Here is a 60,948-nt window from a genome sequence, read left to right on the forward strand (position 1 = left end):
GGGGAACCTAGTGTTGTACTAAGTTGAACAAGCATATATAACACACATATGAACAAACATGAACAAGTATGAACAAACATGCACAAGTACATGAACAGGTATGAACAATTATATATATGACAAAGTGTGTGTATATAGTGGAGTTTATGAAGGAAATATACCTGTAAGCATGATCCATTTGTATACACAGGGCTCGGGACTCACACTCGGGGAGAAGTCCATTTGAATTTATTCAACAGCTATGTAAACAGGTATTTACAAAGGGGCTCGGGACTTATACCTACATGGAGGCCCATGGTATATTTTTGGGAAGATTTAAAGAAAACCTTCATTTTTGGTTTGTTATTCAAAGTTAAAAAACACATTGATTGAGATATGTACAAAAGGCGCACAATGAAATACCTAATTTCATGTACTAGAGTGGGTATGTACAAAAGGGCTTGGGACTTATACCTACATGGAGGCCCATGGCGTTATTTACAAAACATGGTCGATTGTTTATTTACAGACGCGAGGTTTCGCTTTTGAAAAACTGTTTGAAGATTTGTTTTGAAAGAGTTTTCTGTACAAAGAAAAACTGTATAAAGAAAAAGAAAGGGACTTATACTCTCTAATATTCGAGAGGCCCATGTTTTATTTTCATAAAACATGGTGGATGGTTTAAAAAAGAGTTGAAAGATTTGTTTGTTAAAAAAACTTGTTGGGAAGTTTATTTGGAAAAAGTTTTCTGTTAAAACAAAAACTGTACAAAGAAAAACGAAAGGGACTTATACTCTCTAATATTCGAGAGGCCCCACATTGTTTTGAAAATCAATTGATCAATTAAAAAGATTTAATCAATAGTTTCCTTTGAAAATCAAAAAGAAATGGTTTACCGTTTTTGAAAAGGAATCGGGATCGCTCGTTTTTTTTTAAAACGATTTGAATTTTGAAAGAAATCCATTTAATCAAGATAAACAAGAAGATTGTCTTCAATTAACATTTAGATGATTAGGGTTTGCTTCAAAAAATATTTACAAGTGATTAAATTTGAAAATCAAATGAAAAATAATATTTAAAAGTATTAAAATTACTTAAAAACAAGTCATTTTAAAACCAATTAAAAATGTATCAAATAAATATTTTTTTGTGATTTTTTTTGATATTGTCAAAATATATATATTAAATAAGAGGTGTGTAAAAAATGAAGAGAAAATAAATTAATTTGGTTAGTTAAATAATTAAATGAAGTTGTGTGAAAAATGAGAGAAAAATAGTTGTAAAAAAAAGGTTTTGGTCCCTAAGGGTGTTGAACCCACGACCTCACGCTCACCACTCAAAAGCATAACCAACTGGACCACGCGCGTGGTCTGATTAACAAAGGCATTGCATTGATTATATTTTGAATCAAATTTCCAAATTCAGTTTCAAAAATATGGCGCCAAGAACATGAATCCCATTTGAATTTGAAAATCTCTGAAACTGAACCAAATTGATCAAGTGAAGGGTCTATCTTACTCGTTTTTTCACAAGGAACATGATGGTACCATTTAATTTCATTTATTTTTGCTCTAAGGTGATCAATTTTCTGATGAACACGAAGAACCCTAATATGACAAATCATTGTGAAATCGTGTATGATCATGATATGATGCAATTGATTGAGGGTTAATGATCCTCATAGGTGCAGAAACAAGATGGTATGCTCATATTTCATTTATGATGCGTGCAAGTATGAGTTTGAAGTTCATGAGCACTTACCTCAAAAACGGCCAAACTGGAAATTGAAATCGTGCCTGGAGGTGTTACAGATGCTTTGTGATGATCTGGATAGCTTCAATGGACCTTATGTGATGTGTTTGAATGCCTGGAATGAACTGGAAACCTCTTGATCAGTTTGTGGCACCCGATCTGCAGAGCTATGGTGTGAGGATCGAATTTGATGATTTTGATGTTTCAGATCATGGATGATGATTGGGATAGTTCATATATGGTACATGGATGGTGTTAGAAGTGGTAGTTTGGACAGAATTGAGCCTGAACAAAAATTGGCATGATAAGTCTCATGTTATGCATATTTGGAAAGTGAGGTAGTGATTTTGAGTTTTAGGTGTTTTTGGGGTGTATGGATAGTTCAAACACATCATATGTGATGTTTATGGTTTGTGGGAAGCATCACTTTGGTCAGAAATTCAAAGGTTTAGAGGTTGAGCATTTTACCTCTTTGAAACTTAAGAAACTTGCATTCTAAGAAAGAAAGAGAAAGCCTATAATTTGTGTGACTTTGGTGTGATTTGCAATGAAGTTTGGACCTCTATTTATAGGCCAAGGTTTCTGAATACAAAGCTTTGCAAGTTGATCAAGAATTGGTGATTTGGCATTTGAAGATAAAATGGAATCTTTACATTTAATGCACATGGTTAAAAGTTACTAAACCATGGTTAAATCCCAAGCTTCCTATCCTCTTCCATTCTGATCTCATATCAGAAAATATCTCTTCAATTATTGCCTCTTTGCATCATTGCTTGGATTATAGGTCATGTAGTCTTGAAACTTAGTGAAAAATGGTGAAAATTCAAGTGAAAATGATCACTAATTTCAAAATTCAAAACCATAGCTACACTCCATATTTTTTCATGCTCTTGGACATTTTGGAAAGCTCATATTACATACTTCAAAACCCTAGTTGAAAGTTTCTTCAAGATCTTTAAGGAAGTGGGTGAAAAAGATCCATGAACTTTGAAGAAAATGAGATTTTAAGTGAAGTTTTCAAAAAGTACCAACTTTGAAGCACCATATCTCTTAAATGGTTGATCTTATGGAAAAAAATTATATGTGACAAAGTTGTTCATTGGATCAAAATCTACAACTTTCATGTTGGAAGTTTTTTTCAGTTTGTAGGTGAAATTTTGAGAAATTCCCTCCCAAAGTTTGGAAAAAACCATGAAAAACACTTGGAAAAATTTTCTAAGTATGAAAGTCAAACTTTTGACTTTTTGATTCTTGATTGATTTTCTTGATTTTTCTTGACCAAATGACTTCTCATATCATATATTGATGATTTAAAACTTCAAAAGTCATGGTTGGCCAAAATTCCCCAAAAGTCAATGGTGATCTTGTACAGTTGACTTTTTCAGACGAATCGCGTTTCTGGAGATTTCAAATGAAACAGGCTATCCTCATCAAATGAATGGTATGAATGGATCACATTGAAGCATTAGAGGATATTGAGCCATGGTTTGAGTTGTGACACCATGTCCTGATTAAAAAGTCAGTTGTTCAGTGAATTAGGTCAAAAAACCCTGATTGTCGACCTGATGAAATTGATGACTGTAGGTCTTGAATTGAGATGCAATTTCCATGGGATATTGTCATAGGGATTATTTGAGGATGATTGAAACCTTTGATTGACTTCCTGGGGGTTTTTATGGTTTCCCAAATGTGATCCCTGATTTCAGTCCCTGATAGTTCAAAACCCTGATCTGAGGATTTGTCTGATCAATCTTTGTGTAGGAGATGTTCTGAGCCAATGGATTAGGTCAAAGTGATGTACTTGGGGCCTTGAGGTCATGTCCCAAGCCATTAGGTCAAATTCTGAGCAAAAGTCAGGGGTATGCTATCTTCAGGCAAAACCCTAATTCAGTCGATTCAAAGCTGTTGAGTTTGTTGAAATGAATCTCTGAGGACCAAATGTTGATTGTTGATGAAGATAGTTCTTTTGAGATGAAGGGAGAACAAAACCCTAATTGATTGTTACTTGTACTGATGAGTGATTTCCTGATTAAATCCTGCTGAGTCACAAGTAACAAACACAAGCTATGCAGTTTGTTAGAGATGCAAATGATGCATATGCAGATGATATGAGGTGGTATCTTAGGTCAAAAATTGGGGTATGAAAATAATGAATATATTATTATTATTATTATTATTATTATTAATTTTGAATTAATTGAGAAAGGTTGTTTCATAAATTGAGATAACATTTTCATATCTTGTTGTTATAATAATATGTTAACAATAAAGTACTTTTGATTCATTATAAAAATATTAATGATATCTTTTTATCTAAAAATAAAAAAGTTCAACTTCTAAAACTTTTAATAGAAAATAAAGAAGATTTATATATCGAAGTAATCTTTTCCTAATTTACGGTGCAATTCACATTATATACTTTTTACTATTTATTTTAAAATATTAATCATAAATAATTTAAAAATATATAAATTTAAGATTTAAAAATACTTTTATAAATTTAAATAAACTACGAACTTAATATTCTTGATAAATTTTCCAAGGTAGGTCATATGGATGATCAAGAAATTAGATATTTAGTGTTTTCGATTATATAGTAAGTAAAGTACACTAAGTGATAATTCTAACACTACCAGTACGAGTCATACATCTAAGTCATATAAAAATCGTCTCCCATTTTTTTTTTCTTTTCACACCGGTATAATCTGGTTTGGGGTCAGTTTTGACATCAAATTATCCCAGACTCCTTTCGATCTTAGTTGCGGAGGATTGAACCATGGTCCTTTCTACCAAGTCTAGCGTCAATTACCACTAGGTCAACTATCGATTGATAATTGTCTCTTTTTTTTTTGGGCTTTCGCACCGGTTTCCGACCTACATAGTAGATTGAATAATTCGGCTCATGCTACGGAGGAACGTGCACTGGCCAAGCGTTGTTTCTGCCAGGAATCAAACTTGATATTCCTCGAATATCGTCGTTTGCAGAGACCCGTTTGCCACTCGAGCCCAAACACTTGGTTTAATTGTCTCCCTTTCTTCTTTGATGATTTTTGGTATAAATAGAGCCCTAAATACTATGTGTCATTAAGATCAATTGATGGTCAATAAGACTGATGTCTTCTTGTCTGCACAAGATCGATTAATTGGAATCTAGTCCCTTATTCTCTTGTCTAAGACCAACTAATTATGACTACTTATATGTCTTGAATGTCTTATATATGCGTTAAAGTCCATTAGTAAAAAGTAATATTGTCAGTACATAGTACCTAAAGCACGAGGGGCATAGGATTGAAGTGCTTTGAGCGAAAGATTGGTTAGGCCGAGTAGGTTTCTTGAGGTGCGAGTTTTCCTTCTAACTGAGGTATCTCACCCTTGCTGTTTTAGAGCAGACACTTCCAACCTCGTTAGAAAAAGGAAGAATAGTTGGGTCAAGCGGGCTTCTTGAGGGGCGAGTTGGCCTTCTAATTGAGATAATGTATCCTTCCTATTTTAGGACGGGCTCTTCCAACCTCGTTAGCAGCAAAAACACCGGTTGGGTCGGGCAGGCTTCTCGAAAGGGTTATCTAGATTTTTAACTAAGGTAGTTTTCCTTTCTATTTTAGGGAGGGCTCTTACGACCTCGTTAGAAGTAGGAGACCGATTGTGCTGGGGCTTTTAAAGGGTGTACTGGCTTTCTAACTGAGGTAGCTCGGCCTTGCTATTTTAGAGCGGTCTTTTCCAACCCTGTAAGAAACTGCCTAGAGCTTGACTTGTCTTTAGGGAGTTCTTTATCTTATTACTTAGTCCTTTTCTTCAAAATAAGCATAAAAGTACATAGTCTATCAAGCATGAGGCGTGTAAGCCGAAATGCTTTAGTTGAAAGTCCGTGATACTATAAAGTTATCATGGACACTCAATTGGTTGAAGAAGCTGATCTTAAAGATGGTGTAGTAGGATAACCCGAAATTGTAGATATTGAGTCCCCGATTTATCGGTTCACAACCCCTTGAGTAAGAGGCTTGCAAAAACGAAGTGATTAAGTTTGAAATCCCGGCATTGCCACTTGAGATCGAGTTGACTTTGTAGGCAATTTTCTCCCATAAAGTTTTGAGTAATAATATTTTGTTGGGAGTCACTCATAGGCGTGAGGATACCTTGGAGTTTTCCAACATAATTCCCTAAAGGAAGCTACCAGTAAGTGTAAGGAGAGTCTGATGGGTTCTGTGGACCGTCCTTTCGGGCCATACCCCTCCGTGGGTGGGATACGTGAACTGACTCCTTTTTTGTCGATCGGACGCTTTCGCGTCACTTTTGAAAAAGTTTACAGAGTCGCCACCGACCTTTTATTTTATCCAATGAAGGAAAGGTTTATAAAAGAAACAGAAAAAAGACCTTTGAGAGATTCTGGGTAAGGGGGTAGGTTATACAAAGGGAAGGTGTTAGCACCCTTTGTATCCATGGTTATCCATGGGCTCTTTAGTTTGCTTAGCTCATTTGCTTTACTTTTCAATTGATTCGGAATGCTTTACCTGTGTTTTTGAAATACCTTTGCAAATAGAATTTGTAATGATCCTTGTGCGGATATATACAAATGCTTGTTTATCTTTCGAAAGATGTTTTGAAAAGATCGTTAATTTTGTAATGATCCGTGTTTGGATGTATACAAAATATTGTCTTTTGGAAAATTTGTTTTAAAAAAACAACAGTGTATGAGAATTTTGTTTGTTTTGATTTTGAGCAAGCAAACTAGGAGGTCTACCCTGAGTTAGGAGGTCTTTATCCTTGTTCCCTTTAAAAATCTATCCATTCGTCGGATATAAACAAAAGGTTCGATTTTGTACTCGAAACAGTAGAAATGTAACTTTGATTTTGAAAAGAGTGAAAAGGGGTTACCCTAGGAGGTGCAAATGTGATTGTGATTGAATTCAGATATTTATCTTTGAAGTTAGTGATCTGACGGTTCAGTTTTATCTTTGACATACACGCAGTTTATATGGGTGCTGGAAATTAAAATGCGGAAATGTAAAGTGCAGAAAGTAAATCTACGCTATTACATCGATTGTGCGGGAAATGTAAACTAGCCTATTTACATGAATTTGACATCCTATACATTTATCTAGGAATTTTAAATTGCAAGAAATAAAAGGCATATTTTTGTATTTTTGTGATTTATTTTAAATATAATTAATGCATTATTAATTAATTTAAAATAAAGAAAAGATGGAAATATGATTAAACCTAGCAAATAAGTTTAAAAATATGTACAAAATGTTTGTTAATTGATTTTAGAACAAAACTAATTTTTTTTGGAATTTTTGAAATTGTTTTTGGATTTTTTAAGTTAATTAAAACATAATTATATAAATAATTACACAAATAATTAAGACTTAATGATAAAATTATCCTAAATATGTACAAAATTAGTTTATGATATATAAACAATATTTAACACAAAGAACAATTTTTTTATGATTTTTCGATTGGTTAGAATAATTAAAAAGTAAATATATAAATATAAACTAATTAATTATGTAAAATATTGGAATTATGAAGAAAAATAAAATATTTTTATTTCAGAAAATAATATATATTTTTAGAAGTCTAAAATATTTTTGTGGAATTTTTTGATTTTTTAAACTATTTTTAAATAATTTTGCAATAAAAATAAAATAAAAATAGAAAATATGAAAGGATACTGATCCTGTGTGGTATGATTGAAAGTCCATGGTGTGGATTGCTGGATCAGGCGCGTTGGATGAAGAACTGATGGAGATCAAAGGCCCAGATGCGTGGATACATGATGCACATGGTTTGAGGTTCAACATGTGATCATGCTGAAGTCAAGGGTTCAACGTGGGGTCCACGTTTTTTTGACCAGCGAATGGGATGATTAGAAATTGCCACGCAAGCGGTCAAAATTTCAGCGCCACTATTCATCATCTTCTTCCTTGGTACCTGCGAAATTAGCTGCGGATTTACTTATGGAATTTCCTGCGGATTTTCCTTCAGATTTCCATGCTTTTTGAAAACCTACAAAAACAGCCATGAACGAAAAAGAAAAGGACCCAGACTGACTTAAAATTGTCTCCTGAACACGATGGTGGTGTTAGTTTTTTAATTCAAGCCTTGTAACTATGGATTCGAAAGGATTCAAGTATGAACACTCATGTTCAATGGTTAATGGTATAGGCTAATTTTCACGTGGGAGTTGGCATGTTAAGACCCAGATCATCTACATGGGACCTTATGAGCATGATAGAATGGTTAGTTTACATTGATATTAATTGTATATATGAAAACGAAAATTAAAGGCATATGTACATGAAGAACTTTGAATGTCTTATACGACTCTCATGTGCTTGTATTAAGAGTTTAATCTTACTCTATGATGTTGGAGAAGATGATTAAAAAGCTTGATTTGTATTAATATTGATTAGAAAGTAGAATTTGAAAATTACAAAGTGTATGTATTTTTTGGAGAATTTTATGATAAAGATGGCTATGCTCTTGTTCTAATTCGTGTGTCCCCTTTGTTGCTGAAGTATGCTACTCCTTTTATAGCCCATAGGCTGCTTGGAAGTGAAGCAAGAAACTTGGTTGCCTTTGTTGAAAGTTTTGGTTCTTTAATAATAAAAAACTTTGAATTTTTGACCAAGCCTTGACTACATTCAATGCTCTTGCCTTGGGCATCAATCTTCTGCAGAAAATTGAATACTTTGGAGGTGAGTCATGCTTGGAGATCAAGCCACCAATTATCCATGCAATTTTCCTTTAATTTTAATCTTAAAATAAGATAAAATTATGTCAAAAATGGATAATATAGATGTGGGCTTTGTCTTGGTCGTGGGAGGCCCATAGTAACATGGCAAAGATGTTTGGACCACAAAAACTTGGCATCTTTTGGAAAAAAAACATTTTTGAGCAATGTTGATTTCATGCATTTTCCCAAAATTTAGCCAACTTCAACAAGGTGTAAATCCTTCAATTTTTGTCATATGAAGGAGATCTTGCACTTTTTGGAAACCTCAAAGAGTCCTCTAACCAATGTCTTTGGTCTCATGTCAAAATGATTTTTGGTTCTCCTTGTGTGTCCTTTTGAAAAAAGTGTCTTTTTGTTGACTTTGAAAATGACCTGTAATGTCTTTGGCCATATTTTTCAAATGGTGAATGCTATGACCATGGGATCAATTGCATTTGAAAGATAATTGAATTTCCTTCAAAATGAGCTTTGGTTGACATTTTTTGGATGAAGGATGAGAGAGTTATGATCAGTCAAAGTTGAGTTGACTTTTCAGGCAAAAACCCTAATTTTGAATCTTAGGGTTTTGTTGATTTTTGATCTTTCCTTGATGAATTATGATCATCCAATGATCAAATGTTGAATCCTTTGACAAAATATGGACTTTGACAAAAAATTTCATTTTTGACTGTCAGTTGACTTTTTTGGTCAAACGGGTCGTCTGTTGACTGTTTGAGCTGCTGACGGTGCGTCTGAGTGAATTGAAGTTTGAAAATTTGTATGATGGTACTTTGAGATGTATGGATGTATATGAAATCCATTTGAGCTCTCAAAACTTGTTGCTCCTGTTAAAACAAGAAAAACCCTGATTAGGGACTGTCTGTATAGGAGGCAGTTAAGCGTACCTGATTTTTGTGCAGTGTTGAGTTTCTGCTAATCATGTGATATTCAGAAGACTTCTAACACAAAAATCTTGGAAATTTGAATTGTGAATGATTGATTTGATTGATTGTACAAATCACTGTGAATTGTACTGTCTGCAGTTTGTCTGTCAACCGACTGTTCGTGTACTGAAGCAGCAGTTAAAGTGAAAAATCAACCGTCAAAGTTAATTTTCTTTTTTTTTTTTTTTTGTTGTTATTTTTGTTTTTGTTTGGTGTGAAGCATGAAAATTTATTTACATGACTTGTTAGAAAACAGAAACATAATAAATAACTGATATTTACGGTATGCGGGCAAAATTACCGATAATAACCTGAAAATTGTTTACTGCACAGAAATAGAAATATTTGACTGGCAGAAAACACACAAGTTAAGATTTGATTTTTTGAAAAAGAGATTTGAAAAGATTTTGAAAATAATGGAATATAGTACAAAAGTTAGTGGGAAACCAAAAACAATTGTTACCAGTATAGTGTGAGTTTCCTGCTTCTGCGCCTGCAAAAAGAGTTAACTCTGCATGATTGTGTTAGTACTATTTATCTGTAAATAAATAAATAGTATTTATGATGTAATGAACAGTATTTGGCGTTTGCGTAAGAATAAATTCCTCTGTAAGCCAAGCTACTGTATAAGAAAAGTTTCTGAAATTTAAGTACTTCATATGCTAGGATATTTGAAATAAAAATCCATGATTATATGAAACTCTTAATTTTCAGATTGGAGTTTTCTTGAAAAAAGATGTGGGCAAATTTTGGGGTATAACAGTTGCCCCTATTCAATCTTCTTAAACCTGAAGAGATTGTCTGAAATCTGAAGGTAGAAGATGATTGAATAATTAGATGCCCTGAAAATTTGCACTTACCTTGATCAGAAGAGATGTTGGAAGCTGCATTTGAATGTTGTCTGCGAAATGTTGTTGGCAGATTGAAACATTACCTGAGATGGGCTTTCGGATGCCACCTGGACAATGTGTTGATGGTTTGTTCATCAGAATGAATCCGTTGATTATATCTTGATGAAGGATTTGAAAGTTGATCATTGTGGAACCGTTTGAGGTATCACTTTAGATCTGCAATGTTAGATCGTTCTGGAACCGTCTGAGGTATCGCCTTAGACTAGCAATGTTAGATCGTTCTGGAACCGTTTGAGGTATCGCCTTAGATCTGAAATGCTAGATCGTTCTGGAACCGTCTGAGGTATCGCCTTAGATCTGAAATGCTAGATCGTTCTGGAACCGTCTGAGGTATCGCCTTAGATCTGAAATGCTAGATCGTTCTGGAACCGTCAGAGGTATCGCCTTAGATCTGCAATGCTAGATCGTTCTGGAACCGTCTGAGGTATCGCCTTAGACTAGCAATGTTAGATGATAAATGAGTTGAGAATGAGAGTTCTTCAGAGTGAATCTTTGGTTTGATTGTATCTGAAAGGACCGCTTGTCTGAATAAGATTCAGGATGAACACTGCATGTGAGTGAGAACATCTTTGCTGAAGACATCTGTCTACCTGAAAAATCAAGTTAATAATATGCGATGTCTATGATGCATGTATGATATGAGATCCTCGAGCTAGAGGAGAAATATGCAAGTTATGTTGTGTATGAATATGCGTATGATGCATGATTGTGAATGTGAATATGTGAATGTGAATATGTGAATGTGATGTCAAGCTTCTAATTGGAAAAATAAATTCCCACTAGTCGTCAAGAAATGAAGGCATTGTGATTGGGAAAATAAATCCCTGCTAGCCATTTGGAAGTGAAGGCATCGTGGTTGTTGATGATCTTCTGTCTCGCTTGAGTACCCTGGGTTGGGGAAATTCTTTGAGAACCAGGATGTTCTATTGAAGGATCTTTGACTACTGCTTGGGGAACCAAAGGTAACTGGAAGCTCTGATGCCCTTTCAAATGGGAATGAGGAAGATGCATAATCCTCCGATGCACTATCTGACCAAGTCCGGGTGCGGGGATCACACCTTCTGAAGATAGTAATCTGGAACAACCCTGCTGAGGAATAAGACTTCTTTCGAAAGAAAAATCTTTTTGAGGGATTTGTTGAGGAATGTGTCTCCATTGGGGAAACTTCCTTCTGATGCTGGTTTAGGATAATGCCCAAATAATTGGGACATGTCCGGAATGCTATTCCTGTTTTTCCTGGTAAACATCAATCATATTCAAATGCATATGTTCATTCAAAATATCATTGGGATGCTCGCGTATTCAAAACAGAAAAAATGAAAATGTTAGTTATAAGCTGCATTGATTTTTGAAAAGGTGCCGTGATAGGCGGATTAGTATAGGGAGACAACAATCCTAGAAGTAGGAAATTGTCAGAAAGTTTTGAAAAGTATTTATGAAAAGAAATAGCTATGTGAGAACGATCCAGTCAAGTTTCAATTCTGCTATTGCCAATCTGTCTTCGAGCATCTCATCCCTCACTTGTTGGAAGAAAGTGATTGGACTGATCGGTGTCTTTGAGGTGTTGAACCTTGTCGGTGAGTAGGCAGCTGAGCGGGACATAGTTGTATGCTTTATTCCCTAATTTTTGCCTAGGCTGCCCTTTCAGGTTTTCAGCCTACCGGGATTGTATTTGTTTTGTCTCTAATTTTTGCCTGGATCGCCCTTTCGGGTTTTCAATCCACCGAGACGCTCATTTTTGCCTAAGTTGCCCTTTCAGGTTTTCAACTTAGCGAGCTGTATTTTTTTTTTAAGCAAAGTACTTTTTGACTATGTCCGCATTCACAGGGTGTGGGAAATCCTCGCCATTCATGGTGGTAAGCAACATGGCACCGCCGGAGAATATTTTCTTGATTATGAATGGTCCCTCGTAGGTGGGGGTCCATTTGCCTCTGGGATCACCTTGTGGTAAGATGATGCGTTTGATAACCAAGCCACCAGTTTGGTATGCTTGACTTTTGACTTTCTTGTTGAATGCTTTGATCATGCGCTTTTGGTATAGCTGGCCATGACAGATAGCTGCAAGTCTTTTCTCATCGATCAAGTGTATTTGGTCGAATCGAGTTTGAATCCAATCGTCTTCGTCTAGATCGGCTTCTTTCATGATCCTTAAGGAAGGAATCTGGATTTCGATTGGGAGAACTGCTTCCATACCGTAGACTAACGAGAATGGAGTTGCCCCTGTTGAAGTACGTGCAGATGTGCGATAACCATGAAGAGCAAAAGGTAACATCTCATGCCAGTCTTTGTAGGTTACTGTCATCTTTTGTATGATTTTCTTGATGTTTTTGTTGGCGGCTTCGACAGCGCCGTTCATCTTTGGTCGATATGGAGAAGAATTATGATGTTTGATCTGGAACTGCGTGCAGAGTTCAGTAATCATTTTGTTGTTTAGATTCGTGCCATTGTCAGTGATGATCCTTTCGGGGATGCCGTACCGACAAATGAGATTGTGCTTGATAAACCTGGCTACCACATTCTTGGTGACAGAAGCATATGAAGCTGCCTCTACCCACTTTGTGAAGTAGTCAATAGCGACCAGGATAAAGCGATGTCCGTTGGAAGCAGTAGGTTTGATTTCTCCAATCATATCAATACCCCACATTGCGAAAGGCCAAGGAGCCGTCAGAACGTTTAATGGAACTGGAGGTACATGCACTTTGTCGGCATATATCTGGCATTTGTGACAAGTTTTGGAATGATGATGGCAATCTGTCTCCATGGTAGACCAGTAGTAACCTGCTCTCAAGATCTTTTTAGCCATTGTATGTCCGTTGGAATGAGTACCGAAGGTACCATTGTGTATGTCTTCCATGATTTGTTCTGCTTCCTTCTTGTTTACGCAACGAAGTAAAGTCGAATCATGGTTGCGCTTGTACAAAGTTCCATTGCTTAGGAAGAATTTGGAGGCAAATCTCCTTAGAAACTTTCTGTCGTTAATAGATGCCCCTTCAGGGTACTCCTGGGTTTCGAGATACCTTTGTATTTCATGGAACCATGATTTGTCTTCCATTTGTTTGGTATCGATCTCATTGCAATAGGCTGGTTCGTCTTGCCTGTAAATGGTGATCATAGGAGCTTCGTCGTCCCAATTGACTTTGAACATGGATGACATGGTAGCTAAGGCATCAGCTAGTTGATTTCCTTCGCGTGGGATGTGTTCGAAAGTGATCTCCTCGAAGTAAGGAATCAAACTCAACACATGTTCTTTGTATGGAATTAGATTTGGGTGCTTTGTGTCCCATTCCCCTTTTACTTGGTAGATTACCAAGGCCGAGTCTCCGTAGACTTCAAGGAATTTGATTTTTAGATCAATTGCAGCTTTGAGACCCAGAATGCATGCTTCGTATTCGGCTATATTGTTGGTGCAATTGAAACACAATCTGGCGGTGAAGGGTGTATGACCTCCTGTGGGGGAAATGATCACAGCTCCGATGCCATTGCCGAGCGCATTAGAAGCTCCGTCAAAAACCATAGTCCATCGGGATCCTGGTTGTTTGTAGTCATTGACTAGCATAATGTCTTCGTCTGGGAAGTCAAAGTTCAATGCCTGATAATCATCTACTGCTTGATGAGCTAAATGATCAGCTACCACACTTCCTTTGATTGCTTTTTGCGAAGTGTATTGAATGTCATATTCTGTTAGGATCATTTGCCATCTTGCAATCCTTCCAGAGAGAGCAGGTTTTTCGAACACGTATTTGATTGGATCCATCTTGGAGATCAGGAAAGTGGTGTGATTTAGCATATACTGTCTTAGTCGGCGAGCCGCCCATGCTAAGGCACAGCAAGTTTTTTCGAGTAGTGAGTATCTTGTTTCACAATCGGTAAACTTTTTGCTAAGATAGTAGATTGCGTGCTCCTTTCGACCGGAATCGTCATGTTGTCCGAGTACACACCCCATTGAATCTTCTAACACAGTTAGGTACATTATCAGAGGTCTGCCTTCCACAGGAGGTAACAAGATTGGCGGTTTTTGAAGGTATTCTTTGATTTTATCAAAGGCTAACTGGCATTTGTCATTCCATCTTTCCACTTGATCTTTCTTCAGTAATTTGAAGATTGGCACACAAGTAGGAGTCATATGGGCAATGAATCTGGCTATGTAGTTTAGACGTCCCAAGAATCCTCTGACTTGTTTCTCGGTACGGGGTATAGGCATTTCTTGAATGGCTTTGACCTTGGCAGGATCAACCTCAATACCTTTACTGCTGACGATGAAACCTAAGAGTTTACCGGATCTTACTCCAAAGGTACACTTGTTCGGGTTCAGTCGTAATCTGTATTTCTTGAGTCTGTCAAACAGCTTGTGTAAATGACTCAAATGTTCTTCTTCGGTGTTGGATTTTGCGATCATGTCATCGACATACACCTCTATTTCCTGATGAATCATATCATGAAATAGTGTTACCATTGCTCGTTGGTAGGTAGCTCCAGCATTTTTTAGACCAAAGGGCATTACTTTGTAACAAAAGGTTCCCCAGGGTGTTGTGAAGGTTGTTTTTTCCATGTCTTCGGGTGCCATCTTGATTTGATTGTACCCTGAGAATCCGTCCATAAAGGAGAATACCTTGCATTGTGCGGTATTGTCAACTAGTACATCGATGTGCGGTAAAGGGAAATCATCTTTAGGGCTTGCCCGGTTCAGATCTCTGTAGTCTACACACATTCTGACTTTCCCGTCTTTTTTGGGTACAGGCACGATGTTAGCTATCCAAGGAGGATAACTTACAACTTTTAGGAATCCGGCATTGAATTGTTTTTCAACCTCGTCTTTGATCTTTTTTGACATATCAGGCTTACTCCTTCGCAGTCTCTGTTTGACCGGAGTGCTTCCTTCTTTGATTGGCAGGCGATGAACTACAATGTCCGTGTCAAGGCCAGGCATATCTTGATAAGACCAGGCGAATATCTCGGCGTAGTCTTGCAACAATTGAATCAGTCTTTGCTTGACACTGTTTTCTAAGTCAGCCCCAATTCTGACCTCTTTCTTTTCTTCGTCACTGCCCAAGTTGATGACCTCAATCGGCTCCTCATGAGGCTGTATGGCTTTTTCTTCTTGTTCTAGAAGTCTTGCAATTTCTCTTGGCACTTCACAATCTTCCTCACTTTCGTCCTCAGTTTGGTAGATCGGATTTTCAAAGTCATGACGGGCAATAGCAGAGTCGTTATTGACTGGATCCAGCGTGTATGTGAATCTGCATGGTAGATATGTGAGTGTGTATGAAGAGAAAAACATAGCTATTTGAAAGCGAATAAAGAAAGAAAAAAGGATCACAAAATTTTGAACATGCAAGCATCCCATGATTTTATTGAATGCACATAATCATGATATGACAAACCCTTTTTATAGAAGGACCGTTGTGCTAAGGCACACGGCTTTCAAGCTCATGGTTCGATTGTTCAGGAACCACTTTTATCTTTGCACAATATACACAAAGAAAACAGGAAATGGCATTTACTCCTGATCAAAGGAGATCACATCCTCTGCTTTCCAGTTGTTCAATCCACCGTTGTTAGCAGGGAGCACCCAGCTGTTCCAGTTGCAGTTGTTCTTTTCGTCTTCCGTAGCATTGATTCCGCTAGTGGGAAAATGCGTAGGTAATTCCTCAAGATAAGTTGGATGATTTGTTGGATATGAGAATCCAGGTGGAGGTCCCTCTATTGGCTGAGCGAGATGCTCGATAAGGCCGTCCCATGCAGTAGGAATGATGTTTTGAATAGAGACTTGTGCATCCTGATAAGGAGTGTACTGTGACAGAAAATAACCTTCGTTGTTTGGCATCTTCCTGGCTTCTTCAAGAGCGAAGTTGTCGTCGTACTGTTCGTCCCATCCAGTCGGGACAATGTCTTTGATGGGAGTTGAAAAGCTCGGAGGAGCGGAATATTTCACCATATAGTCGTATTTGCCGCTGGGTTCTCCTAGCGTGTCCCATACTTCTTTGGGTGGATTTTGATATTGCTGAGTGACGGGACTTGTGATACTTCCGTCATTTTGATTACCCTCTTCTGTTGGAGTAAGATCTTCCAGAGCAATGTAAGAATTCTGAGGTGTGATATACTGGTAGTTGTAACCGTCATTTGGTCCTCCCACAGCATCCCACATTCCCATGGTAATGGGTGGAATTTCGTCTGGATATGGCTGAATGATGTGGTTCAAGTATGTCCCTTCATCATCAATGGCGTTTACTTCTTGGCTGGCGAAGTGTGATATTAACCCTTCAGAGCGAGGATTTTGATCATTCTTTTGATTTTCACCATTATAGCCCAGACCTAGCTTGTCGGACTTGTAGGGTATATCAGGGAGTTGTCCCCATACTGTGCGATCACCCTGTTCTTTCATGGCTTTGGCATCTTTGAGAGAAGCCATAGTTGTAGCTGGAGTAGCAGGAATATGCTTGGTGGTAGAGATATCTGGAGATACAACCTCAAAAGCTTGATACGGAGTTTCGATGGATTCGCCCTCCATCTCAACATACTTGTCGTTGCTCAAGTGACTGACCATATATTCTTCTTCGCCATAGACTGTGACAACCTTTCCTTTTACTGGGTATTTTAACTTCTGATGCAGGGTAGAAGTTACAGCGTTTGCCCCATGTATCCAAGGGCGTCCTAGTAAACAGGAGTATGTTGGAAGAACGTCTATTACGGAAAAGATAACATCGAAAGTTTGAGAGCCCACTCTGATTGGGAGCTTAACTTCTCCGTACACCGTTCTTGTTGACCCATCGAAGGCTCTTACAACCACATCACTTGGTTGTAGCACAACTCCTTTGAAGTCAAGTTTTTCCAGTATTACCTTTGGTAACACGTTTAGAGAGGAACCATTGTCTACTAGCACATGAGACAGAGTGATGCCGTTGCATTCGATAGAGATGTGCAGGGCCTTGTTGTGATTTCTTCCAGCAGGAGTTAGATCCACATCAGAGAAACCAAGACCATTGGGCACTGTAAGACTGGCGACACAATTCTCAAATTGGTCGATTGGGATTTCTTGAGGCACATGCGCAGCTTGAAGGAACTTCATTAGAGCTTTAGCATGAGCTTCTGAATATTTTAGCAGAGATAACATTGAGATTTTTGAAGCAGTATGCCCCAGTTGTTCGACAATATTGTAATCACTTTTGCAGATGATTTTCAATATTTCGTCCCTCTCTTGCTTTGATGGATCCTCAGCAGTGATCTCTACCGGATTTTGAACTGGTTCGATCAGTGGCTCTTTGCCTCGAGTGTTGATATCTGGAATAGGAATTGGAACCTGGATTGGACTAGCAGCAATATTTGGAGAAATTTCTGGTGAAAAGATTCTTCCACTTCTCGTGATCTTGCTAGTGCCTGCAATGTTACTTACAGCTGAAGTAGTTAGTGTTGCGTCCTCTTTAGTCGAGGGATCCTGCTTAACTCCATGAATGTAAACATTAGTGTCATATCCCCATGGGACAGCTTTGTCTGCGGAGTATGGAAATGGAGTTGGTCTAGCAATGACTACTGATGCCACTTTGAGTGTAGCAGAAAGTTTGAATGGAGCCTTGGTAGAGATTTTGAATGGTAAGCTGGAGATCACTGAGACGTCTTCCATTCTTATCCCGTTGGCAAAGACTTTGCCCAACATGTCCATAGAAGGGAGCCTCTCAAACATAATGATACGGCGATCCATGTGTTTTTGAATTCCCATCTTTAGATTTTCACAACCATTGGGTTGGCGTGAGCAATAAAAGCAGTCGGGATCACAACCTGGAAAGTAACCAGCTTGGATGAACTTTCTTTTGACTTCGCAGAGTGGAGTTGATAATTCGTTCACATCATAGATGTAAACAGTGTCCAGGATAGCGTTGACAGTTTTGTCATGCTTTGGCATAGGTGCTGTGATGACATTTGGAGTTTCTGGAGGATCGAACTCAATTTCACCAGCATCTATCATATCTTGTATTTTATTTTTCAGGGCCCAGCAGTGATCTGCGTCATGTCCTGGACAGTTTGAATGATAGGCACATGTTGCATCAGGGCGATAATTCAGAGAAGAAGTATTGACATTCTTCGGAGGACCTCTTAAGGTGATCAGATCTGCTTTTAGCAAGTGCTGCAATGCCTGAGAGATTGGCATGTTGATTTTAGTGAAATTTCTTCTTGGTGCATCTGGTCGATGCGTATATTTTGGCTGTTGATCTTTTTGAGGTGCAGATGCGGAGATCATAACTGCCCCTACAGATTGATGCTGATCACTTTTGTGACTTGTCTGAATTTGCGCTGTATTGACCTCATTTCTGATGGGCCTTTTTGTAGTACCAGAGGAGGATCCTACTTGAATTTTTCCATTTCGAATGCCACTTTCGACACGTTCTCCGGTCAGTATTAGGTCAGTGAAACCTGATGATGAACTTCCCAGCAAATGGCTATAGAATGGGCCAGTTAAAGTGCCCATGAACATGTCGACTAGTTCGCGATCAGATAAGGGTGGTTGAACCCTTCCAGCCATATCTCTCCACTTTTGTGCATACTCTTTGAAACTTTCTTTTGGTCCCATAGACATGCCTCGCAATTGAGTACGAGTGGGTGTAAGATCAGCATTGTATTGGTACTGTTTGTAAAAAGCAGCAGCTAATTCTTCCCAAGTATGAACCTTGGTATTTTCTAGCTGGTAGTACCATTCGAGTTGTGTACCTGACAGACTTTCTTGGAAAAAGTGAATCCACAATTTGTTATCTGTTGTATGAGGTTGTATCTTCCTCACATAAGATCTCAAATGTAGTTTTGGACAAGAAACTCCATCATACTTTGCAAAGGTTGGAACTTTGAATTTTGGAGGGATGACAACATCCGACACGAGTCCCAGATCATTGAAATCTAAGCCAGGTATTTTTTGTATTTCCATAGCTTTCATACGATCCTCCAACTGTTGGTATTTGTCATCATCCTGTTCGTCTCCAGAATGATCTTCTTCTTCATTTGAAGAGAGAGAGGGTTTAGCAGAACCCTGGTTGCTTTGATTATCTTCTTGTTCACCATCACCGACTATTTCAGGGATTGGTGGCTTTTTGATCTTTTTGACAGGGATCTTGATCTTCCTTCTCAGGTAACTCAAGCCTGCAGATTCTTTGGGCTTCTTCTTCTTCTTGAGTATCAGGGCTTTCAGCTCTTGTTGCCCCTTTGCCAGTTCCAGAATTGCCACTTGAACTTGGGCATTCTGTACTTCGAGATTCTTGATGCTTGCCTCAGATTCCATCTCTTCTGACTGAAATAAACAGCGAAGAGATGAGAAACCCGTCATGAGAACCTGTTATGAAATGTGTATGACTGGATGCCATGTGTATGCAATGTATGAAATGCAAATGCAATGTATATGAATGCAATGTATGAAATGTATATGCAATGCATGAAGTGAAATGTGTGTGCAATTTTTCAAGGATCTTAGAGTTTAGATTTGTTTAAAGAAGAAACAAACGTTAGTTAATCAATTTATTTCTTTTTTCTTTTTCTGCTTCTTTTTTTTTTATTTGCCTCATTTGGGCTTACAAGACAGAAATAAAATGGAATGATCCTTCAGGTCTCCCGTGGACGCTTTCTCTTTGTCCCCAGGAATGCGTTGATTCTTTGTTCTTCTTGAAGCTGTCTGGTGAGCTCGAATAGCCTTCTCTCATAGTCCTGACAGTGTTCTTTGAAGGTGTCTCTTTCCTCTTTGAGTTGAACCCAGGATTTTTGCAACTCTTCCAAGTCAGTTGGCATATCCGGGTGTAGAATAACTTGAGGTTCGTAACCTTCGACTTCTGATTTGATAGTCACAGGTAGAACAGCGGGATAGGGCATCATGAGTTTTTGAGCATGAGTACGCACCCATCTGAGGTAAAGTTCCATAGGAATAGAATTCCATTGCCCCAGAGTTTTGCTTTCTATTCTATAGACACTGTCCCAAGCCTGTATGAATCTTCGTCGGTGTCTGTGAGAATCATTCTCGTAATCAAACACAATGCCACGGATAATCATGTCATGAGGACCGTTGCTTCTTGCATATCCGAATTGGCGTAGAGCTAGAGAGGGATTGTAAGTGATACCTCCTTTAATGCCAAGGAGTGGCACATTAGGGTATTCTCCACAATGATCAATGATAGTAATGTCTCTTTGAAAGAAGTTGTTCCATCGGATATCTGAATGAGATAAAGACATGATTCTGTAAGACCATTGTGCTCTTTGTTCATTTCTCAGTACTGATCGGGGAAGATGACATGTAAACCACCTAGCCAGTAGTGGTATACAGCACATGAGAGTTCCTCGCTTCTTCGTGGTACGAGTGTGTAGAGAGTGTAGGATGTCTCCCAGCAATGTTGGTACCGGGTTACGGATTAGGAAAAGGTTGATGATGTGTACACTTATGAACTGGTCGGGATTTGGGAATAAAACCAACCCATAGATTAAAAGTGCCATAACTTCTTCAAAAGCTGGATAACTTTTGTTTTCTAGCAGTAGTCGAGCCTTTTCCAGTAAGAATTTGGCAAGCAAACCCTCAACTCCACTCTTTGTTTCCCAATTGGATTTGATTTCTGACTTTTGCAGATGTAAAGCAGCAGCAATGACTTCAGGTTTTGGTTTTCTTTCTAAACCAGTGAAAGGTAATTGATCTCGGATTGGTAATCCAATTAATTCAGAGAATTCTTCCAAAGTGGGTACCAACTGGTAATCAGGAAATGTGAAGCAATGATGTTCAGGGTCGAAGAACTGGAACAGGACCCGTATCATGTCTTCTTCAAACTTTGAGGTAACCAAATGGAGTAGGTGACCATGCTTTTCAGTGAATTGAGCATTCCTGGGGAATTCTGCTACCAAGACTTTGAGTTCAGATGGCACCGTTGAGATATTGATTCGGATGTAATCTCTGGTGGCGGGAGCCATTACCTGCAAAAACAAAAGTAAACTCTTTGATCCTTGAAATGTGTAGTGAAAAATGATGTGTTTATGATGCAAACATGTGGCACACAAAAACAAATCAAACAATAGCCTTAGGTTTAAAAGCTTGCATGAGGTTGATAGGTGATACCCTCCCCTCTGAAGTTGAGTTGGTTGAAAACCTGTCCTAGAATAGTATTCGGGTTCTATGATCCTTGGAGACAACATCTCAATACGGCGCTCGGACGGCCGATCAAGAATATTCCTCGAGGATAACTAGCTTCGATCAATTTCAAAGCTAGCCACTTAATAGGCCACAAGTCAAGTTCAACTAAAAGGTTCTAAGACAAATTAGTGTTAATGACACTTCGGAAGCCTAATATACTCCTTGATCGCTTTCAAGGGACATCAGTATAAACCAAAGTATCACACTAACGATGACTACCAGATCAACCGTATCGGTACATGCCGTACAGTTTCCTTGGTCTATTGTCATATACTTAAGGTATCTCGAGATTCGGGTTAGAATCTTTCACACAAGCAAAGTACCCAAGCAAACCTGTGAAAAGTAAAGCAATCAGATCAAACAATTGAAAACATCGAAATGATCTATACTCTAAAGGTAACCCCTTTTGAAAACATTTTGAATTTGTATTCCCCAGCAGAGTCGCCAGTTCTGTGGACCGTCCTTTCGGGCCATACCCCTCCGTGGGTGGGATACGTGAACTGACTCCTTTTTTGTCGATCGGACGCTTTCGCGTCACTTTTGAAAAAGTTTACAGAGTCGCCACCGACCTTTTATTTTATCCAATGAAGGAAAGGTTTATAAAAGAAACAGAAAAAAGACCTTTGAGAGATTCTGGGTAAGGGGGTAGGTTATACAAAGGGAAGGTGTTAGCACCCTTTGTATCCATGGTTATCCATGGGCTCTTTAGTTTGCTTAGCTCATTTGCTTTACTTTTCAATTGATTCGGAATGCTTTACCTGTGTTTTTGAATACCTTTGCAAATAGAATTTGTAATGATCCTTGTGCGGATATATACAAATGCTTGTTTATCTTTCGAAAGATGTTTTGAAAAGATCGTTAATTTTGTAATGATCCGTGTTTGGATGTATACAAAATATTGTCTTTTGGAAAATTTGTTTTAAAAAAACAACAGTGTATGAGAATTTTGTTTGTTTTGATTTTGAGCAAGCAAACTAGGAGGTCTACCCTGAGTTAGGAGGTCTTTATCCTTGTTCCCTTTAAAAATCTATCCATTCGTCGGATATAAACAAAAGGTTCGATTTTGTACTCGAAACAGTAGAAATGTAACTTTGATTTTGAAAAGAGTGAAAAGGGGTTACCCTAGGAGGTGCAAATGTGATTGTGATTGAATTCAGATATTTATCTTTGAAGTTAGTGATCTGACGGTTCAGTTTTATCTTTGACATACACGCAGTTTATATGGGTGCTGGAAATTAAAATGCGGAAATGTAAAGTGCAGAAAGTAAATCTACGCTATTACATCGATTGTGCGGGAAATGTAAACTAGCCTATTTACATGAATTTGACATCCTATACATTTATCTAGGAATTTTAAATTGCAAGAAATAAAAGGCATATTTTTGTATTTTTGTGATTTATTTTAAATATAATTAATGCATTATTAATTAATTTAAAATAAAGAAAAGATGGAAATATGATTAAACCTAGCAAATAAGTTTAAAAATATGTACAAAATGTTTGTTAATTGATTTTAGAACAAAACTAATTTTTTTTGGAATTTTTGAAATTGTTTTTGGATTTTTTAAGTTAATTAAAACATAATTATATAAATAATTACACAAATAATTAAGACTTAATGATAAAATTATCCTAAATATGTACAAAATTAGTTTATGATATATAAACAATATTTAACACAAAGAACAATTTTTTTATGATTTTTCGATTGGTTAGAATAATTAAAAAGTAAATATATAAATATAAACTAATTAATTATGTAAAATATTGGAATTATGAAGAAAAATAAAATATTTTTATTTCAGAAAATAATATATATTTTTAGAAGTCTAAAATATTTTTGTGGAATTTTTTGATTTTTTAAACTATTTTTAAATAATTTTGCAATAAAAATAAAATAAAAATAGAAAATATGAAAGGATACTGATCCTGTGTGGTATGATTGAAAGTCCATGGTGTGGATTGCTGGATCAGGCGCGTTGGATGAAGAACTGATGGAGATCAAAGGCCCAGATGCGTGGATACATGATGCACATGGTTTGAGGTTCAACATGTGATCATGCTGAAGTCAAGGGTTCAACGTGGGGTCCACGTTTTTTTGACCAGCGAATGGGATGATTAGAAATTGCCACGCAAGCGGTCAAAATTTCAGCGCCACTATTCATCATCTTCTTCCTTGGTACCTGCGAAATTAGCTGCGGATTTACTTATGGAATTTCCTGCGGATTTTCCTTCAGATTTCCATGCTTTTTGAAAACCTACAAAAACAGCCATGAACGAAAAAGAAAAGGACCCAGACTGACTTAAAATTGTCTCCTGAACACGATGGTGGTGTTAGTTTTTTAATTCAAGCCTTGTAACTATGGATTCGAAAGGATTCAAGTATGAACACTCATGTTCAATGGTTAATGGTATAGGCTAATTTTCACGTGGGAGTTGGCATGTTAAGACCCAGATCATCTACATGGGACCTTATGAGCATGATAGAATGGTTAGTTTACATTGATATTAATTGTATATATGAAAACGAAAATTAAAGGCATATGTACATGAAGAACTTTGAATGTCTTATACGACTCTCATGTGCTTGTATTAAGAGTTTAATCTTACTCTATGATGTTGGAGAAGATGATTAAAAAGCTTGATTTGTATTAATATTGATTAGAAAGTAGAATTTGAAAATTACAAAGTGTATGTATTTTTTGGAGAATTTTATGATAAAGATGGCTATGCTCTTGTTCTAATTCGTGTGTCCCCTTTGTTGCTGAAGTATGCTACTCCTTTTATAGCCCATAGGCTGCTTGGAAGTGAAGCAAGAAACTTGGTTGCCTTTGTTGAAAGTTTTGGTTCTTTAATAATAAAAAACTTTGAATTTTTGACCAAGCCTTGACTACATTCAATGCTCTTGCCTTGGGCATCAATCTTCTGCAGAAAATTGAATACTTTGGAGGTGAGTCATGCTTGGAGATCAAGCCACCAATTATCCATGCAATTTTCCTTTAATTTTAATCTTAAAATAAGATAAAATTATGTCAAAAATGGATAATATAGATGTGGGCTTTGTCTTGGTCGTGGGAGGCCCATAGTAACATGGCAAAGATGTTTGGACCACAAAAACTTGGCATCTTTTGGAAAAAAAAACATTTTTGAGCAATGTTGATTTCATGCATTTTCCCAAAATTTAGCCAACTTCAACAAGGTGTAAATCCTTCAATTTTTGTCATATGAAGGAGATCTTGCACTTTTTGGAAACCTCAAAGAGTCCTCTAACCAATGTCTTTGGTCTCATGTCAAAATGATTTTTGGTTCTCCTTGTGTGTCCTTTTGAAAAAAGTGTCTTTTTGTTGACTTTGAAAATGACCTGTAATGTCTTTGGCCATATTTTTCAAATGGTGAATGCTATGACCATGGGATCAATTGCATTTGAAAGATAATTGAATTTCCTTCAAAATGAGCTTTGGTTGACATTTTTTGGATGAAGGATGAGAGAGTTATGATCAGTCAAAGTTGAGTTGACTTTTCAGGCAAAAACCCTAATTTTGAATCTTAGGGTTTTGTTGATTTTTGATCTTTCCTTGATGAATTATGATCATCCAATGATCAAATGTTGAATCCTTTGACAAAATATGGACTTTGACAAAAAATTTCATTTTTGACTGTCAGTTGACTTTTTTGGTCAAACGGGTCGTCTGTTGACTGTTTGAGCTGCTGACGGTGCGTCTGAGTGAATTGAAGTTTGAAAATTTGTATGATGGTACTTTGAGATGTATGGATGTATATGAAATCCATTTGAGCTCTCAAAACTTGTTGCTCCTGTTAAAACAAGAAAAACCCTGATTAGGGACTGTCTGTATAGGAGGCAGTTAAGCGTACCTGATTTTTGTGCAGTGTTGAGTTTCTGCTAATCATGTGATATTCAGAAGACTTCTAACACAAAAATCTTGGAAATTTGAATTGTGAATGATTGATTTGATTGATTGTACAAATCACTGTGAATTGTACTGTCTGCAGTTTGTCTGTCAACCGACTGTTCGTGTACTGAAGCAGCAGTTAAAGTGAAAAATCAACCGTCAAAGTTAATTTTCTTTTTTTTTTTTTTTGTTGTTATTTTTGTTTTTGTTTGGTGTGAAGCATGAAAATTTATTTACATGACTTGTTAGAAAACAGAAACATAATAAATAACTGATATTTACGGTATGCGGGCAAAATTACCGATAATAACCTGAAAATTGTTTACTGCACAGAAATAGAAATATTTGACTGGCAGAAAACACACAAGTTAAGATTTGATTTTTTGAAAAAGAGATTTGAAAAGATTTTGAAAATAATGGAATATAGTACAAAAGTTAGTGGGAAACCAAAAACAATTGTTACCAGTATAGTGTGAGTTTCCTGCTTCTGCGCCTGCAAAAAGAGTTAACTCTGCATGATTGTGTTAGTACTATTTATCTGTAAATAAATAAATAGTATTTATGATGTAATGAACAGTATTTGGCGTTTGCGTAAGAATAAATTCCTCTGTAAGCCAAGCTACTGTATAAGAAAAGTTTCTGAAATTTAAGTACTTCATATGCTAGGATATTTGAAATAAAAATCCATGATTATATGAAACTCTTAATTTTCAGATTGGAGTTTTCTTGAAAAAAGATGTGGGCAAATTTTGGGGTATAACAGGTTCCTACATATTCCTCTCTTAGAATTTTCCTGACAGCGTAAGGAGAGTCCGATGGGTTTCTGTATTATGCTCTCATAAGAGTCTTTAGTATACACAAGAAGAGCCTGGTGAGTTCCTACATTATGCTCTAGTTAGATTCTTCAGTAAGCATAAGGAGAACCCGATGAGTTATTGCACAGTTCTCCAATAGGAGTCTTAAGTAGGCGTAAGGAAAGTCTGATGGATTCCAGCAATGTGCTTCCGTAGGAGTCTTCACTAGGCATAATGAGAGCCTGATGTGTTTCTGCATTGTGCACTTATAGGAATCTTTGATAGGCATAACTATAGCCCAATGAATGCTTGCACTGTGCTCTTGTAAGAGTCTTTAATAGGCACAAGGAGATCCCGATGGGTTCCTGCATTGTGCTCTAGTAGAAGTTTTAGTAGGCACAAGTAGAGCTTGGTGGATTCCTCCATTCTGCTCCTACACGAGTCTTTAGTAGGCGCAAAGAGATATTGGTAGATAAATCTTTACTTAATAGCCAAATTGATAGAATACAAATCTTTAGATTCGTAATATGTAGTGAATTTAGGTTTCTAACTACTGTGTGGGCATCTAAGGACTTTGTTAATTAAATCTTCATTTATAAAAAAATTCCTAGAGTTCACAAGTGATTTACAAGAAGAATAAATCTTTTTTCATTGTCCTGAATATTTTCTTTAGGTTTCATTCTAACCAATTCATACTCATGGGTCAATATGCTCATTCTTGTTCGTTTTACCTCAATTGTACCTTCACGGGTAACTTGAGGGTGTCCGACATTTCTTTTGCACAAATACAATGTGATACTCACAAAACGTTGTCATGCTTAAAGCAATAGTGATGATATTTTTTTCTTTCAGATTGTTATTAAAGTGGTAAAGCGGCAAGCAACTAAAGTTTTGGAAATATTTATCCGGGAAATTATTGTGTCCGCAGAGATTAGTGATATTGAACTACCATTCAACGATGTCCGCAGTTATAAGTTTGGATTGAATTGGTAAAAAGTAAATGTGAGAATTAAACATATGAACAAGAAATAATATATTATTTGGAGAGGAGAAACTATTAAGCATGAATTTACACTACTTAAAACAAACTTAAACATATCGATAAGTCGCACTCAACATACAATACTCATCAAAATTATCACATATCTCTCAAAATAATGCCCATCTCTGCAATACTGAGCTGAGAGAACAACTGTATTACTCTTGTCGACGATCTCTCAACCGACTCAAACAACACGGAAGCATTAAGCTTCGATACCTACGTGATTATTAGCTATAAATCTATCTCTAGAATCTAGAAACTAATAGATTTACTTCCCTAATCAAGATTTGTGGTCTATCTCTACAACAACACAAATCCAAACATAAATGCAAAAATATCAAGGAAAGCACAAAATTGATTTGTAAAGCATATATTATAGAACACCATGATAAATACATATACATATGTTCAAAGTAAATATACAAACATACCCAAAAAAATAGAGTATACAGAGAGAAAAGAAGAAGAGGAACCAAACATTTCTTGGTTTGTCAACACCAATCGATGAGAAATTCGACCTCCGATCATCAAGATACAACTCCATTTGATGTTTCTAAGCCTCCCTCTACCAAAAAATGAAGGTTGATGGAGTTGGGAACAAATACCCCAAAATCATAACCTAAAAATTGTGTATTTTGGCCCTTAAAACGTTTTTTTGTCCTGCCAGATTCGCCGGGCGAGCCTGTCATTCGCCTGACGAATGACATCAATAGTGACCTGCAAAATTTTCACGTTGTTTCGGCCATAACTTGATAACCGTAACTCCGATTTGTGCCCGGTTCGAAGCGTTGGAAAAATTATTAAATTTCCTATCTAACAAGGAATACATATTAACCAAATTTATGATTTATTATTATTATTTGATTTTGAGCTTTATTCGTTGATGCGTTGCTCAAAATCGCGCGTTTGAAGCGGTGTCTTCGACACTTTATTGCTCATACTCCAAATACGCATCAATACCTACAAAATGAATAGAAAACTATCAAACGGTACATAAATGAATCAAAAACTTGATTAAACACAAAGTATATATATTTATGTAATATATACTAAAACGTGTATAAATTGAGGAAAAAGAGAAGATAAGTGCCGCAAAACTATACACAAAAATAACTACAATTTGACACTTATCAATTGTATTGGACATTTTCCTTATATTATTTGGTAAAGATTTTTGTATCTTTGTTTATCACAACACCATCAACTAGATGAGTGAGAACAAAGAGATTGTGTTTTTTGAGTAGTACATTTTTAGAAATATTTTCATCTTCTCTTTCCAATAAGTATACCCCCTCCATAAAAGGATGATGATCTTTTTAATGAATCGTTAGAAGTCATTCCCTTGTTCTAAGACGATTAATGATATAATAAGAGTTAGACTCTATACTGCTTGTTGACTAAGTGACTTGAACACAAGGGAGGGGTGAATAAAGTTAAATAGTTTTTTATTTGTTTTTGCAAATGGTTAATTTTAGGTTGGCTGATTTTAAAAAGGGAGTACAAAAAGAGATTAAATAATAGAAAAATATATAATAGAAATTTAAAATGATAAAGTAATAGAGATCACACTAGAAATTATATTGGACCTGCCTTAAATCATACGACCAACTCTAGTTCCAAAGAGTTTCCGCTTGAGATTTCCATTATCAACAGCTTGAGTTTTTTACACCAAAATCAGTCAAACAACATTCCTTATAACCAAGCTTTTTACAGGATTAGCTTGTAACCCCTAAGACAACTACATATATACAAGATAATTATGCTACTGAATTACAATTTCAACTCAACAACAAAATTATACAACTCTCAATATAAGTGTTTCACTATCTCAACACTAAAGCATTGTATAATGAATAAATTTTGATTTTATAAAGAAAGTGGGTGATATAAGAGAGTTGAAGACAAAAATTTATGCTTTAGTAGTGAGCACATGACTCCTTTATATAGGAAAATTTTGTCTAAAAAAGGAAAGTTTTTTGGATCGGGTCCGATCTTTAATCAATTAGTATGTTATTCTAATCAATTAGACCGCCACCCAAGGAAATATTTGCTAGATCTATTCCAGAATCGATTATTTAGTGATTTTTGCCTCATAATTGATTTAATATGATCCATAATTTATTATAGGGTTAAATAAGTTTTTGGTCCCTATAAATATTACAGTTTCATTTTTTGTCCCTCCTGTGTTTTGACAACGGTTTTAGCTGGTTTTGGCAATGTTTTTTTTTGTTGTAAAAACCGGTTCCTAAAGATAGGGAGAGACTAAAAATGAAAACTGTAATATTTATAGGGACCAAAAACTTATTTAACCCTTCATTATATGTTGAATTATTGTTCTATAATAGATAAAGCAATATCATAAAAGATAAAACACATGATCACAAGAGAGCCTCCATAATATTTAGTTCCTTTGATGGTGTTCTTAGATATTGATTCTCTTGGCCAACCATCAAAACCTTCTCTCTTTTTGATTTACTTTAATATTTTTCTTCATTTATGATGTTCATGATAATTTTACTTTATTCTTGTTGTCTTCATCAAAACCTATTATACATGTTAAGCATATAGAACCACATTGACAATTCAATATTGAATTTGATGAATACTTGCAAGATTTATCTCATGTGAATATTTCTGTCCATACTAACATGATCTCAATTAAGGTTTTGGCTGCATCTGGGGTATTATCAACAAGGGCTCCTCCACTAGTAGTGTAACGCCTCAGTCTGCTTTCAAAATTACCGACTGACCCCATAAACCAATTCCAGTTTTTTCAGCATTATTTGTCCTTATTCACACACTTTCTACGAAACTTCTCAAAAGGTCACTCATGTAAATACTACTCCAAGTCAAGCACGCTTAACTACTCCAAGTTATAGATCACTGGATACTCTTACTCAGATTTTGCTAGATGCCAAGTTAGTAAAAGATCCACTCCATACTATATCTACATGTTGGTTGGTGGTGCAGTTTCTTGACACAGTGCCAAGAAAACTCTTACGCCTTCATCCATCATGGCATCAAAATTTATAGCATGTTATGAGGCATCCACCCATGGGATTTGGTTGAGGAACCTTGCCACCGGGCTGCAAATTGTGGAAGTGATTGAAAGACCACTTAAGTTATACTGTGGCAATAAATCAAAAGACCTATATTCCAACATTAACAAGAGCTCTGCCAATTCAAAACATATTAACACCAAGTTTTTAGTTGTTAAGGAAAGGGTACAAAGTAGACGGATTTTCATATAACAATTAGGGACAAACTCCATTGTAGCATATCCTCTTACAAAAGGTCTTCCACCCAAGTTTTTTCATGATCACATTGCTCACTTGAATGTTTTACAATTAGAGGAATCTTTAGTTTATTGGGAGTTAGTCATTTATGAATTTTGTGTTCTATATTTTTGTATTATATATGCATACTATGATTTTGGATATTTTCCAATTAATAAAGTTTGATATTCAACTAGTTACACTTTATACAATAAGGTTATTGAATGATCTCGTAATCTCACTAAAGTAAAGTAGGACCAGTTGAAAGTCGACATGTTTAGATCAACTTCATGTGTTTTCATGCTACTCATTTCATGATGAATCTATGTCATTTAGTTTTGTCACTATTAATGATCATTTATGGGTTTAGTTATGATTGATATAACGAAAATCCCTTTGATTCTTTGTACTATCATGACAAATGGACTAGATAATTTGGATAATGCTTAAAAAATATAATGGCAAATTTTGATCTCGTAAAGTCTAACACGCATGTAAAGTTACACACGTGACTAGTGGGAGATTATTAGAATTTTTGGATCACACATGTAATATTACATGTGTTATGGTCATTATTTAATTAGCCAAAACTATAATAGTTTGATTAATACTAAATTTTTGGCTAAAAGCTAAAATGTTATGAAAGGTAAGGTTATTATGTAGATACCATAAGTTAATATCTAATTTGATGAGGTGGCAAATTAGAATATTGAAAACTAAGAAATAACATTAATGTTATTTATATGGATCATGATCCTCATGTAGAGCGATCAAAATATACGATTAATCAGGATTATCTTTTCATCCTCATCGAAAGAGATTCAAGTAACTCTACAAATTGAAAGATCATATACCCGCAAACCTTCAATGATTTTAATGGCAAACTCATGTACGCTTCCACTTTCATTCTCTGATTGAATTTTCGTATCAATTTAAGGTATGTGAGCTGATGGCTTATTTGACTCATAAGAATTAGTTTAGAGTTTTATTCTTAATTTTTTATATCGATAGAAATTATAAGGTTATGATGAGATCCAACAAATCACTATTATGGCAAATACATATAATGACGGTTCTGAAACACATATAACGACGGTTGTACTTCTGTTGTTAGGTAAAGTGTGATTGTATCATTGTATGTATGCGGGTTTCCACAACATGCGTGTGACTGTTGTTATAAGTTACGTAGCGCGCTACGCATAAATACAGTTGAATTTTTCAACCTTTGTGAAATAATTCATAGTTCATGGGTTCGAATCATAGCAATGTCATTGTTGATTTTATCATTCTACTTATAACAACGGTTGAATAACATAACCGCTGTGATATTATTTGTTTTTTAACCTGAATAACTTTAGAAATAATACTATCTTATTAATTTGACGTCTTGTCTTTTGGTGTTTTGTCGCTTGGTGTCTTGACTTTAAACACCTATAATTACAAATAAAAATAGTTGTGAGTGAATGACCTTAAAAATTATAACTTACAGTAAATTATAAATGAAGAATATAAAATACTTGTTATTTTTCCATTTTCCTTCTTGATGTTCTTCATATGAAGTAGGCACACAAATCTACACATAGAAGATAAAAAAAGAGATAAGAGCGAATTTGAGTAAAAAACATAAATAGACGTTTGCAGAAACAAAAACAGAGAGAATCTAAGCAACTATCCACAATATCCAAGATAGTCAAAGTCAGATTCTTGATGCGTAGTCTTCAAGGTAGATTGTACGTTATCCAAGATTTTTTCTTATAAAAACGGACGTTTGTATAACCATTCAGATCACATTACAGCTAAAATGCGTAAACGTAAATCAAAGCAGTACAAGACTTAAAAAAGGGATTTTAAGAAGGAGATTACCAAGCTGATGAAGAAACAAGCAAAGGAAGAGAACCAATAGTCTGAAGAAACTTAAAAGGTTCAAAAGTTTGAAGCAGTAGACACATCTGTTGGGGCCTCCAAAGTAGAAGAAGAGAGGGATGAAAAATAAAATTATCTAATGTAGGCACATCTGCTGAGGATCCAAAATGTAACGTCTTCTTAATGAATAAAAAAATTTTCTTCTCTTAGTGTCTGTTGTCATTTACTTCCTTTAACAACGCCAAAACCTAAAGCATGTCAACAACCCAATAATGAGTTTGTAACTACACAAATTTATTGTTACAAAATCTGGATAAAACATGAACAATACACATCACAATGTCTCATTATGTTAAAAAAGAAATCCTAGCGAAGAACATAAACTTTCAGAAAGTAGTACCATTACCACAATGAGAGAAAGAGAACAAGAAATGAACAACAAACACAAAATGATAATATACCGTAAGTCGGAGATGGATAAAGATATTCATTTATAGAAATGAATGAAGATAGTGAAGATTTCGCTATCGCTGTCGTCTCGTCCGCTAGAGCACATTTGTGTGTTATGAACGAAATAAATTGACAATTATGTTTTTATTAAGTGGAAAGAATCTCACAACGGTTGCAAGAAACAATCGTAGTGAAATATGGAACACACAACCATGTTTGAATGAAACAACCATAACTGTTATACTTTCAATCTTTAAATAACAAAAATGTTAAGGATCACACACTTATTTTTATTGAAAAAATATTGATGTTAAGATTTGAAACTTGTCACTAAACTCCTATGATTACAGTTGAATTTAAGCACTTTAATAATTAAAATGTTTCTTAATAAAAAATAATAACGCACATAAAAAATAAAATATTATTATGATGAATAAATAATTGTGATAAGATATCTTCTCCCCCATGTATGTTTTATAGTAGTGAATTTTCCATATCATACTTTACCTACATAATTAAATGTTTCATAGTACTCTAAGTCATTATAAATATTAACATTCACTAAGCAAAAATGAAGCACACCATTGGGTGTTGGAAACATCTCCATCTTAGAAACTTCGAAACCATATTCTAAATTTCAAAGTGTGAAAAGAAACCAATGTCATTTACTTTATTTGACCGATGAACCACTGAACTCAACGAAACATGCAGATTTAGAGTTTAATTAATATTTATATAGAGTTGACCACTGATTGATTGAAGGTTGTTCATCCATCTCTTTTAACAATTAATAATCAATCAACTTGCTGGTAAAGGTCTATCTCATTTTTATATTCCGTAACAGTTGCAATTTTATGTAGTATTTCTAATCAACTAGTAGTGTAGTCGTTGCTCAATTATAAAAACCAGTAAATTGTTTGACACTGACGTCTTACACTGACGTTTAGGAATTGTTCTTCAAAAAAGAAAAGCTTGCTAGGAAGCGCCGAAGCGGTGGCCGAAAAATAGTAAGAAAAATTAGTTTTAAAATACTATTGTAATTTTGAATAATTGATGAATAAATGGCCATTGTTTTAGGAATGGCGATTGAAATATTAACAATATTATTTGGAACATCAAGATCTTATGTTGGAGATGATCTTTCTTTGGCGATATTGCTCACTCCAATTATAACTTTTACGATTTTTGTAAAGACCCTTTATCTTTTATGTCGTGATTATAATTGGTTTGTAATATCGTTTTTTTGTCGGACTTGTTCCGTTCTTGTGTATCAAGGTTCGAGAACTCTTAGTTCTGGCATATATATAATTCTTGCTTACACAAAAAAAAAAACTATAGTTTTAAAATACTATATATCCATAATACATTCTATATGTACAAATATCCAAAATTTTGAATAATTGATGAATAAAAATTGGTCTATTAAATATTTATAATTAAAAATAATAAATTAAGAGTAATTACACTCATATTTTCATAAATATATTAGAATGACATCAATACCTTCACTTATTATGAAGTTGATTCATATGTGAAACACCACGAGTTCAACTTCCGCTGACAATATGAAAATTTCTTTAATTTGTAAGGATCTCTATAAGTATTCTCATAGCGTAGCTCTGACCCTGGTGAGTTCTCGAAACCCTACTCATATAAATTCTTTTTTACCAAAAAAAATATTAAAATCTCTCTTAAGTTTATATTTATCAAAGGAAATGTTGAGACCGCCTAACAACTATAAGTATAGATTAATGTCATTTTAAGGGAAGTTAGGGTATATTTTAAAGCTAGAGCGAGGTTGTTGTCATTTTAACAAACCTTAGGGATGTGAATCTAATTTTCCCTCGAATTTAAGTAAATATTAAATATTAATCAATGTTAATTTTATAGTTGATTTAGTAACACCTTTTTCTTCAAGTGTTATATGTGGTGATGAATATGATAAGAAGTTTTAGTATGACGATCTTCATACGCATAATAGTGGAGTGGAGGGTGAATGTGCCACTACTTCAATGGTCAAGTCGGGGACAACCATATGTGAGAGATTTAAGATTTAGAATAATTTTTACTTGATGCTAGATTGTTCCTTAATCTTTGTAGTAGGGCTCTAGGTGATTATGGTTTTGCTTTAAGAGTTCTTTGAATCAGGCCGACTCTGTTGATGGCTATTTTGATTATGGTTTTCGAAGATACCTGATAATGTTGTGCCCATACGGAGTCCTAACATACACTCCTAATGATACCATAAGCTCTATACACCTCCAAGGATGAGTGGTCGTCATGTTAAATTTCTATAGATTCGAACCTTTGTATGGTATCAAGCTTCCACGGTCCATGCCCATCTTCTCGAACAATGATGAGTAGAAAATGTCACATGAGCTTCCTCCATCTATCAGAATCCGTAAGACGTCGAACTTTCCCATAATAGTTGTGATTACCTAGGGGAACAATTTGTTGGGGATTCCTCCAACCTTTTTGGAGTCTCAGAACCCTAGCATGGGTCGGTTTGTGGTGCTAGGTAATAAGTTTCTTTCTCTCTTGTAAATGGTCATCATCTCACCAATATTTGTCTTGACCGTTCCTTTGGATGAAGGGTTTGCACGAGGTGTTCCACTAGTGATGGTGGCAATAGACATGTGTTTAACCTTGTTAGTTTCTCCCTTTTCAACACTAGAATATGACTCGATAACTCTCACGGGGGATTTGTTTTTGGGGGATCCTTCACGGTCTAATTTACTGACTTAGACATACTCGCATAGCCACCCTCTTGTGATCAAAGATTCGATCGCGTCCTTTAGTTAAATACAATCGTCGGGATTATGGCCATGTCCCTTGTGGAAACATCAGTACTTGGATCTATCTATCCAAGCAGATTCTTTGACAAAGATAGGGGGTGATATCACTGCTTTTCTAAACTCATTATTTGCACACAATTGGTAGGTTCTTCTAGGATAAGTGTTCAAAGTAATGTACCTATCATACCGGCCATATGTTCTTTTATCGGTATCCTCTCTACGCCTACGTGGATCCTTTCCTATTAGGTGCTCATAATGAATGTCGATAGATGAGGCTAGATTATCGAAGCAAGTGTTTAGTTTCTCCTCCAATGTTATATATGGTTGAACCATGTTTAACATCTCTTGAGTTGTCCTCACCTTTTTCTTTCCCATCTTGGTGTGTTAAGGGTTACGAAGGAGACAATTCGCGATGATCCAGAACTGAAGAGACTCTCCAGTTCCTTCAACTTCTATTACGACCTGATTGAGTCTCTATATTCTATGGAGACTTAGTTCGTTCGATCCAAGTCTCCTATGAGACTATAAATATAGCAGTATGTTGATGCTGAAGAGATCTAATTTCTAACCCATACAGAGCTTCCCACTGCCCTAAAGTCTCTAACAACTCTTATTTATTGGGGCTTGTCACATTCATTATATTTTTACCCAATACACCAATTAATATTTTATATAAAAAATTCTTCTAATTAATTAAAAATATTTATTTTTATAAAAAGAAAGAGATCATTTATATGTTTGTATTTGAATACCACTTATATATTTCACAAATTATGATTTATTTTGTTTTAAAATGGATATATTTTTTAATTTCATAAAAAATTTATAATTTTATTAACCTGATCTTATTAACAATTAATATATTTTGTTAGAATTTTGGGTCGTAAATATAACATTTAAGGTGTTAGTGTCATTGTTTTAATTTGTCAAGACTTAAAGGGATTTAATTAATATAATATTAAGTTTGTGGTTGAAAGCGGAAATATCATGAAATGTCTAGTTATTGTCTAGATACCGTAAGTCAATATTTAATTTGACGAGAGACCGAATTAGAATATTGAAAACTAAATAAATAACCTACAATTATTTATATGGGTTATGGTTCCCATTTGTAGAGTACGATAAAAAATAAGATTTATCAAGTTTTTTCTCTTCATCCTCATCATAAGAGATTTAAAAACTTTAAGAAACTCTACAGAATTAGAAGTTCGCATACCCGCGATCTTCAACGATTTCAATGTCAAACTCAAATACACTTCCTTCTTCATTCTCATGATTATGTTTGAGTATGAGTATAAAGAATATGAGTCGATCGCATATCGAACTCATAAAATTTAATTTAAGATTATGTTCTTAATTTCTATATAGATAATAATCATAAAATTATCATAAACTCAAAAAAGAAAACTTAAAAAACAATATACTAACAATTAGAAGATAAACATGAAAAATATGATTAATTTTATTTAAAAAATGAATATAATATTTATGTTAAATTATCTTTTATAGTAAGATTATGTTGATTATAAAATAGAAAGAGCAATAAAGAGCTCATTGAATATAACTCACATGACATCTCTTCTCTTGGATGGGATGAGATGAGATGAGATGAGATGTCTCTTTCTTAAGGTCAATGTTATGGCCTTTGGCTATCAAGGGCATATAGTACTTCCAAGAAAGAAGAGATCAATGAATATTTTCTTTTTCAAAATAATTACTAAAAGGACCTTTTAATAATGGATCGTGATTTTAGTTATTTTCCTAAAAAACCATCATGGAATGAGTCGTGGATGCGTCAATTGCCTGAACAACATGTATTATTTTTTTAATTTGGTAAATGGATAAGGGTGCATATTTGGCAACTGGGTAACATCATGTTTCACACTATTTTCGGAACTTGTCTATAATTGCATCTTTTCATTTGTTTAGTTACACTATTAAAAGCCTCCAATTTTGGTCTGTGAAACGATATTTCCTAGGAACCTCACTTTATTAATATCGAACAGTAGCAGCCTCACATGAATGAGGATGAGAGAGTTCTATATAGTCAAACAAAGCATCAAGCTCTGCACAAATTCTCAACCTCTGTGATGTTTGACAAATTCCTCACATTCATGAGATTTTTTCTCTGTATAGGTGTCACTTTCTTATGTGCAATTTGTTGTTCAGTCAGTCTCATGTGATGTGCTTAATCTTGCGGCTATTTTCCCTTGAAAACTGTGCTCTTTTTTTAACGCGTTATTCTTGGATAATCACAATAATCATGATCTCATCACACAACTAGCCGTTGATTACTTCATAGTATTGTCTTGTATTATTTTGGTCTATAGTTCTGCCGTTAAGTTTGACGTAAGATAATGTAACATATACCATATAAATTTTACATGCCTTATGCTTCCTCTTTGCAATACTTCTAACTGATAGTAACTTTTACTTGACAATGACAGTAGTATTATCACAAATTGTAAATATTTCAGCCATAAGAGAAGGCTATTTATTTAAAAAAGCAGAGAGAAAAAGGAAAGCCATATATGTGTATGGTAATAATAAAAAAAATGTATCTTTACAAAAAATATAAAAAAATAAAGATGCAGTTCAATTGGGTAGACATTGTCTTTATTTCTCAAATAGATGAGACATTGAGAACCTTAAATAATATTAGTGTAGTTTAAAGTGTATAAAGACCTAATGTATGCCAGTTTTAGCAATATGTAAGCACACTTGAACCATAACCATGAGGTTCTTTACTATAATTTTGAGTGTATAAAGACCTAATAATGTATATGCGTCTCAATGCATATATGTTTCTCTGTTTTTAATTTCTTTGGAGAAACATAGATGGTTTCTGCTCCTTTTCAAGATGCTAAGGTGGTCGGTTCACAACCATCATGCACACAAGCTAGGACATCTCTGTAATTCCTTGAAACAGAAAAAGAGTCGTAGACGTTTCCGTCGCTACTTTTTTTGTATTCAAATAGTAGGGATGAATGATTGAATGCTGTTAACTTGACAAACCCAAAGTCATAGTCTCTGTAAAGACTCCACTTTGGAGTTACTTGGCTGAAATTGGACAAATGGCTTCCTGCTCCTCCGACAACAACGTGAATTGTTCCATTCACTATGCCTGAATAATGAGATTTTTCTGTATTCACGCATTGATTCTGCATACGAATTTGGCTCATCAGAAAATTAGCATTAAGATGTGAGTAATTAAAATCAGAAAAAAGCCCTTCATAAAATAAATTATCGACTTTAGTCCTTATGCAAGTTGGTTCAAATATAAATAAAATAACTGCATATTTGACTCCTTACCTGATAAATGGGGCATGTCCTTTCATAGTTATGGACATGGCCATAAAATGCAATATCTACTTTATATTTCTGCCAAAGTCTCTGCAAACTTTCCCTTCCCATCGGCTCTTCAAATGACCCTTCCAACCCATACCAAAAGTCAGAGGAATATCCAAGTACACGATGAGCCGCAAAGATCAACCATGGTTGTTTTTGTCTGTCTACTGTTGCAAGACAATGCTCAATGAATTTGTACTGTTCAGATCCTTCTCGCCAATCATGTTCAGTGTCAGCTATGCAGAAGCGAAACATGCCATAATCCGTTGCATACCTGAAAAACTCAGAAATTCATTCATTTAATAATTTGGATATACATTCATAGAGGCATAGAGCAATAAACTCAATTTTTTTTAAGTTACTTAAAATTATTCATGTTAAAATACTAAATCATAGTTATGACTTATGGCATGACTCACTTAGTTTAAAAGTAACTCAATTTAATCACCTTCATAGTAGGAAAAAAAACATTGACTAAAATGATTAAACATTGATTTTGATCATGTTTAATGATCATATATTAATATGAGAAGAAACATTATTTATATAACTATTTGCAAAGTTCATAATAAAATGTTGATTGGAATCATTTATTTTATGTTCAGAATAGTTCAAATAACATGTGTGATTATAGAGATTTGGAAAAATAATTAGAGACAGTGAGAGCCATTTTTCCTTTAACCACAATGTAACACGGTCATGCACATAATCAAATGTACATAATTGAATCTCTCATGAAACTGAACTCACCAAAACTTTGCTCTATTTTCAGCTGGAACATAAAACATGGTCTCAGCCAAAACTCCACACTCGCCGCCTGAATCTGTGGTGTTGTAAAAGGATCCTGTGTCGGGCCAATCACGTTCGTGATTACCACTGCAGGATGATTACACTCAAGGTTCAATATACAAGTAACAAATGAATTTATTTCACCGGCTATCGTTACAAAAAGATGTATGCAGAATAAAAACAAACCTGGCAATCATATATGGTACTGTTGATGCAATTGGTTCCACTTGAGCTGTGAACTGGTCCCACTGGGAGATGTATCCATTTGCATATGATATATCTCCTATGTGGAAAACAATGTCTATATTTTTTAAATCTTTGATAAGCTGATCAGTGGTGTTTAATGACCCAGGCTGGTAGTTACTATACTCATTTGAACCGTCACGCTCGGCCTAAAACACATTGAAGAGAAGTTAATATTTCCCCCAACAAGAATCATGACCATTTCCAAACAGTCATTATATCATGGACAGGTAGTCATCTCATGAGACAACTTTACATGGATCCCATGTTTCCAATTCTATGCAGGGCCTCTCTCTGGTGTAGAATAATATAATCCAGTATCTATATAGAACTAAAAGTGTTAAAAAATTTGAGATATTCAGTCGTAAAGATCCTTACTTTGCCCATGTCACCAAATATGACAACACGCTGCAGTGAGTCCTGTCCGGGATAAGGCGATGATTTGAACGAATACTTCTTGCTCCAAATGTACGAACCATTAGACAAAAGATGACCTAATCGGTATGTATACCTGAGAAATGTATTAAAAAAGACTATAAAACAGACTCTGCAAATGCTCATTGCGTGATGAACATAAAATTTCTGAATGCGTACACTAAATTTGGCCACAGATTTTTGAGAAAACTTGTGTGTATGAAACCAGGGTCACGCCAACCAACCGTTCGTGCAGGTGAACCTGCAGAGTGAGAGTAGCAAATGGACCAGATTATGCAGTGCAGAGCAGATACAAAAGAGCCCACTCTATGTTTCTATTGAAAGGGAACCATTTTGGAGATGATAAAAAAAACAGCAAAACAGAGTTTCTATCTTTCCAACATATAGCAAAGACATGATTAACATTTCAACATTTGATTCCAGGGGGCACAATAAAGAAATAGTTTATGTTAAATTACCATCAAGTTGCAAAAAACAAATGGAAAATGAGGAGAAACAAGACTTGATGACAATTCAGACAGGAAAAGCATTACTGCCATGGGATGACTTCTGCTTAAGCCTCAAGCCTAATTCTATAACAAATTAGATATTCCATTCTTTGTTTCTTATTCCCTTGCACCTTCCGTTTCATAAGGAGTCACTCAAGTATAATATTCTGAAAAAAGAAGTTTGTGTCCTTCGTAGATATATACACTATAGGGGAACAGTATGAGCATTTGCAGAATGTCACAGAAATTCAATTTACCATGTGATGCAATAAAAATACCAAGCAGATTAAATACTAACTGAATTAGACTGTGTATACATTACTACTCCAATGTAATGCCCTGCTAAGCAAATTAAATAAACCATACCACACATGCTGTTACGATCAAATGTCAATGTTCCAGCAGGACTTTGCCCGGGCGTTTTTCCCCCAGAACCCCATTCAACAAAAGGTGTTGCTTCATTTATACCATATCCACTTGTCCATGTAACTGTCATCTGCAAAAGACAATAACAACAATGCCTGAAATCACCTGCATAGCTCTAGTAGACATGTGTGCTCAAACTTTATTAACTCTATAGATTGTTTGTCTTGGGAAATTGGTTAATTTTAACCTGATGATTCTTAAATAAGAACAGCATCACATTAATAAATATTACAATTTTGGTGCATGTTATATTAATGACCTCAAGTCCGAAAACAAACTTACTTCATCCCAAGACTTCCCTTGAGCCAGACGAGGATACAACGGCGCTTTAGGATTAGCAAATGATATGAAATTGGAAACAGCCACAAGTTTAGGCTGCAAAGCTTAGTAAAATGATTAAAAGTTAACAAACGATATCATATTCTAAATGAAGATAGGCTAGGTTGGCATTAAGTAGCATATTCATGTCAATACAGATTGAGAAGGAATTAACAAATAATTAACAAATACATGAACAGATGAAAGAGTCCCAGACACACATTTGATATTCCGCCGGAGAATAGCGCGAAGGAGAAATCCGCACGTTGATTGATCAACTGAAATCTCAAAGAAGCTTTTCCCTTCTTGATATAGTCTGAGTTTGAGTAATTCACAAACTTGTACTGGATCAAAGATTCACATGAATAATGAATTACATTAGTAATGCTCAAGTTAGAGAGTTAATCAAACCTATATAGATATTGATTTAGCGCACCTTAATTGGGGCCGTACATATAAACGGAACCTGTTCTTTCGGATCATTTACAGGTGGGCATGTTGATGAACTACCAATAAAGAAAACACATTTGCGTCGTCATTTTAGCGTACATTAGATGTGCAGGTTTTAGAATAATGCAAAAATTCTAAAAGAGAAAGAGATATGCATTACTTGAAATTTGCAGGAGAGAAAACTCCAATCCAATCATCAAGAGATGGATGAGGAAAATCAAAATCAACAGTGACCCATTGAGTATCTTCACCCTGGAATTACATAATATGAATGAGTCAACGGAAGTCAATGGTTGAAAATTTGACTAAGTTATGTTACCTTAGTGCCGAGAATTGAAGGAGTGGCTGTAACAGAGGCAGTAGTGTGGAGTGAAACAACGGTTTTGTGAATAGCGATTTTGGAGAGTGGTTGTTCACCGAATCCATTAGCATGAGCAAAACCCAAGACGAAGCATGTTAAGGTTGCTACTAGTACTAGAGTAATAATCACGTTGAGCTTAAAGTTCATTTTGGTGAATTCAAGAGAGGTTGAGATTGAATTAGGATGAATTATGAGTGGGATTCGTATGTGGTGTTAAAGAATATCGAGAATTGTAGAATATTGCTTCAGTTTGACTTTAAGGTGATTTTGAATTACGAGGCAGAGGAAGATGGTTTTGTCAGTTTTGTTTTGAGGAGGAAACCGAATTCAGATTGTTTTTTTAACAAATAACAACCGGCTTTTCGCTAGCTTCCAACGCCAACATGGCATAGTGCTGTGGATACAACTAAGTTTTTGTATTTGATTGATTTTATCTATCACTTATTTAATTATTGTGTGAAAAATTAAAATAAAATGACTTTGGGGGTAACAAATAGTAATTGATATTATAAGGATATGTTTTGGAGTTTAGTGGGGGAGACGAGGGGAAGAGAGGAGAAGGAAAAGCTCACAAATGCATTTTAAAAAATATATAGGAAAATATTTAATATTTTTTGAAAAATTGATATTGTATAGAATGATAAAAAAGCGTATATTATTACTATATTTTTAATTTTTACAATATCATAATAACATAAAAGATATTTTGAAAATTTATGTAAATCCTCCAAAGTCATCATTCCATATAAATTTTGAGTTTCCCATATTAGGGGATTTTTAGTGTTATGAATAAAATTAAACCCTCTAAAACCCTTCCATTCAAAATCATTCAATTTTTTCCACTTTATCCTTTTATATTTTCAAAGTGCTATCCTCCTATCCCCTCAAGCATAGCCGGAGGGAATGACTTTCATGGGTGTGGTTTCTCTCCTGACAGTATTACCCGATGGTTTCAAGTGCTAGTATCGTCCATAGATGTTTCATTCTAATGATTTAATTAATACAAAGTGAAAAAATTTAACGGTTTAGATTTCACTGAATCAAAATGTCACGAGAGAGGATCCTAATCTTACAGTTAAAAATAGTTTAGAGTGTGATGAAAACTAAAACATCTAATGTGCAATTTTGCCTCACATCAAGTTTTCACCACAAGTTTCAAATGGAGAATAAATATGTTTTACACTTATAACCTATTACTGAATGAATTTACTTGATGAATCATTTAAGCAGGCCACCAAAACCCTTAGTCTTAGAGGTTGTCACGTATTTACTTTTTAGTAAGTACGATTGGTGTCCATTATGGGACCTCGTAAAATTGACCTAGACCACCACTATAACCCATGTTGGGTTGCCGCTCCTCATGTTCAAATCTTATGACCATCACAGTGAACAAAAAGATAACAACTCCAACCAACAAAGAATCTAAAGACGAGAAAGTGCCATAACAGATATGCCCTCATCTATGGACGAGCTATGCGGCCACTATAAAACTCTAGAGGATGATGTCCTCCATATCCAACAATGCCAATAAGGCGTAGACCCTAGTGACAAATAAGTGATGTTAAACCCTCAAAGTCTCTCAGACGAAATATGGGAGGCGTTCATTCTGGAGAAATTTAAGCCGCCTTTGTTGGCAAAGTTCGACGGGCACAATGATCTGTATGAATACGTTGCCTCCATTTACACCTAGATGGACATATTTGGAGCCCCTAACTCTTACAAATGAAAGCTCTTATTTGTCACCTTTAGAGACGCTGCCCTAAGATGGTATATGGGCTTGCCTTGGCTCTCCATTATCATTTATTAAGATTTGGTGAAGAAGTTAGTCCACCAATTCACAATAAGCAGGAACAAGAAGATGGAGGCCACCAACTTATTCAACATTCGTCACGACCCCTAAGAATACTTGAGATTTTACCTAGCCCGCTTCAATGGGGATACAATTAAGGCGATTCATCAAAATCTGAAAAATGTTCATAGAATAATTCCTGAATGGGTTTAGGGTGGGACACTTCAACGTGTCTCTCACTTAAAGACCAGCGATGTCCTTGGCTGAAGTAGTGACATATGCAAAACTTTACATCGAGGGAGAAGAAAGAAACGTTGAAAAGAAACAAAATTTTTATATAAGAATAAATGTTGACAATTAAATAAAATAATATATTAAGAGAAAAGCCAAGCGCATTTGAATATGCGACATCTTAGTAGTTCAGATTTAAAAAATGATTCTTTTTTAAAATAAATCGTATATATGCGACATCTTAGCATTTGAATATATAGTATATTTTGAAGCGGGTAGTTTTTTTGGATAGTTTTATGAAATGGTGGCGGCTTGGATTGATTTTGTAGATTTTGAAGCGGGTAAATTTTTTGAGAGTTTTATGAAGTGGTGCTCTTTTTGTAAAGGAAAGGGAGTTAAAAAAGGCAAAGAGGGTTGTATTTGGTTGGCAATTGTTTGGTGCTTGTGGATTCTTAGGAACAAAATTATTTTTAAGGAGGAAGATTGAATTTTTTTGGATGTGATTTGGAACATCAAAGCTAGGGTGTGGAGGTGGTCTTTTATAGGAAATATTACACATACCAATTGTAACTTTTATGAGTTTTGTCAAAACCCTTTGTTTTATATCTCTTAGATTTCATTTGGTGTGTAATCTTTCTTTTCCGAGTTGTTTTTCGGATCTTTTGTTATCGGGTTTGAGAATTTCCATTCTCCTATTAATGAAACTTGCTTACAAAAAAAAACACTACAAAAAGGAGAACAAGTTAGTCCCAAGGATTACGAGAACCTAAAGAAAGGTATACATAACCTATTCTTTACAAAATCATTTTCAATCCCTAAAGGGATGGAATAGAAAAGGACAGTAGAACCAATGCCAAGCGTAAAATTTGCCAAAAAATTGGCACATGAATTATCTTCTTTATAAAAATGGGTGAAAGTTAGATGCGTGAAGTTAAAGTGAAAGACGCAATATCGCCAACGAATCCTATAAATAAAGGGAACTAAGTTATGGTTGGAGAAAGCTTTGACAACCAAACTAGAGTCGTTTTCCATCCAAATCTTAGGCCAACCCCTATCAATAGCGATTTCCGTAGCACGGACCGCCGCTCTAAATTCGGCATAAACCGAAGTGCCGCACTGAAAATTCTCCGCAAAGGCAAGGATAAAATCTCCCCAATGATTACGAAAAAGACCACCTCCTCCCGCATTAGCATTATCATGAATGAAAGCTCCGTCGCAATTGCACTTTATCCAACCAAAAGCCGGGGGATTTCAAAAGACTTCTTTAATAGAGGAAGCCTTAGGAGGGATGATGTTAACTTTGAATTCTTTGATGAAAGAAAACTCATGCATGTTGATATAGGAAGCTTTGAGAGACACATTACTGAAAATTTACACTTGTGACATAATTCAATCAATAACATAGATAGCGGAAGGCTTTCTGCTATGGTGCTTGGCGGAATTTCTGAGCTGTCAGAGGATGAACCCTCACATTGTTAGAATATAATAGTTATTCTTAAAATGTTATTTTATATATTTTATCATTTTATTAATTTTTTTTTATTTTAAAATTTTAAAAAATTATGCTACTTCAAATAGTTTTTCATAAGGCTTAAATAGTCTTTTGGTCCCTGTAAGTTGGCGTGTTTTTGATTTTTGTCCCTTTATCTTATTTTTCTTAGAAATGGTCCCTGAATGTTAAAATCCTTTTAGTTTTAGTGCGTAAAATTAAAATTCGCTGAAAAATTCGAAGGAAAATCTGCAAGAAACCTGCAGATTTTCTTACAGATTTTTATTTTAGGGACTAAAATAAAATGAAATTCAACATTTGAGGACTTTATCCCCAAAAATAAAAATATAGGGATAAAAAATAAAAACACGCTAACTTACGAAGAATAAAAGACTATTTAAGCCTTTTCCATAAAAATCTTTTTTGAAATATAACTTTTAAAAAAAATTATAATTTTGACTACGTTTTGATCTTAAATAATATATGTTTATGTTATACGATGTTAAAATTAATCTTTTAATTTAGAAAAAATAAACATTAAAAAAATTAATTTTATAAAATTAATTTTTAAAAATAAAAAGAAAAAAATTCATTTTTTTAAAACTTTACAAACGGATTCGCAAAAGCACATTTGTCCTAGTTTATTCAACTGACCTATTTATTGCAACCTTGAAAAACGTTGAACAAATTACAGCCTTTCACAACGCTTATACCATTCGTTATTACCAGAGGAAGTGAATTTGGTTTTGCAAAACAGTCAGAAACAAGTTATAAAAACAGTGGAATGCATAGTTATTTTCTCAAACATAATTCTAATGAGAAAAACAATGTCTTCATCCTTATGTCATCATCATACCTTATTGTTACTTCTCATTTTCTCTTTTCTCCAGGACCCCACCCAAGCTATCAAAAAAGTAAGTTTTTTAACCTATAGTTTTGTTACCATAACTTATAACATCATTTGAATTCATTTCATTGAATTTTTGTTTTAAGTTTCCTTATGTTTTTTTTTTTTTTTCATGTTGTGTTTTTGTTAGTCCTATGTTGTATATCTAGGACAACAACCTTATGGTTCAAGACTTTCAGCTCTTGATGTTGATTCTGTCACAAACTCTCATTATGCCATGCTTGGTTCATACATTGGAAGGTAAAGAATTAAACCTTATTTTTGTGATTTTTTATAGAAAAATTAATGAATTAATTATGGATTTATTTTCCTTAAACAGCACGGAGAAGGCGAAAGAAGCAATATTTTATTCTTATAATAAATATTTTAATGGCTTCGCTGCAGTGCTTGATGAAGATGAAGTTGCAAAGATTTCAAGTAAGATGTGTAATTTTATTTATCTATTAATGATGAATTTTTATGATTATAATACATCATAATTCATATAGTCATTTAATTTTTTTAAATTTTAACACATAGTTATTTTAATTAACTCTTTGTAATTCTTGGTGCAGAAAATCCAAATGTGTTATCAATTTTCTTAAACAAACCAAGAGAACTCCACACAACTCATTCATGGGATTTTCTTGGATTAGAAAGAAGTGATGGTATTTCAAAACGTTCAATATGGAGCAAATCCCAAGGAGAAGATATAATTATTGGAAATTTAGACACAGGTAATGAATTTTGATTATTTATTTATTTATTTATTTATTTATGTGCAATGTGCCTTATGAGATATGATTTGAAGCATTAGATAGATATTATTATTGTTTTCTATAGACATTTCATATATATGTTTTCACTCACCACTTAAGGTTAATTATCAATTTTATTCATTTTGTATAAGCTTTTTCTTTACTAAGCCTCTTGGGGAAGTTAGCATCCCTTCAACAATTTTTTAACATATAAATATAAAACTGTAATTATTCATAGAAATGTGATTTTGAATAAAAATATGTATTTAAATACAAAACTATAATTAAAATAAAATCAATGCTGAGTAGCTAGCTTTTAGAACTCAACCGCCACTATATTAGTTAATAATTAACTGAAAAAGTTAAAAACAAACTCCTAAAAATTTGATCAAATAGTAAGCTAGCAACATCAACGACTGATACACGTTTAAAACTATTCATTGTATGAATGATCGGATGTTTTGAGTTTATAGCTCAAACCGGCTCCATATCTGACAATTGATCTTGAGTCTTGCAGTACTTCAAACACACCGCTCTATTCTTTTGTACACCTATGAGTGGACTTTTCTTTAGCAATATATATTTGTGGGAGACATACCACATATTCACTCAAAAGCTTAAAGTGATAGGTGAGTGGATTCTCCCACTTATAAATGCTCAAGTCACCTCATTTCTAACAAACGTGGGACTTCCCCACATTTGCCCCCTCAAGTGTGGGTCTATTCAAAATGCTCTCTCTCAACTGGAAGCTCTTTCTTCCACATACACTTGTACCACAATTGAATCAAAGGCTTGTGATACCAATTGTTAGTGCGTTAGGAGGAGCATAAACATTGGGTCAAAAAGCAACACATAAGTGAGAGAGACACACCATATTCACCAAAAATTTTAAGGTAATATGTGTGTGAGTTATCCCACTTATAAATGCCCAAATCTCCACATTTATAATCAATGTGGGACTCCAACTCACACTTAACTTATTATTTTCAACGGGAATAAATTTTGTTTCAGTTGTTGATTCTGCAACAATTTCTTGTTTTCTCGAACTCTGAGAGAATATTCTTGATCCCTAACAAAAACACTAACCTAAAGTGGATTTGGCGTCTTCTAAAGATCACGCCTAATCAATATCAGAGTAACCTTACAACTTGAAATATTACAAAACTTGAATATCGCAACTGCTTTTCTATTTCAATCCAATGCTTAAATCTCCATAATACTTCTACAAGCTCTAACTTGGACTTGAGAAAATAAATCCAACACATTATGGTGTAATCATCTATAAAGATAATGTAATATTTTCTCTCTTTAAGTGAAATCATCCTATGAGGTCCAAACATATATGTGTGGATAAATTGCAACTTCTTTGTTGCTCTCAAGTCTTTTGTTTGAAGGGTAATCTTTCTTGCTTACCATATTGACATGCCTTGAAGCTTAGCAAGTCACCATATATCATTGGCATATTTGATCAAACATTTCTTATTTTCAAAGATGACTTAAAAAACTTTATCAATTTATTGATACACATGTAGCAAGTTTTGCTCAATATCATATTCATTAAAAATATCCAAAATTAGCTTTCTATATGTACAAATTTCAATAGCTACAATTCCTTTCCCTTCATCGAGAATAAGTTTACCATTACTAATTCTAAATTTTGATATATGTGATTTGTCTAACTCTCTAAATAGTTTTTGATCATGGGCCATGTGATTGATAAAACCACTATCCACTATCCAACATTCACTTGGTCTACTGCATATTAAACACATTGCTACAAGCAAATCCTCCTTTTCTTTTTCCTCTTGTTCATCTGCGACTCAAGCCTCATTACTTTGTTGAAAATTTCTTCTACATATTCTCGTGTGATGCCATAGCTTGTTTCACTTTCCACAAATTGCATAAGGTCTTCTCTAAAATTTTAAATGAATTTAATCAAATTTTCCATAATGCTTGTAGATATCTCCTATATGTGTGTTTTTTGAGGGAAAAGAGACCATTTTCCTATTCTCCAAATGAGAGATATATAGGAGTTCCTTGGACTTAGGCTTAAGAGTTTGAAGTGGTTTCCTAAAACCCCAAAATATGGAACAGAGTGGGACGAATCCTCATTCCACCATGGATGAAACATTTATTCCTCCTTGACCATTTATCTTGGCCGTTATTCCTTATCCATGTCATAGAGATGTGTGATAGGTGGTGTGAATTATGGGTTTTAACCCATGCCCTATCAAGCAGTTCATCTCAGGCGACCCAACCTAATTGGGCGACCAATAGATCTATATCAAGAAGATATTGCTCATGTGAAAGAGCTCTCTTGACATTAATCTACATGGTCCCTTGTCACTTTCTCATACCTCTATTAGGGCCTATATATCAAAATTATCCCATTCCACAGTCTCTTATGTGTTTCTTTGCTTTCTACCAGCCTTATACTAACGAGACTTCTCATTTTCGACGCTGTGTTCGTCCTTTTTTCTATATTTCTCACGCTGTCTTCTTCCTCTTTGCACCATTTGTGATGCAGTCTTCTTCCTATTTCCACCATTTTCAACGTTGTCTTCTTAATCCGTGCGCCATTTCTATCAGTGTCTTATTTTTCTTTGCACCATTTCAGACGCCGTCTTATTAAATGTAGAATTGTTTATATTAATTATTAATATTTGTTTTCTCTATTTGTCATAGCATATCAGGTTGTTACATAAATATATTTTTTTTATAAAAACATGTTTTTCTGTATCTGATTGTTATAGCATATTAGATGATTATATAAACTTGTTATTTTCTCTATCAAGTTGTTATAGAATATTAGGTTGTTATAGAAACTTGTTATTTTGTCTATCAGGTTGTTATAGTATATTAGATTGTTATAGAAATATGTTATTTCTATATTTGTTTGGTATAATTTATATGGTTAATACCAATTTTAAAATAATTTATCTGTTGTATTTATTTTTTTATGAATAATTTTATGGAGATGGATGATAATGAAGTCGGATTATGCTCACCTTCAAAAGTCTTCAATGGTCTTGAGAATACGTCGAGGGAATGAATTACTGTGTGCGTTGATGAACTCAAACCTGAGACTAACAAGGTATTTGCTACTTTAATAGAATGATAATTTTTATAAAAGTTATGCACATGCTGTTGATTTTAGTGCGGATAATTTGACGTCAAGTGGAAGTATTTTCTTTGCTTAAAGATGAGTCGAGTCTTTGACCAATTCTTTCAAATTTCTTGAATAATTTTTCAAATCTTTTTGAGTGCATTCTAGAGTTTCATAGCTTCCGATCTGCTCCTTTATTATTTGATAACTTTTTGAAGTCCCCGTATTAGCTCTACCGTAAGAAAATAATATATTTTTATGAACACTATTTACACTATTTACTGATCTTAAAAATGGTGTTTTTCTAAGTATGAGTACTCCATGTGAATGACCTTCATAAAATTGTGAAACTTCATATTTATCCTCAATAGTTCACTTAAAAACAATTCAGGGATTACATCCCTCTCGTGTCAATTTTCTTTTTCTAATTTAGTCAAATTATTTTCATTTATAAGCAATTCCTTCGTGTCTATCTTTTTTTCCTCTTTAAAACCCTATTTTAAGCAAAGAAAATACTTCCACTTTAAATCATATTTATTTTTTGTTTCCGTCAAACTGCACACATGCAAACCAACAACATGTGCATACATTTTATAAAATTACTTCTTTCTATTAAAATATCAAATACCTTGCCAATAACATGTTTGAGTTCATCATTGCACACATGAATCCATTCATATTTTTTAGATCACTGAAGACTTTTGAAGGTGAGGCTAAACAGACTTCATTATCATCCATGTCCATAAAATTATTTCTAAAAAAATAAACACATCGAATAAATTATTTCAAAATTGACATTAGTCATATAAAATGTACCAAACAAATAGAGAAAATAACATGTTTATATAACAACCTGATATGTTATAATAACCTGAAAAAAAAAATGATTTTATAACCTAATATTCTATAACAACCTGATACAGAAAAATCATGTTTCTATAGCAATTTGATATAAAAAACACGTTTCTCTAACAAGCTAATATGATATAACGATTAGAGAAAACAACGACTTATAATTAACATAAACAACACCACACTTAATTAGACGATGTTAGAAATGGTGCAAAGAAGAAAAAGTCGACGTCGAAAATGGTGCAAAGAAGAAGAAGACGATGTTGGAAATGGTGCAAAGAAGAAGACGATGTCGAAAATGTGCGTGTGTGTGTGAGAGTTTTTGGACTTGGTTTGAAAAGATTGAGCGGTTTCCCAAAATCCCAAAATGTGGAACGACTAATCCTCCTTCCATCATGGAGAAAGCAATTATTCCTCCTTCACTATTTCTATGGGTTGATGTTCCTCAACCACCTTGTAGACACATGTGATAGGTGATGCGAATCGTGAATTTCGACCTAGACTCTGTCGGGCAATTCATCTTGGGCGGCCCCACTCAATTGTGGGACGCTTAGATTTATTTCAAGCGACTACCACTCATTTGTAGGAACTTGCCCGATGTTTACGTACCTTTTCTCTTGTCGCTTTTTTTTTGAGATACCTCTATTATGACCTAGCAGAATTATCCTAGTCTAGCTTGCAAGGAAGAAATTCTCTATTTTTCTTTCCATTACAATAGGTGGTGTTTGGAGTTGCTTTTTGTATGTTAAATTTCTTCTTATATTTATTTTCCATGCTCTTTTCTCCTTTTCATTCTTCTTTATTCTTGGGTCTGCATGTCACAAGTGATGCCAAGGTAAAATTTGACTTGTCTTTGGAAGTGATAGTTGCTTCAAATCTTCTGTGTAATATCACAAGTATTTTTGAAACTATTCTAGAAATAAAATTTTTGATCCAAGCAATATTACTTTGTTAGCCACGCTAATAAATTTATTAGCATACTCTTTAATTGTTTCACAGTCCTTATTTTTAAAAAAAACTCAAAATTCTATGATTTTCACTGAGTTTTCCTGTTTATGTTCCAAATCTGTTGCTTGCTGGATTTCAGTGTTAATGGCAAAAGAAAAAATAGTATCGCAAATCACAAACAATAGAAACTACTAATATAACATAATTTTAGATTAACATTCACAAGTCACAAGTCACAATACTTTTTATGGTTATTTTGAAATTTATATAGTCTCTTAAATCAAAACTGATTTTTATATACAGACAGTGAAACACACATCCAAACTCTTATCAAATATTCTGTAACTTGTGATAGGTGTTTGGCCTGAATCAAAGAGCTTTAGTGATGATGGATTTGGTCCGGTTCCAACCCGATGGCGTGGAATTTGTCAAGTTGACACAAATAATACCGATAATTTTCACTGCAACAGGTTTAGCAAAATGTTTTATTTTTAGATTTATTTATTTTTAAATAGTCTACTTTAATTTCAGCCTTATTTATGAAACAAATTAATCCTTTTATAAAGGATGTAGCAAATATATATATCTTACTCTTTTTTTTAATGTTCATTATTGATAGAAAGCTTATTGGAGCAAGATATTTTTACAAAGGCTATTTAGCAGATCTTGGCGATGCTAAAAATGTAACCTTCAATAGCGCACGCGACCTCGATGGTCACGGCACACATACTTTATCAACTGCGGGAGGCAATTTCGTAGAAAATGCAAGTATATTTGGCTATGGAAATGGAACAGCAAGTGGTGGATCACCAAAAGCGCGAGTTGCAGCCTATAAGGTGTGCTGGCCGCCACTTGCTGCTGGTGGCGGATGTTACGAAGCAGACATTTTGGCTGCTTTTGAAGCCGCTATAAGTGACGGTGTTGATGTGATTTCCGCGTCTCTGGGTGGTACTCCAGTTGAATTTTTCGAAAGCAGTGTTTCTATAGGATCTTTCCATGCTGTTGCTCAGGGCATTGTTGTAGTAAGCTCTGCAGGAAACACAGGGCCTTCTCCCGGCACAGTATCTAACGTGGAACCATGGTCCATCACAGTTGGTGCAAGCACAATGGATCGATCTTTTACTAGTTTTGTTACACTTGATAACAAGAAAATACTCAAGGTATGTTACTAAGCAAACTTCGATTTTTATATAAAAATGTTACTGTTATATGATTATATCACAATGATGTTCATTCTCTTGATTTTTAGGGAGCTAGCCTTTCAGAATCCTACTTGCCACCTAACAAGCTTTACCCTTTATTAAGCGCAGCAGATGCCGGAGCTCATAACGCATCTTCAGCTGACGCGTAAGAATATTTTCTAGCAACCTTTTTAGAAGTTTTGTTTAGTGAATATAAATTCTATCTTAATCTAATTTATTCCAATTTTGTAGTTTGCTTTGCAAGACTGGAACTCTTGATCCGACAAAGGTTAAAGGAAAAATATTGGTTTGTCTTCGCGGTGACAATGATAGAGCTGACAAGGGTGTGCAAGCTGCTCGTGCTGGCGCTGTTGGTATGGTTTTGGCTAATAACAAAGACGGAGCGAATGACATTATAGCTGATGCTCATGTGCTTCCTGCTTCACATATTACCTTTAAAGATGGAATCTTCCTTTTTAATTACATCAACTCCACCAAGTAATATATCCTGGATAAATTCTTCATAATTTTTACGAACACAATCTTGATTATTCTTACATAGCATGTATGATACAGGTCTCCTATGGCTTCAATTTCTAGAGTTGAAACACAGATGGGTGTAAAGCCAGCTCCATTTATGGCTTCCTTTTCATCAAGAGGGCCTAATCCCCTTGATCCATCAATCCTCAAGGTTAAATATATGTTAGGGTTTTTTCTTATAAAACAATGTGAATTGTGTCATTGTAATTTTGGTTTTACGTGTTTCAGCCCGACATTACGGCTCCAGGAGTTGAAGTAATTGCTGCTTTTAGTGAAGCTGCATCTCCTTCTGATCAACCATCTGATAAACGCAGATCTTCTTACAATACTTTGTCAGGAACATCAATGTCATGTCCACATATTTCTGGCATTGTTGGCTTAGTTAAATCTATTCATCCTGATTGGAGTCCCGCTGCTATTAAATCCGCGATTATGACCACAGGTAACGTAGATTTTTTATTGATATATCTGGTTTTGGACTCCAATTTATCATACAATCTTAATCTTAATCTTACAATCTTAATCTTAATCTTACGTTGCAGCAAGAATAAAAGATAATACTGGAAAACTTATGTTGGAGTCGTCGCTGCAAAATGCAACTCCATTTGCATTTGGTGCAGGGCATGTCCAACCTAATCGTGCCGTGGACCCTGGACTTGTTTATGACCTAAATACTACGGACTACATGAACTACTTGTGCAATCGTGCCTATAAAGGTTCTCATCTTAGTGTGTTCTACCGCAAGCCATACACTTGTCCGAAATCTTTCAGTTTAGTAGATTTCAATTATCCAACAATCACAATTCCTAACTTAAAAATTGGACAGTCACTAAATGTGACGCGTACACTTACCAATGTTGGGCCCCCAAGCATATATGTGGTTCGCATTGCAGCAGCTCGCGAGGTTTTAGTCTCTGTTGAGCCTAATGTACTAAACTTTAAGGAAAAGGGTGAAAAGAGAGAGTTTAGAGTCAGTTTGAGTTTGAGGCCTCTAACTAATAATAATAATAATAGTACTGGTGAATATGTATTTGGGAGGTTGGATTGGACTGATGGCAAGCATCATGTTAGGAGTTCTATTGCAATTAGGCCACAAAACTGAGGTTTCTATCTTACTAGTATCTTTCTAGTCCATACACAGTTTATTGAGGTGTGCAAGTTTCTTGATAACTCATAAAGTGATTATATCAATATACATGTTCATATGGCTTACATGTTTCCGGTTGAAATAACTTTTATTAGGATAGGATTTGAATCTTTGACGAAATAATCCCGTTCAAATTTTACTCATTTTCCAACTCCTAATTATTATGGTCACTTTTTCTGAAAATCAAAGTGTTTAAATTATACTTTTATGAATTATTTTTTTATTTTTATTTTTGGTTAGGGCCGAAGCCCAAAAGAAAAACAACTGAAAAGCAAACTCTTGGGCACAAGAGATATAATATATTTTTAGAGTTGAATTCAAATTCAAAACTTTTAATTCCAAAAAGATTTCTTGAATACTTCCTAATTCAAAAAATATATATTTATATTTAATGATTTTTATTAATATTTCAAATTTTAATTTTAGTCCCCTATTAAAAAAAGACATATTTTAGTCGTTAAATTTTTTTTATGCATTCAATTTTAATTCATGTTATTTTCTAAAATTTTGAAAACGGTTTAATTATCCTTTAATTTTAAAAATTTTGAATAATTTTTTTATACATGTTTAGAATAATGTAAAACATTTATTTACTAAATTTTAGAATTTTTTTAAAACGAGAAAAATTAAATATGAATTTTTTAAATTTTAAAAGATAACGATAAAAAGTAATGTAAATCTCAATTTAAAAATCAAATTTTAAGTTTTTTGCAAAGAACTTTTTAAAACGTTTTAAACATGTCTGCAAAATAATCATTAAAAAAATATACATTAGTTTAACAGTAGGGACTAAAACTACGTGCAGTATAGACTAAAACTACATGCATAATAATTTTATAGGGACTAAAACATGTCATTTTTTTATAAGCACCAAAAATAAAAATTGGTATTTTATAGAGACCAAAATATATTTAACCATAATATTAATTATTAAATTATTTAAAAAGGTTAAAGGTAATGCACTGACAGTGTAAAAAAGTCCAATAGAAAAAAATTGTTTTGTCATGTCATATAAACTTTTTAAAAATTACAGTCTGATTTATCCTGATTCATGATTGTGATTGGTTGACAGTGTAAAACTTTTTATATTGTCATGGCATCACCCATTTTCTCTATCAAAAATACCTTTAATTATTTTTTATAGAAAGAAAAAAGTTGTATAATGAAACAATAAATAATTAAAGGAATTATAAAAAAAGATAAATAATTGTATGACAAGAACAAATCACAACCGGTTGCTCACTAATCACAACAATCCGTATGGGAATAACTACGACTATGTGCAAGAGATCTGTGGAAGGAATATGGAGACTACCTTGCATGTTTTTCGAGATTGTCCTCATGCTATGCAAATCTGGAAAAACAAAATTTCAAAGAATTTTATTAGTAGTTTTATGCAGTTGGATCTGATAGAGTGGGTGAGCCTTAACCTTGGAGCTAAAGGAAATGGTGGGCAGTAGATGGGAGGAGTACTGGACATTGGCATATCATTGCTTATGGATGTGGAGGAACAAAGAATTGCATGTTGAAGATTTTATTTATCCTCACAATATAGTCCAGCAGGTAACTTAAATGGTTAGAAATTATGAAATGACCAAAAACCAGGATATCTTTGTTTCAAAGGTGAGCACTACTTTGGTTATGATTGGTTGGAGTCCACCTCGGAACTCTTGCTTTAAATTAAACACAGACGTAGCAACTAAGGATTTGATTACAACAGGGTGTGGTGGTGTTATTAGAGACACTAATGAAAATTGGTTGGGAGGTTTTTCTAGGAATGTCGGCAAGTGCACTGCATTCATGGTTGAATTATTGGGGGTATTTGAAGGCCTTAAGTACACTCAGAGATTAGAACTTCGAAGAGTGGAGCTTAATATCGACTCTGTTGCAGTTGTGGAGTCTATTAGAAGGGTTCCACAAATAGTTTTGAAGAGCATGCGTTACTTCGTCAAATTTGAAGATTGATTGATCTTCATAAGGAGGTGTAAGTCGTTCATATTTATAGGAAGGCAAACAAGTGTGCCGATGCTTTAGCAAATGATGGTTGCTATCTTGATTTTAATTGTATCTATTATGAATTTTCTCTTAGTCACATTGGAGGGTTATTGTCAATTGTTTCCATGGGAATTTCCCATCCTAGATGGTTGTCATTGTAATTTCTTTCCTTTTGGGCCTTGGCCTTCCTCTTATAAAAAACAACAACAAACCTTCTCCCACTAAATGGGTCGTCTACGTGGATCAACTTGCGCTATAGTATTTTATCCAAGACTATACTTCAATCGAAATCGTTAACCTCGAGATCTTTGTTAACAACTTCTCTTATGGTCTTTCTAGGTCTTCATTTCCTCCTAATTGTTGATTTATCTCCATCTAATATACTCTTTTTATCACATATTCTACATGTCTTCTCTCTACATGCCTAAATCATCTAAGTCTATTTTCAACCATCTTCTCTACAGGTGCTACCCCAACCCTCTCTGTAATATTTTCATTTCTAATCCTATCCTTTCTAGAGTTACTACACATCCAACAAAACTTCCTCGTCCCTACTATATTTACTTTATTCTCGTGTTGATTCTTAACGGCCCTACATTTTGTCCAGTACAACATCGCATGATTTACATTCCCTTCTATTTCTCCATCATTTTGTAATATGGACTCAAGATATTTAAACTTTGTGAGTTGGGGAATAATACGGTTTCCAACTTTCACCTCTAGAATATAAACATTTCTTCTTTTGTTAAACTTACATTCGATATACTCTGTCGTACTTATGCTTAAGCGAAAACCACGTGTTTCTAAAGCTAGTCTCCAAGTCTCTAATCTCTCGTTTAAATCCTCATTTGACTCTCCAAGTAGGACTATGTCATTTCCAAATAAAACCCATTTCGGTGCTAGCTCTTGGATGTATGATGTGAGTACATCCAAAATTTAGGTAAAATGGTAGGGGCTTAGGGTTGAACCTTGACGCAAACCTATTGTAATGGGAAATCATCGGTTTATCCACCTTGTGTCCGGACACTAGTCAATGCCACATCATACAATTCTTATAGCTCAAATATATTAAATCCTAACCCCTTTCTTCTATAGGGCTTTTCCATAAAATCTCACTCGGTACTCTATTATACGCCTTCTACAAATAAATAAAAATTAAGTGCAAGTCTAGTTGATTTATCCAATATTGCTCCATCACACGTCGTAGTAGATATATCGCTTCCATGGTCGATCTTACAGGCATAAAACAAAACTGATTTTCAGTGACTTGATTCCTTTTTCTTAACCCCCGTTCAATCACTCTTTTTCATAACTTCATGGTATAAACCATAAGTTTAATCCCCCTATAATTTGCACAATTTTGTATATCCCATTTATTCTTATAGATTATAGCTATAGTGCTTATTCTCCATCCATCCGACATTTATCGAGTGTTTTGAAATATTTTTAGCACGAGAGAGTGAGGAATGAGATATTTCTCATGTTTGTAGATGTCAAAAAGTGAAAGGAGAGGTATCTATTTATAAGACAAAGGTTGGTACAAGAAAGGAAACAATCCATGTGCCAATTAAATGTTCCAATCGATAGTGTCTATAAGCCAATCGATTGGATGATCAAAATAATCGATTGTAAATACCCATTTTGGAAAGTTTGGATATAGATTCATTTCCTTTCATTAAGACAATGTCACACTTAATTATGTACATTGTTTTCACTTACCCAATCGATTGAGAATATGTTCCAATCGATTGGACAATTCAAAACACTAGTCCAAATTATTCTGTCAGCTCCTGATTCATATTTGTCTTCATGTTTGTCTTCAATACATATTTGTAAGTCATCATAAATAATTTATCTTCTTGAGTTGTCATCATCAAAGCCATAAAAGGTTTAGGCATGGATAGCTTGGCTTTGATCAATTCCTGATTTACATGAAAACACATGGTTCCATTTTTTTCCTTTTTGATGATGACGGCATATATCTCATTAAGGTGGCAAAAGAAAATATAGGTCAATATTAATTTGAGTGGTTAAACTCCCCCTCAAATAAGTTGAGAGTATACTTTACTCTTCGTAAGAGTATACTTCTCACATTTTCTCATGATAAAAAAAAGGCGTGTAAAAGATGCAAGTTCAAAAGATCAAGAAGGTCAGTTGGTCGCTTTGAATCTACTTTTGGATAGAAGAAGTCAGATGCTAGAAATTAAATCACATGCTTTGAATTCAAGGATTCAGGTCACTACAAAAACGAATGTCCCAAGCTCATACAAGACTAGCCCAAGAAGAAAGTCTTTAGAGGGGAGAAGAAAGGACTAATGGCTATCTAGGATGATTCTGATTCTTCAGAAGATAACTCTGAGGAAGAGAAAGAAAATGTGGCGCTGATGGAAAGCATAAAAGCATTTGATCTTAAGACTCATTCAAAATCAGAATATCTGAGTCAATCTCTAAAGAGGTATTTCCTGATTTATATCGTTCTAAATTAGAATTATGCTTATATGATATTCTGGAAAAGTATCAAAAGCTTCAGAAAAAATACAAGGATCTAAAACAAGTCCATGTATCTGAATCTGCAACACATAGTAAGCTTGAGAAAAAAATTCTCCACTTTAAATGAAGAAAATTTAATTCTTAAGAATAAAAACTCTTCCCTTAAAATCAAGAGTTCTAAACTTGAGAAATAAATTCTTTCAAAATCTTTTGTAGATTTTGACAAATATTTTCAGACATTTTTGGCTAAAAACATAGATAGAAGTAAAATGACTTTAATACTTTGAGGTTAGTAGAAATGGAAGAAGAGGAGTTGTTTATGTGCCTAAAGAAAAACTTATTTCAAAACCTAAGGCAAAAGCAAAAGCTCTTTATTCTCATTTCTCTTATGCAAATGCATAACATGATTATTCTGCACAGAGATCCAAATTCACTAAGAACTCTGGGAGAACTAACCAGAAAGAACCCAAAAAGAAGTGGGTACCTAAGGACAAGATAGTATATGTTTCAGCATCCTTAGAAGCTACGTTAAAACACCAATCATGGTACCTGGACTCTGGATGCTTACGACACATGACGGGAAGAAGGCATATGTTCCAAAGCCTGGAACTTAAGTCTGGTGGCTTCGTGGGTTTCAGAGGTGATCAGAAAGGAAAGATCATAGACTCCAGAATAGTTGGTAATGGTTCTCTCCCTTCTATTACTAGTATTTTAATTTTTGATAGATTAATGCATAATCTATTGTCCATAAGTCAATTAAGTGACAATGGTTATGATATAATCTTCAATCAAAAGCCTTGTAAAGTTGTTAGTCAGAAAGATAACTCCATTCTTTTCAATGGCAAGAGGAAGAATAAAATTTACAAAATTAGACTTCCTAAATTAAAAGACCAAAATGTTAAATGTCTCATGTTGGTTAATGAAGAGAAATGAACTTGACATAGAAGATTGGGTCATGTTAGCACGAGAAGAATTTCTCAACTAAATAAGCTTAATTTAGTCAGAGGCCTTCCAAATCTGAAGTTTTCTTCAGATGATCTTTGTGAAGCATGTTAGAAATGCAAGTTTTCAAAAACCTATTTCAAAATAAAGAATTTTGTT

At 34.7% G+C, this 60,948-nt stretch overlaps 2 protein-coding genes across 2 annotated transcripts; one reads left to right on the forward strand and one right to left on the reverse strand.

The window, feature by feature from the left end:
- Positions 1 to 38,088: 38,088 nt before the first annotated feature.
- On the reverse strand, positions 38,089 to 42,784 carry LOC131636993 (probable inactive purple acid phosphatase 27). The gene is made up of 12 exons (XM_058907565.1): positions 42,394 to 42,784; positions 42,235 to 42,326; positions 42,061 to 42,130; positions 41,846 to 41,968; positions 41,589 to 41,681; positions 41,247 to 41,376; positions 40,552 to 40,633; positions 40,336 to 40,468; positions 39,901 to 40,106; positions 39,676 to 39,801; positions 38,890 to 39,199; positions 38,089 to 38,738 (listed from the first exon to the last, which is right to left on the reverse strand). Exons 1-12 carry the CDS (start codon positions 42,580 to 42,582, stop codon positions 38,433 to 38,435), a joined length of 1,860 nt encoding a protein of 619 aa, XP_058763548.1. The 5' UTR covers positions 42,583 to 42,784; the 3' UTR covers positions 38,089 to 38,432.
- A 3,850-nt stretch (positions 42,785 to 46,634) lies between these two features.
- LOC131637001 (subtilisin-like protease SBT5.4) lies at positions 46,635 to 55,525 on the forward strand. Its single transcript, XM_058907575.1, has 11 exons — positions 46,635 to 46,858; positions 46,982 to 47,091; positions 47,171 to 47,268; positions 47,406 to 47,567; positions 52,850 to 52,964; positions 53,114 to 53,654; positions 53,744 to 53,841; positions 53,928 to 54,173; positions 54,252 to 54,366; positions 54,444 to 54,657; positions 54,758 to 55,525. Exons 1-11 carry the CDS (start codon positions 46,760 to 46,762, stop codon positions 55,315 to 55,317), a joined length of 2,358 nt encoding a protein of 785 aa, XP_058763558.1. The 5' UTR covers positions 46,635 to 46,759; the 3' UTR covers positions 55,318 to 55,525.
- The last annotated feature ends 5,423 nt before the right edge of the window (positions 55,526 to 60,948 follow it).

Source organism: Vicia villosa, linkage group LG1 (assembly GCF_029867415.1).
Source record: "Vicia villosa cultivar HV-30 ecotype Madison, WI linkage group LG1, Vvil1.0, whole genome shotgun sequence".
NCBI classification, from domain to species: domain Eukaryota; kingdom Viridiplantae; phylum Streptophyta; class Magnoliopsida; order Fabales; family Fabaceae; genus Vicia; species Vicia villosa.

Bases quoted from the DNA above. Each gene is read 5' to 3' on its own strand.
- LOC131636993 (XM_058907565.1), bottom strand. From the start codon at position 42,582: ATGAACTTTAAGCTCAACGTGATTATTACTCTAGTACTAGTAGCAACC. The intron at 42,327-42,393 runs GTAACATAACTT...ATGTAATTCCAG, and splicing joins CTTCAATTCTCGGCACTAAG to GGTGAAGATACTCAATGGGT. The intron at 41,969-42,060 runs GTGCGCTAAATC...TCTTTGATCCAG, and splicing joins TATGTACGGCCCCAATTAAG to TACAAGTTTGTGAATTACTC.
- LOC131637001 (XM_058907575.1), top strand. From the start codon at position 46,760: ATGAGAAAAACAATGTCTTCATCCTTATGTCATCATCATACCTTATTG. The intron at 46,859-46,981 runs GTAAGTTTTTTA...TGTTTTTGTTAG, and splicing joins CCACCCAAGCTATCAAAAAA to TCCTATGTTGTATATCTAGG. The intron at 47,568-52,849 runs GTAATGAATTTT...AACTTGTGATAG, and splicing joins TATTGGAAATTTAGACACAG to GTGTTTGGCCTGAATCAAAG.